This window comes from Ailuropoda melanoleuca, chromosome 4 (genome assembly GCF_002007445.2).
Source record: "Ailuropoda melanoleuca isolate Jingjing chromosome 4, ASM200744v2, whole genome shotgun sequence".
NCBI lineage: Eukaryota > Metazoa > Chordata > Mammalia > Carnivora > Ursidae > Ailuropoda > Ailuropoda melanoleuca.
Window position 1 is genome coordinate 123706003 of NC_048221.1, and position 58814 is coordinate 123764816.

At 51.0% G+C, this 58814-nt stretch overlaps 3 protein-coding genes and 1 long non-coding RNA gene across 7 annotated transcripts in view; 1 reads left to right on the forward strand and 3 right to left on the reverse strand.

Moving 5' to 3' along the window:
- Positions 1-8506: 8506 nt before the first annotated feature.
- CENPA (centromere protein A) lies at positions 8507-16765 on the reverse strand. 3 transcript variants are annotated; one of them, XM_034659774.1, is made up of 5 exons: positions 16233-16578; positions 11118-11227; positions 10539-10616; positions 10094-10246; positions 8507-9734 (listed from the first exon to the last, which is right to left on the reverse strand). In XM_034659774.1, exons 1-4 carry the CDS (start codon positions 16324-16326, stop codon positions 10112-10114), a joined length of 417 nt encoding a protein of 138 aa, XP_034515665.1. In that variant the 5' UTR covers positions 16327-16578; the 3' UTR covers positions 8507-9734; positions 10094-10111. The 3 variants fall into 3 exon arrangements, with proteins under 3 accessions (XP_034515665.1, XP_034515664.1, XP_034515666.1); XM_034659773.1 differs by having other exon boundaries at positions 8507-10246; positions 16233-16575; XM_034659775.1 differs by lacking the exon at positions 10539-10616 and having other exon boundaries at positions 8507-10246; positions 16233-16765.
- On the forward strand, positions 15783-17155 carry LOC117802042. The gene is made up of 3 exons (XR_004625057.1): positions 15783-15911; positions 16539-16631; positions 16885-17155. It is a non-coding gene; the product is annotated as an uncharacterized LOC117802042 (long non-coding RNA).
- Positions 17156-18335: 1180 nt separating this feature from the next.
- SLC35F6 (solute carrier family 35 member F6) lies at positions 18336-34644 on the reverse strand. 2 transcript variants are annotated; one of them, XM_034659772.1, is made up of 6 exons: positions 34436-34644; positions 25529-25601; positions 24616-24787; positions 24165-24377; positions 23327-23437; positions 18336-22072 (listed from the first exon to the last, which is right to left on the reverse strand). In XM_034659772.1, exons 1-6 carry the CDS (start codon positions 34510-34512, stop codon positions 21603-21605), a joined length of 1116 nt encoding a protein of 371 aa, XP_034515663.1. In that variant the 5' UTR covers positions 34513-34644; the 3' UTR covers positions 18336-21602. The 2 variants fall into 2 exon arrangements, with proteins under 2 accessions (XP_034515663.1, XP_002913827.1); XM_002913781.4 differs by lacking the exon at positions 25529-25601 and adding an exon at positions 25775-25847.
- A 21941-nt stretch (positions 34645-56585) lies between these two features.
- KCNK3 (potassium two pore domain channel subfamily K member 3) overlaps positions 56586-58814 on the reverse strand; it is a 37856-nt gene continuing 35627 nt past the window's right edge. Inside the window, 1 exon segment of the mRNA XM_034659777.1 lies at positions 56586-58329. Within this exon segment, the coding sequence (XP_034515668.1) occupies positions 58128-58329 (202 nt within the window). The 3' untranslated portion in view covers positions 56586-58127.

A 58814-nucleotide genomic window follows, 5' to 3' on the forward strand; every position in this document is an offset into this window, starting at 1 on the left:
TATATATATATATATGTGTGTATATATATATATATATATATATATATATATTTAAATTAAGAGAGTGGAGGGGAGGGGCCGAGGGAGAGGGAGAGAGAAACCCAAGCAGACTCTGCACTGAGCGTGGAGCCTGAGGTAGGGCTCAATCCCATGACCCAGCGACCAGCCCTGAGCCAAAACCAAGAGTCAGACATCAAATGACTGTACCACCCAGGTGTCCCGCAATTTTCCTTTTTACTTGCTGTATCACAAAAGTTCCTCCAGACCAAGGTAATAGATTTTATTTTTTTATTATTATTTTTTAGAGGGGGGAGGGGCAGGGGGAGAGGGAAAGAGAGACTCTTAAGCAGGCTCCATGCCTAGCGTGGAACCTGAGGGGGGTCTTGATCCCATGACCCCAAGATCACGACTGGAGATGAAATCTAGAGTCAGACGCTTACCCAACTGAGCCACCCAGGCGCCCAGATATAGGTTTTATTTATTACTTTCAATAGCTGTGTAATGTACTATGGATATACCATATTTCATTGTTTGGGTATGCCATAGTCTATTTAACCATTCAGGTAATTTCCCATTTTTTGTTACAACTAACAGAAGAATAGGGAGTGAGCAGAAATAGATACAAGTCTATGGGAACTTTATAGCAAAGGAGGCCTTTTCATTCTATAGAAGAAATTTCCATAGGCACTTTACTTAATAAATGATGCAGGCATATTTTGCTGGCCATCTGGAAGAAAATAAAATTGGACACCTCTTACCATATATATGAATATATTCCACCCAGAAGTCAAAAATATTTGCAATATATTTGATTTAATAAGGGTTAATATCCCAAATATATAAGTTTCTAGGGGTGCCTAAGTGGCTCAGTCAGTTCAATGTCTGACTCTTGATTTCAGCTCAGGTCATGATCTCAGGGTTATGTGATCGATCCCCGCATCCAGTTCCTTGTCAGGCTCCGTGCTCAGCAGGGTGTCTGCTTCTCTCTGTCCCTCTCCCTCTCCTCCTCCTGCTCATTCTCTCTCAAATTAATAAATAAATCTTAAAAAAGTTTCTACAAATTGATAAAGAAAAGTAGGTAAAGGATATGTAGGGTTTATAAGGAGGGAAGGTAAATGGCCAATAAACACACGTTCAGCCTCTCTGCTGGTTAGGGAAAATAGGAATAAAAACAACAAGATACCATTTTTTTCATACTCATACCTATGGCTCGGGTGTCTTCCCTTTGCAGCGGGGAGCCTGAGGGTTTACCACCCAGGGCCACAGAGCCACAGTCTACGGGGGACTCTCTCTGAGCTGGTTTATGGCCCAGCCAGACAGCAGCAGTGGCTAACTGGACTCTTAGAGGCAGGTCTTTTTTTTTTTTTTTTTTAAGATTTTATTTATTTATTTGACAGAGAGAGACAGCCAGCGAGAGAGGGAACACAAGCAGGGGGAGTGGGAAAGGAAGAAGCAGGCTCCCAGCGGAGGAGCCTGATGCAAGGCTCGATCCCAGAACGCTGGGATCACGCCCTGAGCAGAAGGCAGACGCTTAACGACTGAGCCACCCAGGCGCCCCTAGAGGCAGGTCTTGAGTGAAGTGGCATATGAGTGAGGGGAGGGTACTAATCCGATGAAGACGATGAGAGAGATCTCTCAAACTACTCAAAGAACAGTATCAAAGCAGATCTACAACTATGGGCAAAGAACTGCATGGGGATGTACATGGAGGGTGGTGTGGAGATGGGTTGGGACAGAGAAACTTCATGGGGGCAGTGAGTGGGAAGTGAGTGGGGAAAGGAAGAACTGGCTGTGGGCTTCCCTTTGGATAGCCAGCCTACTTTCTCTGTTGATTGTTGATATTCCCAGTAAGGAACACTTAACAGCATTTCTTCCAAGCTATGATCTGGTTCCCTTGCTTATGGTTTTCTGTAACGGATGACTTGCTTGGCCATAGAAGCAAGAGATAAGTATGGTTGTCTACACCCATCTCTTCAGTGCCCTCTGGTTACTTTGGGTTCTAGATGCTATAATTATCATAACTTATATTAAATTGAATTAAATTAATTTATTTAGAAAGGGAAGGAGGGAGAGGGGCAGAGGGAGAGGGAAAGAGAATCTTAAGTAGGCTCCACGTCTATCGGGGACCCTGTGCAGGACTCAGTCTCACAACCCTGAGATCATGACCAGAGCCAAAATCAAGAGTTGGATCTTTAATCGACTGAGCCACCCAGGTACCCCTATAATGATCATAATTTAGAAATAAAGCTGCCTAGTTTATTTTTATTTTTTTTGAAGATTTTTATTTTTTTATTTTATTTTATTTTATTTTATTTTTTTTAAAGATTTTATTTCTTTATTCGACAGAGATAGAGACAGCCAGTGAGAGAGGGAACACAAGCAGGGGGAGTGGGAGAGGAAGAAGCAGGCTCATAGTGGAGGAGCCCGATGTGGGGCTCGATCCCGCAACGCCGGGATCACGCCCTGAGCCGAAGGCAGACGCTTTAACCGCTATGCCACCCAGGCGCCCCAAGATTTTTATTTTTTTAATGTAATTTCTACACCCAACACGGGGCTCAAACTCAGAACCCTGAGATCAAGAGTTGTATGCTCCACCCATTGAGCCAGCCAGGCACCCCCAAATCTGCCTCGTTTAAACCTCTTGGACTTAGAAGAAGTTTCCAGAAGCTGGCAGATGATGCCCCGACATGTAGTGCCTCAAAATCTCTAACGTGTGTAGTTTACTATGGGTTCCAGCCACAACTCACTCCTTCACCCACTCATTCGCTTGTTCACTCGAATCGTAGTTATTCCAGGCTGAGAACCGGGCTCTGAAGTGGAGACACAGAAACAAGGATGACCTAGGCTCTGCTCTCCAGGAGCTCGGAGCCCAGCAGGGCTGCTTACCAGCCAGTTCTGCGAGTGAAGAAAAGCCCTTTCTTCTCTCTGTGGCTCAGTTTCTGATTTTTTAAGAGAGAGGCTGTGCAGGATGGCTTCTAAGGTCCAATTTTGAAGATTCTAAAATTCTGCATTGACTGAATTTCGAGCTTCCAGGGCACAGTTGTTACCTAGCTCTTTGGGTGAAGAGAGTGGCAAATGTGGTTTCTGTCGTGCAACCGTGACTGCCTCCAGCTTAGGACCGTGAAAATGGGGTGGCGTTCTGCTGGTGTCCCTGAGCCAGGACTCCACCGCTGTGGACAGCGGACAACTGGCTTTTGCCTAGTGGAGCCCCAGACACACGCCCATCTGTCAGCAGCGGGTCTCCTCAGGTGCCTGGCGCCCTCTGCTGGATGGAGGCTGCGGATTCGTGTTTGCAATATAAACCGGCTCATGGATGATAATAAAACTTTTTTTTTTTTACTATGGTAAAATACACAGAACATAAAATTTACTATTTTAATCATTTTTAAGTGTACTGATCAGAGTTATTAAGTACATTCAGATTATTGTACGACCATCACCACCATCCATCTCCAGAACTCTTTTCATCTTTCAAAATATAGTCTGTACCCATTAAATATTAACTCCCCTTCCCTTCTCCCCCCAGCTCTAGCCCCTGCCAGTCACCATTGTCCCTATGATTCTGAGTGTTCCAGATACCTCATGTAAGAGGAATCATACAGTATGTCTCATTGTGACTGGCTTATTTTGTTTAGCATGGTATCTTCGAGTTTCATCTATGTTGTAGCATGTGGGAATTTCCTTCCCTTTTAAGGCTGAATAATATTACACTGTATGTATATGCCACATTTTACTTATCCATTCATCTGTTGACGGACACAAGTTGCTTCACATTTTAGCTACTGTGAATAATGCCGCAACGAACATGGGTGTACAAATCTCTTTGAGATCTTGCTTCTAATTCTTTGGGGGATTGCTGGATCATATGGTAAATCTATTTTTAATTTTTGTAGGAGCCATATACTGTTTTCCATGGCAGCTGCACTATTTTGCCTTCCTACTGGCAGTGCACAGGCGTTTGAATTTCTCCACATCCCAAAGCTGGTTATTTTCTGTTTTTGTTTTGTTTTGTTTTACTAGTAGCCATCCTAACAGACACGGGGTGGTATCTCATTGCGGTTTTCATTGGCATTTCCCTAGCTATTGGTGATGCAGAACATCTCTTCATGGGCTTATTGGCCATTTGTAATTTCTCTTTCAGAGAAATGTCTATTCAAGTCTTTTGTCCATTTTTGAATCAAGTTTTTTTTTGTTTTGTTTTTGAGTTTTAATTTCTTATATGTTCTGTATTAATCCAATATCAAATATAATTTGCAAATATCTTCTCTTTCTGGGGGCTGCCTTCTTACTCTGTTGATAGTGCCCTATGATGCACAAAAGTTCTGAATTTTCATGAAGTCCAATTTGTCTATTTTTTTTCTTTCTTTGCCTGTGCCTCTGATGTCACATTCAAGAAATCACTGCCAAATCCAATGTTGTGAAGCTTTTATCCTATGTTTTCTTCCAAGAATTTTATAATTGTTGGTCTTACATCTAGGTCTTTGGTCCATTTTGAGTTGATTTTTCTATGTGGTGTGAGGTAAGGGTTCAAATTCATTCCTTTACATGGGGATAGCCAGTTTTCCCAGCAACACTTGTTGAAGAGACTCTTTCCCCCACTGTCAAAAATCACTTGGCTATATATGCAAGGGTTTATTTCTGGGCTCCCTATTCTATCCTGTTTCATTGGTCTGCCTGTCTTTATGCCAGTGGTTATTTGGATCACTCTCCTACTGAAGACGAAAAACTGGACAAATATATATTTTTTCCTTAAAAGTATTAAAATGCCAACAAGATAGTGATTAATTATTAGTCATTACTGATCCAAGATCAAAGAGAGGATGGAAATCTAGAGACGAACTTAACAGCAGATTAGCACTTTCTTGTGGGAGTATTTGCCAGTCTTAAAAAGGTAGCCAAGAATAAGCCATGTTTTTGGCAGCCTCGTGGGGCTAGGGAGAAAAAGGTTGAAGTACAAGCCCTGCAAGGTAAGCAGGATAAGCAGGTTGGCTGTACCTTAGGAATAAGGTGAATGAGAAGAAATTCCCACTTGACAGAGACCTTGGCTTTGAATCACCTGGGTACCTCAGAAAACCTCAAGCTCTGAAATTGCATTAAGGTGGTTCTAAATGTTTAGTGCCTCCAGGCACCTGGTAGAAAAAAAAACAAAGCTCTCTAGAGAAAGATATTCTAGGTTTCAAATTATTTCCTCATATAGATTTGTCAGGCATACTATCAAATGTAATCAAGCACCAAAGGAAAAAAAAAAGGTGAGGAGTGAGGATCAACAGAAAGCATGAATAGAAACAGATCCATAGGGACTCTAAATATAAGACTTATCAGACACAGCCTACAAAGCACTGTGCTTACTATGCTAAATGATATAAAACCCAAGCTCAACATTTTTAGCAGGAAACTGGGAACTATAAAAAGTGACATGTCAGGGGTGCCTGGCTGGTTCAGTCAGTAGAGCATGCAACTCTTGATCTTGGGGTTGTGGGTTCAAGCCCCACACTGGGTGTAGAGATTACTTAAAAAAAAAAAAAAGTGACATGACAATTTTGAAAACAGCCAAATAGAAATTCTAGAACAACAACAACAAAATACAATAGCTGAAATTAAGATATCAGTCAGGTTTTTTTTTTAAAGATTTATTTATTTGAGAGTGAGAGCGTGTGCATATATGTGGGGGAGGGGCAGAGGGAGAGGGAGAAAAAGAATCTTAAGCAGACTCTGTGCTGAGCGCCAAGCCTGACTCAGGGCTCAATCTCATGATCCTGAGATCATGACCTGATTGGAAATCCAGAGTTGGATGCTTAACTGACTGAACCAGCCAGGCACCCCTCAGTCAGGTTTAAAAGTGGATTAGACATTGCTGAAAGAAAATCAAGTAATTCCAAGGCAGGGCAGAAGAAACAATTAGGTGCGCAGCAAGGGATAGACAAAAGGATAGAACACAGAAGAGGGAAAGAAACATCATCGAGGATTCAGTGGTAAGAAAACCGGCAACCCAGAAAGAGGAGAGAGTATGGAGAGAGGCATTATTTGAGGTGATAATGGTTGAGAATTTTCCAAAATTGATGAAAAGTCATCATTCCCTATCCAGGAAGCCCAACGAATGGTGTTAAGATAAATCAAAAACAAGATAAATAAAAATAAATCCTCACATGTGATAGGTCATAATGACATTGCAGCACACCAAAAATGAAGAAAAATCTTTTAAGGGGAGATAGCCAGAAAAATAACATTAGCTTCAAAGGGATAACTGTTGGACTGATGACTGACTTCTCAGCAGCAAACATGGAACCCAGAAAATAGTGGAATCACTCTTCTTTTGTGAAGAAAGCAAACAGCTGCCAATCTGCAGCTTTTTACAGTCAGAGCCTCAATACGAATTCACAGGGTTGGGGAGATGGGGAGAGGGACCAACAGTACCAAAGTCCTAAAAGCCAGAAGGCAGATGGACAATAGAAACTGACCCCAGGGTGCCTGGGCAGCTCAGTTGGTTAAACATTTGCCTTTGGTTCAGGTCATGATCGCGGGGTCCCTTCGTTGGGCTCCCTGCTCAGCGGGGAGTCGGCTTCTCCCTCTCCTGGCAAAGCCAGGGAGGGTAAGGAAGTTTATGCACAGTGGATTTTAAATATGGATTTCCTCAGCTCTCTTCCAGCCAGCAACTAGACCCAGGTAGGCCTCCTCCCCGCAGGCTGAACGACTCTCCCTGGGGGCAGCTGGCTAACTAGAGAGAACAGGGCTCCCCAGCCAAGGGCCCAGCTGGCCACACCCCAGCAAGGCTCCCAGGCAAGTCCCGTCGTGAGTGAGAGACCAGAACAGGAAAAAAATCAACTTGGAAAACACAGAGACTGTGTGGCAAAAACAAACACCAGTAACAAAAAAATTCTAATAAATACCCTTAAAATGGCACTACACTCACGAGACCGGGAGGTGTGCCGATGATGTTTCTGTAGGCTCCAAGCTCCTTTCTCGCCCTGCAAGTTCTCTGTAACCCAAGGGGCTGAGAAAGCAGCCAGTTGCTTTCCCAGACTCTCTGGCAGCTGCTTCTGGTGAGGTTCTGCCAGTGGAAATGCTGGTGGGGCCTGGAAGGTGGGAGGAAAAAGGAGACATTTTTCTTTTGTGGTCTGGCGGGGTCTGTGNTTTCTGTAGGCTCCAAGCTCCTTTCTCGCCCTGCAAGTTCTCTGTAACCCAAGGGGCTGAGAAGGCAGCCAGTTGCTTTCCCAGACTCTCTGGCAGCTGCTTCTGGTGAGGTTCTGCCAGTGGAAAATGCTGGTGGGGCCTGGAAGGTGGGAGGAAAAAGGAGACATTTTTCTTTTGTGGTCTGGCGGGGTCTGTGGTAGCAGAAGCAGCAGAGGAGGACCAGTGCATTCTCGGGGACAGTGGTGGCGTCAGCAACACTGGTTGGAGCAGCGATCCCTGAATTCCTGCTCAGTACCAAGTGATGCTGGCAGGGTCATGCTTCCAGCAGAGCGGCCGAGGTGTGGGCTCCGGGTGCCACCGGAGGCTTCCCGATCTCTGGGTAGCATCCTCTCTTTCCGTTTGCTCTTCCAGCCCTCCTGATACTATTTAACCAATCCCTTCCATTAAATTCTTCTTGGTTTGAAATATCTAGGCTGGTTTCTGTTTTTTTTGAGTAAACACTAACTGACTGGGATACTGTAATAAAGAAACTTTCCAAAACTAAGAGTTCTTAGATATTAAAAATATGAAAGCAGAAATAAAAGATCAAATGGAAAGATAATGTGGATGGAATCATCCAGAAAAACAAATACAAAACTCCCTACAACATAAGTACTCAAAGTTTACAGTAAACCGTAAGAGTACTATATAACATTATTGATGTGAGTTACTTATTCTCATGCTACCTTGTAAATGCCCCCTGGTGAATCCTGCCTGGCATGTGGTGTGTGTTGCATCTGTCCTGGGTAGTACTATTGAATTTATTTAAAAAAATTTTTTTTAAAGTAGCCTCCCTGCCTGACCTGGGCCTTGAACTCACAACCCCGAGGTCAAGAGTTGCATACCGTAGCAACTGCCAGCCAGGCGCCAGTGGTTAGTACAATTTTAAGAGAGCAGAGGTGTCAATTTAAAGAAAACTAAAGGCATACTATAATCTTTTCTTTTTAAAAAAGATTTTATTTATTTATTTGAGAGAGAGAGAGATAGTGACAGAGAACACGGAGAGGGGCTGGGGAAAGGGAGAAGCAGGTTCCCCACTGAGCANTATAATCTTTTCTTTTTAAAAAAGATTTTATTTATTTATTTGAGAGAGAGAGATAGTGACAGAGAACACGGAGAGGGGCTGGGGAAAGGGAGAAGCAGGTTCCCCACTGAGCAGGGAGCCCCACGTGGGGCTCAATCCCAGGACCCTGAGATTATGCAGGGAGCCCCATGTGGGGCTCAATCCCAGGACCCTGAGATTATGATCTGAGCTGAAGGCAGCCGCTTAACCAACTGAGCCACCCGGGTGCCCCAAGGCAGACTAGAATCTAATTAATAATACTCTGACAAGAACTTTGAATATATTCATCAATAGATATACTTTATTCAAATGTCTGTATAAATAGGACTTGATGTTGAACAGAGAAGAGGTTTTTCCAAAGGGTTAAAATTTATTCAGCAACAGAACATGGTCCTTCCCTTCAGTTCGTCTGGGAACTTGGTCGCCTGACACATCATTGTCAGAGGTCCACCCTCACTAATCACTTCCATCCCAGGCAAAGTCTAAGTCTTCCCGTGGCCCCTTCCATTTCTCCGGAAATCTCGTTAACTGCTTTTCGTTGCAACAGAAGGGCAAGGTTTTCATCCGCTCACGCTCTACTCCACCGGAGCCCAAAACACGTCCCTCCGTTCTCTCGTTTAAACGGTGGCTGCCACCCAGCGTACCGATGGAGAACGGAGCATCAACCCACAACAAATGTACCGTCTCTTACGCGGTAACTAACTTTGCTTTACAGTTTTTTTCGTTAAAGAATTATTCTTATTTTTATTCTCTCTCCACAAAGAAGTTGTAAAAACACCTGTAAAAACTTTGAAAAGGCACTTTAAAATCCCAGAATGAAAAATTCTAAAGTATAAATCATGATCCATCGTCTATGATTTACAAATAAGAATAAAATAAATTCTACACGCTGGAATTTAGAATTTCTGAACGAGTTTGACAGGAATTTACTCAAAGGAACCAGAACATCAGGACTTAAAGATTGTCTACTTTAACCCCAATTGAGTTTTTACAAAGCTACACAGTTGGTAGGCATGGCCCGCGCCTCACTTGCTGCCCTCGCTCACGATGAGGTGAAACGAAGGACAGATTTGTGGGCGGACGTGCCAGGCTCTTCCATGCAACTCACTGGAGTGGTCACCTTTTATTTTTCTTCCCTTATGTTTCAAAGAAAAGTAAATATACATATGGCGAAAAATTTTAACGGTACAGGAAGATCTAAAATAATAAGTAAATATCCTTTTTCCATAGCCCAGAAAGTCTGATGTCTTCAAAATCATCAGAGTCATGTGAATCATTTGCAAACTGAAGCGAATCTTGGAGTCTCATTCTCAGTCCTTTGGAATGCTGTTGATTTTCTCATATATTACCTCTGGTACAGAGGAAAGCCACCAGTCTTCTCCTTCTTAAAAGAACTAATTACAAAAGCGACAGGCACCGTGCTCAGGAACAGCGAGTCCAGACACCTCCTCGCCCTCCACGGATCTGTTCCTGGCTCCAGACAGAGGACTTGGTGTCATCCCTGAAAGTCAGGTATCACATTTACTACCAAGGCATTTTCAAAAGCAAAACTTCTCTTCATCAAAATGAGTCATCTGGTCCTTGTAAAATAGAGGCTGAACTCTGACAGAGTCATATCGTCTGTACATTAGCAGATAGATAAATATTTTTATTCAACATTGTACAAAAGGGCAGGAGCCATAGAATCCTAAGCATTCAAGCTAAAACCAAGTCAAACCTTTCTTAGGGAACAAAGGGAAGGTGAGACAGCAAGGGACCATGGATGGAAATTCCTTCAGAGAAACTCCCATTCCAGTGATGAGAGGCTGGGGGCTTCTTCCCCAAAGGATGCTCTCTCTGCGGTGTGCAGGAAAGGCTTACAGAGATGGGGACACGGGCTCAGCCAAGCCCTTCCTGAATGCCTCGGATCCTCCTGGCCAACTGCACATCCTTCGGGAAGAGAGTAACGCGGCCGGCATGTAAGGACAGGAGATAGGCGTCCTCAAAGAGATGAACTAGAAATGCTTCTGCGGCCTGGGGGCAGAGAGACACACGACAGGGCATGGGTTGCTTCGTTCTTGGAGCTCCACTGCCCTTGGTCTCTGAGGGCTCCCAACACTGTCGGAAAGACTGCCCACAGAATGAGGGCGGACTGTGCCTGGGAATTCTGCTACCACCACACAAGGATCCAGCCTCCAAACCCCGGGCATTCCTTGATGCTTTCACGAGGCAAGAGTCAGCGTGTGGCACGCCTCAGTCAGCCCTGGGGAATTCCAGAATGCCTTTCTCCGGTCCCCACCCTATTGTACCTAGGCCCCCTTCTTACCTCTTGTAGGGCCAACAGGGCCTGGGCTTGCCAAGAGAAGTCCACACCTCGAGTGAATTTAACACATATCTCTCTTGCCTGTGAAGGAGGGGGATGGGGAGCAAGGGAGAAGGGGAGTGGGGAGGAGTAGACGGTAAAGGAAGAGAAATTCAAGGGACGATTCTCTCCATGAGTTTCTATTAACCTTCATTTCTGTGATACCTTTGTGGCCCTTCATCTTAGGACCTAACTAGTAGCTGGTGTCAACTCCCGGGAGCTGAGGAATTCACATGTCTCCTATTGGTGGTGGGGAGAGGAGGAGGGAATCTCCCAGGGTAGGAAGAGGGATCAAAGCATGGATGGATGAGAGAGTTCGTATTTGTATAATCCAAGAGCACAGTTTCAGAGGTGGTGGGGGTTAGAAACTCATTCCATAAAGCACAGGAACGTGCCCTTGGTGCGCTCCTGACTTCCAAAGATGAAAAGTCCTCCACCAGGTTAGAGAAGAGGTCCCTTAGCCGTTCAGGCAAGAGATGAAAGGGGCCCCACCCGCTGGGACATTTAAAGAAAGGAGGCAGCATGGGGGTTCGAGGAGCTTACCAGGCGGCCAAAGGGGGTCTTCCTTATCAACAAGCCTGTGCTCTTCTGAAGCATTCGGATCTCCTTCAGAACCCGATGTCTCCGGGGACGACGCTGACGGGAGGGAGCGCCTGAGCAAAAGAGTTGGGTCGTCAAGTGTAGTTAGTGGTCAGTAGCTGTGCCTCTCAGCTTGGCTGAGACAGGCCAATTGTCAGACCACTAGTCTGCCACGGGCTCCACAGAAGCAGGGATTTCAGTCTATCATTTACTGCGATTATCTTCAGCAACTGGAGAACAGTAGTTAGATGCTAAATAAATATTTGTTAAATGAATGAGTGACCCTCTGAAAATCTTACGCTCAATAATGATCCTGTGAGGGTATTACCTTAAATGCCAACTCTTCCATGAAGCCTTTCCTGAGTCCCAATTGCTTCCAAACCGATAGGTTACCCCCCTCCTCTAAGCCCCGCAGTACTTTTTATTTTTCCCATCTAGATTGGAAACTTAGTTATTTTATGTTTAGGGTTTTTTTTTTTTTCTTTTTTCTTTTTTTCCCCTAGAGCTGGAAGGAATCGGATAGGTTCTCTAGCACAATCCCCTGTCTCGGTCATCCTGAGACCCACAGAGGCGAGGACACGTGGCCAGAGCTTATTTGTGGCCAAGGAGGGACTCCAGACATGGCATAGCTCGGTGCCTGTGTTGGGCCACTGGGCTATGGAGCCAAAGCCTTTGGTTCAAAGACCGGTTCCAACAACAACAAAAATGAAAAAAAAAAAAATCTTAAAATTTTCCCCCAAAGTAGAGGTCAAAAAAGCGAAACTCTCTGATTTGAAATTAAAAACATAAGAATACAAAAAACCAAAAGAAACAAAAAAAACTTCTAACTCTTGTGTTGAAGGGGAAACTTAATTGACATTAGACTATTTAGAAGTGAATCAAAAGTCTACACGTCAAAACTCACGAGATGTAGCTAAATGGTACTAAAAGAACGAGATTGATTCTCCATTAGAAAACAAAAGCTCGAAAAGGCAGCTGAGCTCAGTGTTCAACTCAAGTGTTAGGAAGAGAATTATTAAAATAAACCAAAAGATAACCAAATATACAAGATAATAAAATATATTAAAGAAAAAGAGAGCAAAACCAAAAACGGAACGATTGTTAGATAAATAAAACCAAGGACCAACAAAAATCACTAAACCACTCATAAGCTGAACAAAGAAAAGAGAGAAAACCTCCATGAAGACTAACATTTTTTTAATAAGATTATTTATTTTTTATTTGACAGAGAGAGAGAGAGCACAAGCAAGGGGAGCGGCAAGCAGAGGGAGAGGGAGAAGCAGATTCCCCGCTGAGCAGGGAGCCCATCAGGGGGCTCCATCCCAGGACCTTGAGATCATGACCTGAGCCGAAGGCAGACGCCCAACCGACTGAGCCACCCAGGTGCCCCAAAAACTAACATTTCGAAGGAGCAAATTAGCTTCAGAAATGTTACTCAAGGTCCAGCCGAGGAAAGAGAAGCCACACCAAGTAGTAAATCCATGGAAGGGATTTAACAGTGACCTAATTACAAAGTGTTAGGAGAGCTGCGTGAGCAAATGGGGACAGTGAGGCAATCCAGAGATGCCCGTGCCACGCAGCTGGCACTGGAGACGTTATCTCTGAGTGGGGAACGTGGGCCAGAGAAACAGGGCTGTGTCCGGGGGACTGGTGACTCTCAGGAATCAGGCTACTGGCATCTGCCTCCCCCCACCGCTGGTCCGCAACCCACGCTCACTTGGAGGCAGCCTTTAAAGACAGACACAGCAGTCACAGAAAATGGAAAGATGAGCATGACCAAATCTCACTAATGTGAGGACAACACCGTGAAAAGAAGGAACCAAACTCAACAAACAAAATAACAGACACTGGAGGAATTGGAGTTAACAGAGAAATGAGACTTTGAAAGAAATATACGTAATAACCTCAGAGGTGTAAGAGAAGACCGGAAATCTGGGCCCCGGAACCAGCGGTTATGAAAAGGAAGCAACTGGAGCGATCACGGGAAAGAATTGAGGTTAGATACTCAATAGTTGGGTCTTGGAGTGCCAACATACAGAGCTGGGATTTAATCCCAAAGTAACGGGAAGCTACGGGAGAGTTTTGAGCAAGACAGAGAGGTGATCCACTTACACTTATTTATTTTTTGAAGATTTATTTATTAGGGCGCCTGGGTGGCTCAGTCGGTTAAGAATCTGACTTCGGCTCAGGTCATGATCCTAGGGTCCTGGGATCAAGCCCTGTGTTGGGCTCTGTGCTCAGCAGGGAGTCTGCTTCTCCCTCTCTCTCTGCCCCTCCCCCTACTTGCACTCTTTCTCTCTCTGGGAGAGACAGAGAGAGAGAGAAAGAGAGAGAGGGGAGAGAGCACAAGCAGGAGGGGCAGCGGGAGAGAGAATCTCAAGCAGTCTCCACGCTGAGTGCAGAGCCCGTCCGTCATGGGGCCTGCTGTCACAAGCCTGAGATCACGACTGGAGCCGAAACCAAGAATTGGATGTTCAACTGACTGCACCACCCAGGGGCCCCGATCTTTGACATTTTAATGATGAGTCCAGCTGTGACGTAAGGAAAGAACTGAAAAGGCACAAGAGTGGAAGAGGGCTAGTTACCAGGTTAGGGCACTGGTGGCTGGGACTAGCGGGTGGGAATGGAGATGACAAATGGCATGACGAAGGATGTGACTTGGCGGTAGAACTGCCTGAACGTACTTGTGTTTGCAGATAAGAGAAGAGAATGTCTCCCAGGTTTCTGGCTTGCACAACTGGGGGGTGCCTGTGCCATTTACTGAAATGGGGGAAAATTGGGGATGAAGAGGTTGGAGGGGAGTAATCAAGAGTCTGGTTTTAGACATGTTCCATGGACAAACCCAAGAGCCTGCAGGTAGAAAGGCAGCTGGATATAGGGGTCTGGAGTCGGAGGAGAGATCTGGACTAGAGATACAAACGTGAGCACTGTCCATGTAGGAGCGGTATGCAGAGCCCTGGGAATGGACGGGACCACCTGGGGAAGGAAAGAAACAAGAAGGACAGCAAGGAGTCCAACGTCAAGTTGTCGTGGAGAGGTGGCCCGGGCAGTAAAGAACACCAGGCAGGAACGGCAGAGTGTGTGCCAAGGGGATAGAGTGTTTCTAGGAGAAAGTGGCCCCCTGTGTCAACTGCTTCTCAGACAGAGCAAGGACACAGACGTGTCTATTGGATTTAGCGGCACTAAAGTAGCTGGTGACCTTGATAAGAGTACTTTCAAGTGCACTAGAAGGAGGGGAAGTAGTTGTGCGGAGTCAGATTAGAATGGGTTCCAGGGTGCCTGGGAAGAGGGGAAACACACACACGTGTGCAGTCTTAAGTCGTTTTAAGTCTGGCTATTTAAAAAAAGGTAGCTATGAAGGGCACTAGAGAGAAATGGGGAGTATGAGAGACAAGGGTTTGGGGACAGGAAACACCCCTGCTCTTTTTCTTTAGATCAGAAAGAGTAGAGCACATTTGTGGAATACCAATGTAAGAGGTATGGATTTAATTCCAAGTGCAGGTGGAGAAGCGAAAAGAAAGCCCAGCGAAGGTGAGAGAAAAAAAATGACCAAGAGCCTGTATAGGAGGAGTGGCTTTTGACACAAAGGGGAGATGGGGGGTCTCTGTTGTGAGAAGATAAGGGGAATGCAGTCTGGAGCCTTCTATTTCCTCAGTGAAGCAAGCATGCGACAAGGTCATCATCAGCTGAGGGTGAGTTGGGGGGCTGGAGCTGTAGGAATTTAAAGAAAAAGGTATGGAATAGTCACTGGAAAGAATGGAAAGCAGGACTGCCAGGACATGCTGAGTGTCCATTTGAGATAAAACAGTTAATTTAACCAGGAGTACAAGCAACAGCAAACAACATACTTAACAATATTTGTGTTAAACATAGAAAAGGGGCGGGGGAGGCACCCGGGTGGCTCAGTCAGTTAAGCGTGGGACTCTTAATTTCAGCTCAAGTCTTGATCTCAGGGTCGTGAGTTCAAGCCCCAGGCTGGACTCCACTCTGGGTGTAAACCTGCTTTAAAAAAAAAAAAGAAAGAAAAGAAACGGGACAAGGATGGCCAAAACACTGCTCTTATTTCAATACTAATCTCAGGGCCTCACTAATACAATATACTAAGAAATAAAATATATAAAAGTGAAAAAGAAGATTCAAAAGTCCTTATTTACAGACAATAGCCTACTTAAGCATTTTAATTGAAGCAACGGAAAAATAGAATTAACAAGAGAATTTAGCAAGTTGGCTGGTTGCAAAGGTTATTAAGGTTCAGGAAAGAAAACAACCCATAATACACTTTTTTTCCACCCTGTTCTTAACTATGTAGCAGGAGACAAGTAAAGCAGTTGTAGCTACAAGGAACAGTCCTTGCCCCGTGGGTCTCCCACCCACCAGACCACAGCGCAGAAACCGAGGACCACACACCTGTCTTCTTCTGCCGCTCAAAGCCTCAGGAAGGGAACAAGGCGAGAGCTCTCTACTTAAGGCCCAACAACGCCCTTCACTGAAGAAACACACATACACACACACGCACACCTGGAAGGGCACCTACTAAAAATAGAATTGTTTGAAACTGTCACAAAAAGAGGCCAATAATTTTGCAATTTAAAAAAGCACAAACACTTAAAGATTCTGTCTGCCGGAGCAAGCTGTGTGACCTTGTTCAAGTTACCCGGCCTGTCAGCGCAACAGTGTTCCCGTCTTGTAAAACGGGCACAATGTCAAGTTGAGATAATTCACGGAAGATAATTCATTGAACACAATACCTGGTTAGTGGTAAGTACTCAATAAATGCGAGCAGGAGCAAGAATTAATATTAGGAGCCAGGCCGCCTGGGCCATTCTTTCTCCTCCTCCGAACTGCTTTCCCCGGTCCCCTGCGGGGCCTGGAACTTGGCCCAGACCCGAGCAGGTGCGACGAGCAGCACAACCCTGCTCGCAGGGGAGCGCCAGCCGGAAGTCGGGAGATTCGGACCCGGGCTCCGCACACGAGCTCGGTTTTCCGGTCTGTGAAATGGGCACGCGGATCCGGCCGTGCCCACCTCACAGCCAGGCTGCAGGGAGGCCGGCTCGAGGGCAAGGGGCCGCAGCCGGTTACCTAAGCGGGGGCCCCGCCGGGGAGGGCTGGGGGCCGGGCTCGCGGTGCGCCTCCTCGGGACTTCGGGCTTGCGGGTCCGGCGGCGCGGGCCCATGGCGGGCGCGGAGACTGGCGGCCCCGCGGCTCCTTCTCGGCCTTCGGGGTCCGGGGACAGAGGCTGGCGTCCGGGGAGAGCCCGGGAGCGTCCTGGCCGCGTGCCCCGACCTGGTGAGTGCTCGGCCGCCCCCCGCGCCGCCCGGGTTCCAAGGGCCCGCACTGCAGATTCACTGGCGGCGTTTTTTAAAACCCGAATTCACCAACTCCTAGTGGCTGCTTCTGGAACGCCCCTGTTGCAGATCGACTGCGGGAGAGACCAATGAGAGCACAGGCCGGAAGAGGAGCAGCACGCGGCGATGGAAGGTGAGCGCGGGGACGTAGCGGATCGTCGGTAGGAATCAGCCAATGGGAACCTGGAGAAGTGAAAGGAGGCGGGAACTTCTGCCTTCCGCTTGCTTGCGGTTGTGCTCAGTTCTGAGGCGTCACACCTTCGTTCTCGGTTACCCTGTGGTTGAAAAAAGAAAGCTCTTTTCTGAAGATGTAGTTGTTGCGTTTGTAGAACGCGTTTCTCAAGAGAGATCACTTTGTTCAAACATTTTGTGTTTTGCCATATCAGACCCACAGAGAATGGGACAATGCTATGTCGCCCCTGTGCCCCCTCCGGAACACCCCACGAATATGGCTCAGAAGCCAGTTTAACTGCTTGAACGTTATTGATGACTGGGGTCGTGGGACAGCCAGGATCTCACGATGTCGTCTTGGATCACACTCTCCAGCACGACAGTAGGTTCCTCCTAGGGAAACGACGCTTTCCCTTCCTCTTGGAGATAATACGCATTCCGACCAAATGTACATCTGGGTAGTTAGAATAAAGATTTTATTTTCTACACTTTGTTTTCTTGCATTTTCTAAATGTTCTCCAGTTACCACGTATCGTAATCAGGGAAAATATCATTACAAAATCAGTGATTTCATGGAATCCTTCACTGGTGCACCCAGAGTGGAAAATAGTATGTTGATCAGCCAAAAAAAATTAAATGTAGAATTACCATACGATCCAGCAATTCCATTTCTGGGTATACACTCAAAAGAATTAAAAGCAGGGATTTAAACTGGTATTTGTACACTAATGCTCACAGCAATGTTATTCACAATAGCCCAAAATATCCAAATGGATGAATAAACAAAATGTAGTGCATACATACAATGAGATGTTATTTAGCCTTAAAAAGAAAGGAAATTCTGACACATGTTACAACATGAATAAACCCTGAAGGCATTGTGGAGAGCAGAATACAACAGACACAAAAGAACTATTGTATGCTTCCACTTACACTAGGTACCTAGAGTAGACATAAAGCAGAACGGTGGTTATCAGGGGCTCCGGGGAAAGGAGGAATGGGGAGTTAGTGTTGAACGGGTACAGAGTTTCAGGTTGGGAAGATAAAAAAGTTCTGGGGATGGATGGTGGTGACCGCTGCACAACGAGAATTTAATGCCTCTGAACAAATAATGGTCAAAATGGTAAGTGTTTTGTTGTGTGTATTTCACGATTTTTAAAAAGAGGGGGGAAAAGGGCAAAGGAAAGAAGGGAAGAAGCTGTACTTGGGGACACTCCGTGGGTCCACTGTGATGGAGGGTGGGGTGAGCAGTCTGGTCCAGAAGACCCACTCTTTGGTGGTGGCTTATGCAATGGAAGATCCGACAGCCAAGGGCTCTAAAATTAAGTCCACTCCTTGAACGGCTCTTGTATTTATTCACCATTTCTCTAGGTCGAACTCTAATGAATTAAATGTTGTTTTACTGGTCTCTGCCTTTAGCGATCTTTCTAAACGGCAATTTGTATCCTATTACTCCCTTGCCTAAAACTCCCCCATGGTACTCTGCTGTCTACAGACAGAGTTCTCATGCCTCAGCAAAATCCAAAAAGTAAGCACCATCTGGGCCCCTGCCCACCTCTCTGACCTTGTCTCTGGCCACTTTTAGCATTGCATGCTTATCGCCAGGCATACCTGTCTACTTAGCTGCAGTTCTTGAATACATCACTTACATGTTCCTATGCGTTTTACAAGCTGCTCCTTCCTCCTGGAATACCATACTGCGCCCCCCTCACTGCTCCCCTCCCCAGCCTGGGAGAATCCTGCCCGTTCTTTCACACCGAGCTCGAGTGGAGCTCTCTGGGAGCTCTAGGCAGTTAGCTGATCTGCTCCTGTAGGCCTCCTTTGTATCTCATACAAAGGCCTCTTATGCACATCACACTGTGCGGAATTCTTGCTTTACACATTTGTCTCCTGTTTTTCTTTCACGGATCCACAGCCCTTGGAGCACATCCATTCTCAATACAGTTGGCTAAATTCTGAGATAGTAATCCTTTACTAAAGATTTTTTGACACGTATTCCTAATGAAGATGGGTGATTTATAAACTTTTAGAGCTAGGGGATATTCCCTGCTGACCTTAAGTTTTGAAAGGATGTAGTCAACAAAAGGCCAAAGGGGCTTTTAACCAAGGCAAATATGAAACCATGAGGTTAATCTGTAAGCGGGTCGGGGAGGTATACATATTTAGTAATGCCAAGAACCTCTCCTTTTTATAGGCAGCTAAGGCCTTGAGAGGTAACATGACTTGTCCGAGGTCACCCAAAGTTGAAGCGGGGCTGTGAACACAGCTCTGACTTGTGCTTCTGTTTCTTTCCTCTAGACCAGGTGGCGCTTTGCTCCACTCCTCCTACCGTCCTCAGCAGGGGTCAGAGCGCTGACCTCTTTGAGTGCTGTTTGTTAAGCTAGCAGAGACCTTTGGACAACGTGAAGGCAAATGGAACCACTTGGTACGGTGCTGGATCTCTGCCTTGTGGGCAGATTCCTGGTGAAGGAGGAGCCCGAGGGCTACCCCAGGTTTTGGATGGCAGTCCTGCAGGCAGCCCCTGCCCTAGGGCCCTCCCAAAGTCCCGCTGCAAGGGGCAGGGACTGAGCAGTCCACTACAATGCACGTGGTTTAAATTACACTGTCTTTGAACTGAGGTTTACAGAAACCCATTACTAGTTCTGATTTTGGGGTTCGGAACCTCCACACCAAACTTCCACCATTCCGAACCCCCTTACTCCACTGAAAACATTCCCCACAACCCTCCAGCCTCAGCGAGAGAGTGGTGGTCCTTACCCTCCCACCCACATGACCAGCAAGGCCTCTGGAACTTACCCTCCGAAGCGCCCCTGAGCGACAGGAGAGAGTGAACTCATCTCCGGGGTCTGGGAGGGTACCTACCGTGGAGCATAAAGTATTCTCAAGGCATCTTGTTTTGTCTTAAAATAGATGTGAATTTTACATTCTCCTCAACAATGGTATATTTTTTTTTCCCATGATGGTGTATTGTAATAAAACACTTCTTCCCTCGGAGCAAAACTGATGCTCTACACCGTCCCTCTGCTGGGACTTCCGTGCCGCTGGCAGACCACCCTGGTGGGCAGTGCACCCTGACACGACACTCCACTGTGCGCTGGCATTTACAGGAACCTTCGATTTATTCTCTTATGTGATTTTCACGCTCGTCCTGCAAGATGGAGGGCTGGCTTTCCCGTTTTAGAGACGTGAAGACCCAAAGCTCCAGGGGTGAAGTGATTTGCCTGATTTGGTGGCAGGCCTGATGTTTAACCCTTGTGCTCCTTTCCTCTCATTAAAAAACTAAACTAAACTAAAATAAAGGCCACACTGCCAGTTTCCCTTTTGTTTTTAAAAAGAAAGCCTAAAACGACATCGTAAGGCCCCAGGTTTTTGGACAAGGCAGCTGGGGTCCCCATCACACTCACCCTCCATTTCCTTCTGGGCACACACTGTGGCCCCCAGCAGCTCAGGGGCCCATGGGACTGGGAGCTGGTGGCAGGGAGAGGCCCTACTCTCCCAACAAACTGTAAAAACCTGCTGATTCCCACACAGCCTGAGGGCTTTGCTTGTCAAAGTTCCCTTCCCCCAGAATCTATTTTAAGGAAGGCATTTGGTATTTTGTTTTATGATTGAGCTGCCCAGAAAAATGGTCTGAGACTCCAGAAACTGCCACGGAGTGAGGAACGCTGCAAGGAAGGGCTGCTCTGCTCCCTGGGGTCCCCACTGCCAATCCCCTCTCTTCAGGGTGGGGAAGGCAACAGCACATGAAGCTTTTATTCCGGCCATGGGACATTTACCCCAAAGTCCCTGGAGAGGCCTGGACGGTGGGTGGGGTTGTAGGCTTGGAATCAGGCAAATCTAGCTTCGACTGCTGGCTCTGTGAGGAAGACTGTTAACCACCGCTGGGCCATGGCTTCCTCATAGGCACCCACCTGGGCAGGTCATTACGCCAGAGGATTACCGTTGAGCATTTAACACATGCCTAAGATACCAGAACTACTCTAAATGGTGGGGTGCTGGTAAATTCATCACCCTGGAGGGACTGCTAGGGAGTCAGGTTGCTGGGGGTGGGGCTGAGGTCCAGAGGTGCTCTGGATCCCAAGGGCATGGCCAGAGTCCACAGCAAGAGAGCCTTCTTGCAAAACCACTTACATCTCTGGGCCTCAGTATTCTCATCTTTAAAACGGAAGGTGAAGAGTTCATAAAAACTGCTATTAAGGGCTGCTTGGAATTCCCCATCATCTCCCCCAGGCAGGGAGGCCTTGAGAGAGTGGGAGCAAGGACACCAACTTGGCATGGGGAGGAGGCACCGTGGGCAAAGGGGCATTTCCAAAGCATAGGCTCCTCCTTTCCCACAGGATGGGCCCAGCTGAGGCGGGAAGGCACCAAAGCCACAGCGTCTGCACCTTCTGCTTTACAGATGAGGACCCCAAGGCCCCGGGCCACTAGGTAATGGGCTGGGGGACATACACTGAGTTTGTGGCACAGTCCAGCTAAAACTTAGGTCTCCAAGACAGGGTTAGCGAATAGCCTACAAGTTTTAGAAAATATGGAGCTTAGTTCCGGTTTGAATTTGTTCACTGACCTCTCTTCTCTGGAGAACCAAATTTAGCTTATGATTGAGGAGGAAATCTTAGGGTTGTTAGTTCCTGCAATTCCACTTCATGATTTAGTGCTAGTGCTGCAGGAGGGGCTTGGGGGGGTGGGGCGGGGGGAGCCTGGCAGGGGTAGGTCACCGCACTCAGGCCTGTAGGCGCTGCAGGGGGTAGTGACAAAGGAGGACCTGGGTGTCTGGTCCTCTCCTGTGGCAGCAGCTGCTCTGGGGGGGGGGTCTGTGGGGAAGGTGCAGGGTGAGGCCTTGGGGACAGGACACTGGAGGCTCACCAGCCCGTGTGGCCTCGGCCTCAGGGTGGACAAGGTGCATCCAGGTAGCAGCAGAGAACCCACGAGAGGCTCAGCTGGCATCGTTGATGGGAGTCCGAGAGCCCCCGAGCAGTCTCTCATGCTCGCCCTCTTCTGCTGGGGGCCGGCCCCTGGCCAGGCGGGTCAGCAGCGGGCGGTGCAGCCCATTGTAGAGGGCGGTGCCCATCAGGAGGATGAGGAAGCCCAGGATCTGCAGAGGGTGGAAGGCCTCCCAGCCCAGCGCCAGGCTCAGCGCCCAGATGACAATGGTACGCAGGCTGTCCAGCACCATGCGCGTGGTGGCGCTCAGTTCCTTGGTGACGCTGATGCCCGCAAAGTTGAAGAAGGCGATGCTGCTGATGTTGCCCAGCAGCGCCAGGGCGATGAGCGGCTGTCGGCCCACCTGGCAGAAGGCGTCCAGCGTGTCCTCCAGCGTCCCTCGGGGGTTTCCGCTGAAGGAGCCGGCCGGGATGTAGTACATGGGCACGAGCAGCAGGGACAGGATCACGAAGCCGAAGAGGCCTGTGGGGGTGGAGGAAGCACGCTGCACGCTCTGCCCAGCTCCCACCCCACCCCTCCCCACCCCCAGCTTAGCCCACCCAGCAGGGGCTCCGCGGGTCTCCCTCCCGGCCACACCCCAGCTCCTTTCTGTTCTTCCGGAGTTCACAGCAGCCTACGGAGAGGGCTCTAGCTGCCCTTCTCCACTTTCATCACGTTTTCTGACTGGGCCAAGAATAAAAAATGCATTTTATATCGTGACCAGTATATGTATGCACAGGCGCATACCCACACACACACACACGCTCACAAAATAATAGCTCCCCTTATGATGTTCTCTGGCACTCTTAAATTCTATTGTAGTCACTTACAAAAGAATGGCAGCTGCAACCACAACATTGCTCTCACAAGCGTGGAAAAACACAGTTCTCTAATTCAGGGTCACTGGCCTGTGACCAGGTGTGGACAGAATGTGAATCAAGGCACTGCTCCATTCAGAAAGTCTCACTGGGAAAGAAACCGAGTGGCTACAACGTGCTTGATGACGCAGGGGATCGAGATGATTAACGTTGTTCCAGGAGCCCGTGGCACACGCACAGCTCCCTGATGGGTCCGCAGGCCGCACGTGGCTAGTGCTGCTCTGATCTGCCCTGCTGGCCTTTTATTTTTAAAGCTTAAAGGTTTTGGTAGTTACTTCCCTGCGCAAAAACTTTTGGTGGTTCCTCCCTGTCATTTAAAGTCTAAATCCACTTGCCTGACATTCAAGGTTCTCCATCATAAGACCCTGACCTATTCAATTCCTGATCATTGTCCCAACAACAAAGCTGTATCTCACCAACCACTCCTTACTGGTTTCGACACTCATGGCCAGCTCCCCACATCTTCACTCTGTCTGGAGTTTTCCCTCCTTCCCACTCTTGTAGCTCAAACACCACCTTCCCCGTCCTGAAGACACTCAGATGTGCTTGGCAAGTGACACATCACTAGAGCACAAGTGGTCTGAGTTCGAACGCACTGTCTGGTCCTTCCCCATTGGCCAACTCCTCTAGAGTGGGGCACGTATCCCCTTTTCTCGACCACATGTCCCCCAGCTCCTGAGTCCGAGTCTCTGTCGGCACACATGTGGGGGAGGGAGGGAGGATTGGGGGAAGGGGCTCATCCCCTTCCCGTGGACCCTGGCACCTTGCCCCGCACTCCTGCTTGTGCGTCCCCTCCACATGCTACCATCCAGGGCGTCCCCGCAGCAGCAGCCCCCTCTCAGCCCCTGTGCTTACACACCCTCAGTGCCAACTGCCCTCAGTGGGTGCACATTATGTCTGTAGACGAACTTCTCCTCGAGCACCATCTGGATGGAGACGATGATCTGGGCCATGATGATCAACAGGTCCCCTGTGAGAAAGCGAGCCAGGGTGAGGCTGGGCTGCAAGGGGTAGGGGTGGAGCATGGCCTCGGGGCCTTGGCAGGGTGGTGGGCCCAGTGCTGGGGTAGACGGTTCCCACAGGGACACAACCCCCAGGGTCCCTGATTTTTCAGGGTACCATATGTGTGAGGCAGTCGTGAGAGCCCCATGCCTGGTCTCCTGGCCCCTGAGGAATGCGGCAGGCCAGCAGGGCAGGTGCTGTTACCACTCTGGGCCGAGGCTCCAGAAGATCCAAAGGCCTGCCTGGGCCTGTGAGGGGCACAGCAGGGTAATAAGCAGGTCTTCTGAGATGCACAAGGCTTGGTGGTAGACATTCCTGGTTTAGTCCATCCTCTGAGGGCCAGAGGGGTCCCATCATTGTCGAACAGGCTGCCAGGCTGGGTACTTGGTAAACGCTCAACAGACACTCGGTCTCTCCCTCTCCCAGACCCAGCAGTTTGTGTGTCTGTATCACGGCACAGACCTGCTCCCTCCTCTGACCTCCCGCTCCTTACCTACCCCCCTCAAGCTGCTTGTGCCTTTCTGCACTCTGTCAGCTTGAGAGCAGATGCAGGCCCATGTCAGCCGGTCCCCCAGGCATCCTCCCCCAGGGCTTGGCATACAGAAGAGCTTGCGAGTCTGCTGACCGACTGTGCTGGGCCCCCAGGGAGGACAGGACGGAATGGGCAGCCCCTGGGTCCCCGACCCTCGTCGCACCTGTGATCACTTCGCTGAGCTTGTGCTGATCATCGTGCTTGCTCAGGAGGTCGGCCAGGCCCACAACCACCAGCCCCGCGATGGTGGCAAGGATGCCCAGCCACTGGCTCAGGGCCAGCCTCCGCCCCAGGAAGGCCACTGAGAACAGGCCTGTGAATATGATCACTGCACCCCGGAGCATCTGGAAGCTGGAGGCACTCGTCATGTTCAGGGCTGGGAGAGGAGAGACACACATTGTTAGCTCCTGAGGGCCAAGGCTATCTAGTCACTGAGGTGCCCTCAGGGCTGAAGACACGCCTTGCACATAGTGTGTGCTCAGTACATTCTGTGTGTGTGTGTGTGTGTGTGTGTGTGTGTAAGTCTGGGAGGAGGCAGAAGTGAGGTGAGCTGGGGTAGGGGTGGCTGTCACCAGTGCCCCCTCGGGCCCTTCTCAGCCTGCCTGGCTACTTACCCACATACATGATGCTGGTCCCCGTCATGTCGCACAGGGCAGGGGGCAGGAAAAGAAGGGGATTGAAGGGCTGCTGGGGATCCACGCTGGCATCTGGGTGCCTCGCAGCTCTGCACCGGAGCAGGAAGAAGGCCGCCAGGCAGGAGAACTCCCCCAGGAACATACCCACTGCCTGCAGGGACAGAACCCTACGAGTTTATAGCTGGAAGGAGAATCACCTTTGACAAAAATTTAACACAATCTTTCTTCAGACGAAAGCTTACCTATGACTTGACACATAAACCAGACAAAAGCAGAGCCGCGGTGTGTGGCAGGCCAGAGACAACCTCCGAGGTCTAAGCCCTAACCTCTAGAAACATCTCCACGGAAACCCTAAGGCTACATAGAGCCTGGTCTGAAAACCACTGTTCTAGGCCAACCTCTAGTTCCAGATGGAGAAACGGAGGCCCAGAGAGGCTCAAGAACTTACTTAGGGTCACAGAGCAAGTTGCTGGGAGAGCAGGGGCTGAGATATAAGCCTCTGCTTCCCTGTCTGGCCATCCGGTGCCTTCCATTTATGTTGTCTGCCCCATCCCAGTGGAGTCTGGGCTCCCATGGATGGAGAGCAGGTTTTGCTACTGGGGTTGATGTGTTCCAGATAGGTCCTGACGTGGACATGTGACGGCTGGCCTTACAGCGTCCACGGCATGACTGCTCCCCAGGACTTATGCAGCCCTCCCAGAGAGGGCTGTGCCCTCTGCCCCCTTCCGCGGGCACTCACACCCTGGCCTCTGTTCCAGCGAGGGAGGGGAGCGGATGGTTCTTCTGGAAGCAGGGGGAGGCACCAGCCCAGGTCAGGAAGCAGCAGGGCCTCACGGGGGACACCTGACCAGAGGCCCGGGCAACAGGAGGTGGGGAGGGACGGGGTGGCTACCTGGAGGAAGGGATGCTGGAAGCTGTGCTCCTTGCTCCCTCCGCAGCCTTGGGCCACGAAGTTGTCTGCCCACCTGCAGTGGAGAGACAGAAGGTCAAGCCCTTGGCAGTGTGCCAGCTGTGCCNTGGATAGTTCTTCTGGGAGCAGGGGGAGGCACCAGCCCAGGTCAGGAAGCAGCAGGGCCTCACGGGGGACACCTGACCAGAGGCCCGGGCAACAGGAGGTGGGGAGGGACGGGGTGGCTACCTGGAGGAAGGGATGCTGGAAGCTGTGCTCCTTGCTCCCTCCGCAGCCTTGGGCCACGAAGTTGTCTGCCCACCTGCAGTGGAGAGACAGAAGGTCAAGCCCTTGGCAGTGTGCCAGCTGTGCAACTCTAGCGCTGGTGTTTGAGGACAAGCTCGCTCCTCTCAGCGCCAAGAGGCCAGTTCCCGCAGCGCAAAGTCTTCATCTGGGATCGTGGACAGCAAGTGGGGCCCTAGAAACCTCTAGCTGTAATATAGCATTTCCTGCCGTTGTGAAGTAGCCGGGCGGCACCTGCGACTGTTACACACGCAAGTCGTGCTACTCTCCTCGGCACGTCAGAGTCCTTGCGGATACCGGGAAGTGGCATTTACGCTCACTGCTAACACAAAATGACAGCAATTAGACCCACTGCTTATAATTTTATGTGTTAAGAAGCATAAACACACAATATTACTGTATCAGGAATTGGCTTTCTCAGTGTTTTGATAACTCTATTTCAACGTAAGTGGCTTTTTCTGTAATCCAAACCTTTAATTGCACGTTTTAAAAAAATATATTTTAAATATAAATATTCTAGGGGTGCCTGGGTGGCACAGCGGTTAAGCGTCTGCCTTCGGCTCAGGGCTTGATCCCTGCGTTATGGGATCGAACCCCACGTCAGGCTCCTCTGCNTAAGAAGCATAAACACACAATATTACTGTATCAGGAATTGGCTTTCTCAGTGTTTTGATAACTCTATTTCAACGTAAGTGGCTTTTTCTGTAATCCAAACCTTTAATTGCACGTTTTAAAAAATCTATTTTAAATATAAATATTCTAGGCTTTACCAGACTGTCAAATGGACCCACAGCACAAGAAATCTCAGGAGCCTGTGGTCTGCAAGGGCATTCAGGCCCTTGGGCGATGACTGCCTGACACAGACCACCCGGTCACCTTCCTTTAACCTGAAGGGGTTGGAGGCTCTTTCTAGCACCGACTGGGAAGCAGGTGGCAAGTACACAGTACTAGTGGCGTGGCCTCCCGGCCAGCACCCTGACAGATGGCATCACTGAGTCTGGCACGCTTCCGCAGCAGCCCCAGACGCAGGCCAGAATCCTCCACGGCACGGTGCCCTGGGTAACTGCCACCATTCTGCACTGTCTGCCGCCCGTGCACTAGAGCTCCTGCCCCCCAACTTCACTCTTGCTGGGCTTCATTCGGTCCCTGGAGTCTCGTCTAATCTCTTTCATTTAAAAGTCCTTTAGGGGCGCCTGGGGGGTTTAGTTACGCATCTGCCTTTGGCTTGGGTCATGATCCCAGGGTCCTGCTTCTCCTTCTCTCCCTACTTGTGCTCTCTCTGTCAAATAAATACATAAAACCTTCTTTAAAAGAGTCCTTTAGATATTTGGAGGCTTTTCCACCTTCTTTTGAATCTTCTGATCTTCTGGCTAAACAGCCCCAGCCCTAACCTTTCACTCCTCTGGCTGCTGACTTCTGGAAGCACTCAGGTGGGCCCAGGCCCAGAGCTAAGTGCATGGGATCTGGCCAGGACCAAGCCTGGCAAGACAGCAGCCCCTCCTTCACGTTGCACATCCCGTCATTCACTGACACGGCTTTAACCAAGTCCGTCATGTCCTGCAGCTGACTTGAGTCAATGCGGACCCAGGGCAGTGTCCTGGGGGCCCTGGACCCGTTTCTTCAGCAGCGCCCCACGCATAGGTGGTAGCGTCTCTCAACTACAAGACTCAGGACTTCTTTGGCAATGTCTGTCAGGAACAGCCACACGGTAGTACCCAGCCCGACTCTGCTGGCTCATTTCTGCAACAAACCTGAGGTTTCAAAAGTCGTGGGAAAGCCTTTTGTCTCCTGTGCCCCCCATAGGCCTGCAAGCCTGGGACACTGGTTAGGGGCTGGGTTTGACAAAGATCCTGGCCAGCCCTGGCTTCTCTGTGCCCTGAGTTTGGGGAGCTCTTTGCCACAGCGCGGGCATGGGCATAATGCCTGGATGCTGGCAGCAGGAAGGGCAGGCTGAATGGTGGTAGAATTCCCCATCAGCCATGAGGGCGAGATGGCATCTATTCATTGATCTGAACACACCTCAGGGCCAGTGAACAAAACAGGGCTAGGGCAAACTTAGCTCACAGTGAATGAGTTCACAGCGGGAGATCCCACCCACCCCAGAGATGCCAAGAGGGGCAGTTAGGAGGGCCTGTGGATCTTGGGAATGGAAAGGGTCAAAGGAGAGCTGATGGGTGGGGAGAATGTCTCATAGACTGGCTGGAAACACGGAGAGCAACCTGGGTCAGGGGACCAGGCTGTAACCAGTTCCAGTACCAAGGGGGCAAAGAAAGCCGCAACTACAGAAACCACCCGCTCTGTGCAAGTCTCATTTCTGTCCCATCTGCTGCAAGTTCTGGCTCTTGGATCCCCAGGCAGGACAGGACATGGGATGCAGGTGGGGGCCGCAGACCAAGGGTGTGCCTCCCCCACCCCCCCGCCCAGGCAGGTCTGCTCTCCAACTCAGGCTTGCTTTTGCAGAAAGAGCACTCTGGGAGGGCCTGGTTGAGGCAACTGAGTAACAGAGAATCGAGGAAGAGTAAAGAGGTCCTGCTTTCCCAAAGTGCACAGCCAAAGGCCCCAGGGCGAGTCGGAGATGGAAGTTCCTGGAGCTGGAGCCAGAGCTCCTCCAGGACGAATAAGGGAGGTTCTGCCAAGCTCATGAAGGTCAACTAGAAGCTTAGGATGTGGGCGTGTGTGGAAGCCCCTTCCTCATCACGGTAGTACACCCAGAGTCCATGGCAGGCGCCAGAAGACCCCAGATCCAGTGGTAGAGCCGCCTCCCCGAACGCCCCCTGGACTACTGCCCACGCGGCCTACAGTGATGACCACTCCCACGTCGATCCCTTTGTGTGTTCCAGAGTCACTACCACCTGAGAGGGTGGTAGCTCAGCATCCAGCAACTTCTCTCTCTCTGGATCCCCAGCTCCTGGCATACAGGAGCTCTAACGTTTTCTTTGTTGTTCAATCAATGGCATTTCCAGACTCCACCTAGCAAACAGGCAGGCACTCTAGTCCACAGGCAGTGTCTGCATGACTCCTCACTTCCCACCCGGAGGCAGGCGCCGCCTGCTGGTGGGCCCGGCTGGGATTGTCCCCCAGGGGTGGGCACCAAGCGCAGAGCTGGCTGTAAGGCCGATGCTGAGCCCCCCCTTCTGCCCCTACGGCTTTCCCCGAGGGGTGGGCCTGCCTCAACAAGCTGGGTCTGGCAGTGCTCCCAGCCTGGGAAATGGAGTCTTTTTGTATCTGGATGCCTGGGGCAGGCTTGCAGTCCAAGGGATTGGGTGTCAGCAGGACAGGCTGCCCTGCCCAGCCTTTCTTCAGGCAGGGAGGAGTTCAGGCCTGCAGAGATTGGGGGCTAGAGTCAGGCTTCTCATCCTCATCTTGAGACAGGCTTCAGCTCACTGCACAGGCACAGATGGACCCCGGGTAGCACAGAACAAGAGCCAAAAATCCCGCCTCCGTTGATCGGCGGATGACAGCAAGGGCCCCTAAGGTGGGACAGCTGTTTGCAAAACACTTCACTGCCTGTTTTTATAAATGTACAATTCACTGAGTACTGACTTCATGCCAGGCCTGTTCTGGACACTCCATGTTCTTCATTTTACAGATGGGGACTTCATGGCTTGGGGCGGAGGGGTGGAGAGAGCTGGGTGCAGACTCATACAGTTAACAACTCATGGAAAGCTCATGACTTTTGAGTCTCACAGGCTAGACAGGCTAACAGTCTTCCCATCTATAAAATGGGGACAATAATGCCAACACCGATGGACTGTCAAAAGTAAAACATAAGATGTATAAGAGCTGGCACATGGCAGGGAGTCAATGAAAGTCCTTTTTTGCCCCTTCTCCCTCTTTCCCCCCTATTAAGCAGGAATCTCCCCTTGTGTTGGGTCAATAGGGCCTGCTCTGCTCCAGCCTGAGAGAGGGCATCCATGCTCTGGGACCCACCCGGATGGCTGCAGCAGACGTGGCTGGAGGGCCACAGAGCCACAAAGTGCCAACAGAGAAGAAACTCAACCATCATTTCAGAAAGCTCCTTATTTGACAGACCAAAAAACCCAGGGATCAGAGAGCCGTTGAGGGATACAAGGCTCATCTGGTGTCGAGAAGGGCTAGTCCCCAGGGGTCTCCACCTCCAGTTCCATGCCCCTTCCTCAGCACCTGAATTTCTCCCATCACCTTCTTATTCCAGATTCTTCCCACTTCCCTGGCTGAGGTGGAGAGAGGCCAGCTCTGCAGATGGGCCCCCCCTTCTCTCTAAATACTAGTATTCTAAAGGAAGGCCATGGTCACGTGGGAAGGAGGAGGCCTGTGGGGACCCCCGAGAGTCAGGCTGACGCTACGCGAGGAGATGCCTTCTGTTGGCAGAGACTGGCTTCTTTTAGAATTTTTTTTTTAATTAAAAAAATTTTTTTTAAAGTAATCTCTGCACCCAACATGGGGCTCGAACTCACCATCCTGAGATCAAGAGTTGGGCACTCTACCGGCTGAGCCAGGAGACCAGCTTCTTTTAGGAGGGGCGTGGGCAGGCCGGGGGCGGGCTCCCCTTGCTGGGGGTGAGTCACTCAAGCCTGGGCAAACTCAAAGCTCAGCATTCCGCCTGAGGGCAGCGGGTACGGACAGACCGAGGAAGTGGCTGATGTGGCTGCCTCAGACTGACAGTCGTGTGTCCAGTCCCCAGCAGAATCTCTGCCACTTCCTCTGGCGCCCCCAGCTAGTCAAGCCCAGTGAGTCAGCTTCTCTTTGGTGTCATAGCCGTTGGTGATAAATGATCACGAGACCTCTCCTCTAAGTATTACCCAACCTTCCTCAGTAGATCCTACCTTGCATGTGGGTTGAAGGGAGGGAAGCCACGCCCATTTTACAGATGACCCTGAGGCTCAGAGAGGCCCAGTGACTCACCTAACCCCATAGCTTCCAAGCCTTGCGCTCTTTTCACTATACACACCACTACCCTCCTGGTTTAAGGCTTTCCGTGGCTGGTGCAGGAACCCCTTTGAAGCAATTATCCCAGGCCAACTCCTGGAATGTAAGGGTGGGGTCAGCCACCAATGCAAAAGTTAGAGCTGGCGCAGGAAGGACAGTGAGAGTCCTTCCCTACTAGAGACCCACGGGTCCCAGGCCTCCTGCCACCTTCCTGGCAGGGCCCCTGCACCAGGGGCCTCACTGTTGGAGGGGAAGTCCCCCCCACCCCACACCAGTGCCTCTCTGGCTGGGTGGGCTTCACAACCTGCAGCATTTAGGAGGGCATCTGAGCCTTACTTAGCATCTGCCTGACGCTGGCTCAGGACATGCAGAACCCCAGCGGGATTCGGGAGAATGGGGTTCAGTAATGGGCAGGACCCCACAGACAGGTACCAGTTCAGGCAGACAGCTCTAAGCAGTGCCGAGGGGGGGGTGGGGACTGTTTGCTGTGCAGGAGACGCATCGCAGAAGGTCCTGGGGCAAGGGGGTGGGGAGAAAGCGGCCATAGAAAGGAGAAGCAGCCACTTGACTGGAAGGGCCCTTTGCCGAGGCCCAGGGACAGGGCCCGTGGGCATGTGACCCCTGCCCCCATCCCCGCAAGCGCAGGCCTATCTCCTGCACCTACTCAGGCCTGCTGAGCAGGCAGAGTGGCCTCCTCCAGGGGAGAGCAGCCTTGTGGTCCCGACACAGCAGGTGGCGGGTGCGCATCGACTTCCTCCTCCCTCCACCAAGTTTATAAAGTCTTCCCTGGACCTCGTACAGATCAAGGAACCGAAAGAAGCTACTGGAGACGCTAAACGAGAACCACGAGTGCCCCCCCGCCCCCAGCTCCAGGGGGAAACTAAGTAGGATGACTTGGGCTGGGACAGAGCTTTGCTGCTCAGTCCAGGGGGAGGGCACTCCGGCGGCAGGGAGAGGAGCTGTCGCCTGCGGGACTACAACTTCCACGGGCCAGGCTTGGCTGCCCTTGCCCGGGGAGATGCCAGAGGAGATCCCCAAGGAAGAGGGACTTTGGGGTACTGCCACTGTGAAAGGACTGGACTAAAATGCTGAGACCTACGTTCCGGTCCCCACTCGTCTGACACTAACCAGCTAGTCACAAAAAGAAACGTCTCATGGGACCTAGGCTATAAATTGTGGAGATGAGGATGGGAGAGTTCTATGTTTCTAACAGCTTTAAATGCCCTGAAAAATGACTAGAGAACTCCCTAGCCTCATCCCATATTGGTGTTAAGAGCTTGGATTCTCGGGCCAGGTTACTTTGGCTCAAATATAAACTCTGCCACTGAACAGCTGAGTTGAACTCAGGCAAGCCATTCCATCTCTCCATAGCTCAGTTTCCTGATCCGGGGACAGGGAGTCCATCTCCGTCATAGGCTGGTCACACTACACATGAAAGGTGGCCGCAGCAGGGCCAGGCACTGGCTACAGCAGCCACTTAGCACTTGCTGTGGTCACTTTCTAGTCTGTCTGTCCCTGCCGGAAACTGCAGGTCAGAGTGTGATTTCAAATCGATAATTCCCATCAGGATATACACAACTGCTCTCTCACATTTTCTTTCTAAGGGGGTCCTCCTCACAGTCTGGCCTGAGAACACTATTTAGGGCTCAATTCTGGGGTCCACTTGAGGTAGGGAGGCTCCTGAGAGGCCCCACATCAGGTGACCTGGCAGGGGATGAGGCCAAAGGCTGGATCCTCACGTGGGAGTCTCTTTCCTGCCTCTCAGGCAGCCTCCAAGGGCAAGGTCTCCTGGGGCCAAGGGTCCCAGGGCCTCCTACCTGACGAGGAAGGAGCTGAGTCAGTTTACCCCAGTAATAACTGGCCATCTCAACTCTCCTTGGGGACAGAAGCCCTGGCAGACCTATAGCTACTCTCTAAGCACTTGACTGAGGCCTTGGATGGTACAACAGATGGACAGACGGACAACCTGTGCTGCTGCATTCAGATCCTGAGACGGAAGCTCTCATGTTGAGTCTCCTTTATAGTTACGGAGGCCACAGGGCTCAGGAGACCAGCTCCAAACACAGACACGGACAAACTCGAGACGGGGAGGTCTACCCAGAGCTCCACTTCCTTTGGAGATGGGAGGACACTGTGGTTGTCAAGTGTGTATGCTCTGTCCCCTTCACCTCCGACTCTAAGCATATCAAACGTTCCCTTGGTTACTTCAGCCTCCTTCCGAGTCCAGACAGTGCTTCACATCCTGTAGGTACCTTATACATGTCTGATGAATTGAACAGGACACCTCCCTCCCAGACCTCTCCTCTGGAGCATCTGAACAAACACCTCAAAAATGAATAAGAGATGACTAGTCCCCACCCCACAGGGGGCCTGGAGCACAGTCCAGAGGGTGACTTGTGTGACTCTGCCTTGCTGTGGAGCCTGGCAGGGCCCAGCTGGAAGTGAGGTCTGGCTGGGACAGGGCTACTGTCTACTCTTCACCAAATGCCTTGGAATCGGTTCAGAGAAAGGCCAGGATCTGGGTACTGGGGGTTCTGAGATGGTAAACAGAGGGGGCAGGAGGACCCTGCCTTGAAGTGAGGGCAGAGCAAGCTCCAAAGCACTGCCAAGAGAAGGGGCTGCCTCCTGGGTCTCCTGTACATTACAGAGGAGGCCATGCTCAACCCCTCCGCCTCATGACAGTCCTGGATCTTCAATCCCTAACCTCCTGGGGTCTGTCTTCACGGTCCCACAAGCACCACATCCTCATGCATCAGAGCTGAACTGTGCACCTGCCCTCCCGGTCTGGGCTCATGACACTTCTGTTCTCCCANCCGGGGGGGGGGGGGGGAGTCACTGTCTCCTGATCCTGTGGGTCAGGCCTTATGGCTTCATTCTGTACCTGGTCTCTCCCACCTGTCCCTTCCTTTCCGGCCTCACTGCCCCCTCCTCCCTCCTGCTCTTCAGTAGCCTGGGAGTGGTTTTCCCTGCACCAAACTCCTCTTCATCTTGACCACCTGGTTCATCATATCACTTTTAACATGTCACTCCCTGCTCAAAAGCCCTTTTTTGATTGTGGGATAAAATCCAGCCTGGACATTTGGTGGTTACAATACACTTCGATGTGGCCTTGCTGTTCCCTGTATCAACGTCCGGCCATTTGTAGAAATCCCAGCAAAAAGTCAAGGCCCATCTGTGACCTCTCCTCCATGAGGAGCCCCTGGGGTACCCCCACCTCTGTCGCCGCAGCCTTCCACGCTCACTGGTCACTCGGCCGCAAGGTTTCTATTGTAGCCAGCGTGCACAAGTACGGGAGTGCTCCTTCACCCCGCCCCTGCCCACAGCTCTTGAGGGGCCCGGCCTCCAGCCAGCGTTGGAAGGGGTCCGATAGGGACTGGTCCACCCCTTCCGTTTAACGATGAGGAAACTGAGGCGCGGAGACGAGGTGACTCGCCGGGATCAAGCACACAGCGATCAAAGCCGGGGCTCGGCTCCTCCAGCCGGCGACACGGCCTCGGTCCATATTTCCCCAGGCCTCGCGCCCGTTGGGGGCCCCCAGACCGCGTGAACCGACCGGAGAAACGAGGCGAGTGGGTGAAGCCGGAAAAGGAGAGCCGAGAAGGGGGAGGACGAGAGAGGTTGCGCAGGGTCGCCGGCGCCCTCGCGGGCCGCGGCAGGTCCGGCTGAGCCCCCTCCCCTCCCGGCCCGGCCCGGACTCACTTGGCCGAGAGCGTGTTGATGGAGCCGGTGACGAGCATGAGCCCGGCCAGGAACAGCTGGTACCTGGTCCAGGCCATGGCGGGGGATGCGGGGAGCGGGAAACCGCAGAGACCCCCGCGACCTCCCCGCTCGCTTCAGGCGGCAGCTCCCGACCCAGTCACCCGGGGGTCCCGGGAGCGAGCGCTTCCGGGCCGGGTGTCACGTGACGCGCTCCAGCCCCGCCCCGCCCCGCTCCTTGGCCCCGCCCCCCGGGCGGGAGCCGGGCAGCAGCGCCTGGTCTGTGCAGGGCACATCCCCCGCGCGCTGGTCGCCACAGGTTGACAGTGGCCAGTTACGAGCCCAGGTCTTCCCATTAGTAAAAGCGGCTGATGGGACGGTGCAACGAGAATGCCCTGTGAATGTCCGAGCGCTCTGTAAACCGTTTAAAGAGATCGCGAGCCGAATGATGTCAGAGACAGCCGGGAAGTGGAAACGTCCTCATGGAAATCTCTTCTGTACAGAAAACGCCCAGGAAGCCTGGAACGTGTCCCTGGATGAGTTTTTCACATCTTCCAGAAAAGTGGAGCAGGAATCTCGTTCCAGTTCCCCGGGAGACCATTTTATAGCTGAGGAAACTAAATTGAGAGAAGCCAAGCTTATAATCGTGCTAGTGAATGATGGAATGGGGGTTTTCATATAGGTTCTTCGGTCTCCCCCAGATCCATACCTTCGGCACAGCCCCTTCACCAGTGCTCCTTCGTGGATTCCCAGGATGCTGTTCTGAGGCATCTATGGCAGAAAGACATAGTGGTCTTGTTTGCTGAGGATTTACGGCTTTTAAAATCCCCGTTCTCAGCTTCCCAGCTGTCCTCTGCCCTCATCTCCAGGCCTCTAGTCTGCATCCCATGCCTTGTCACGCCACATGCTGGAGGGCGAAGCCTTGGGGCAACTCCTTCAGACCTAGTGACACATCTTCCCCTTTACCGCAGATCTCGTTGCTCCTTGAGGTGCAGATATGGGACCTGCCTGCCAACTCCTCGTTCTCGCCCCGAGACTGCTGTCAACTTGTGAAAATGACCAGTGTTGAATCAGAAGAACTCTGAAGGGACTGCCCCAGACCCCTTTATTGCAAGAAGACCTGACAGGGAAGGTGCACAGGTGGGGTCCTGGACAATAGGTGGGAGGTAACTAGGAGAAGGGCTTTCCCGGAGGAGGGAATGCCAGTGGGATGGCAGAGAGGCACAAGTGAGCGTAGCGTGTGTCTGGGATCCCAGACCTTCCAGGAACTTTTCTGCTTCCCTCACGGGAGCCTGCTCTGTTCAGTCAGTGGGAGAGATGCAGATACAGAGGAAGTTTCTTCTGAGCTTCTTGTCTCAATAACACAACTAGTTTCATGTGATTTAAAAAGAATCCATGTAGTTATAAAAAAATATTAACGAGACCCTGGGCCTATAGAGATGCATGAGGGCAGACAGGGCAGACCACATCAGTTGGATAGCCCCATTCCTGTTGGAGACAGTTCCTACAGGCCATAGCGACACACTCAGTAGGGCTCTGGACCATTTTCCCTACAAGTCAAGGGCTCTGTCCTGAAGTAAACATTCCTAATGACCAGTAGTGTCACCAGCCTGACATGATGTCACTAGCAGCACTGTCTTTGTCTGTGTCCACAGCCACATTGTACAATGACTTTTAAGTTATCACAGTGTTCTGACCATTCATCAAATTGCTGTCCCTAGAGCCCAGGAGCCAGGAGGATTTGCTGACAAATATACATGGAACCCCAAAGTGCCAGGCCCAGAGCCAGGAATGGGGCCCCAAAGACAAGCAAGAGAAGATCTCTGCCCTCAAGGAGTTTAGGCTTTTATGGAGGAGAGGGGCAAGCACACCAGTAACCACGCAGCAGTATGAGTAAGAGGCAGAGGGAATCGGGAAGGGGATGGATTTCTCAAGAGGGGCAGGAGCAAGGCCATGACAGTGATAATCAGTGCTGTCCTGGCTCAGTGTCCTTGTCTGTGTCCACCTGTACTAGACCTCAGTTCTCAGAGCAGTCCGGTGAAGCTGGAATCCCAGGGAGATCTGAGCAGGGACTCAAAGGAGAAGCAGGATTGCTCCAGGTGGAGAAGGGGGCATTCCAGGCAGAGACAACCATGTGGACGCCACGGGAGCGAGCAGCCAGCCTTCACACTGGAGAGTGAGGCTCCTGGTCTCTGCCAAACTGGCTAGGTTTTACAGGTGAAAACTAGGGTTGACCTTAGTGTCCATAGGTGGCAGTGAGCCTGGGATGAAGGCATTGGAGCCTCAGGAGTTGGAAATCCTGAGAAAAGTAGAGAGGAATCTGGGTGGGAATGCTTGCAAAATCCTCTGGGTTCTTACTTGATGAAATTCAGGGATAGAGCTTAATGCGTATGTTGGATACAAATGTGCCTCATAATTTTGGAAGCTCTGTGGAAAGGGAGCACATTTAGCAAATTTTTAGCAAAGAGGAGAAATTTACTAAGTGTTCGGGGTGCCCTTTCCACAGAATCCTGTGTGTGGCTAGGCCGGTGGGTGGAGATAGGACATTCTTCATGTTCCTCTGAAAGTGCAGACTTCTCAGGAGTGGAATGACATCTGTGCAAGTTGTCCTAGACTAGGGAAGAGAGAGAGGGCAGCTTCTGGCTGCCTCTGCCCCTTAGAGCAAAGTGACCACGGCTCAGTCCCTTCATCATTCAGAACCCTACTTTCCTGTCTGTAAAATGGGAACAACAGCATTCAGCGCTTGTGTGCAAAGGGAAGGAGGACGGATGGGGAAGTGCAGTGGGAGGCCCCACGAGGAGAATCAGTATAGCTGCTGTGAGGTCAGGGCTGGCCCAGCTGAGAGGGACACAGAAGAACCCAAGGCTGTGCTTTAAAAAGCACTTCTCATGATTTGCAAAAGTGCATGATCCAGTTTTTTGGCTGGGGACATTTTGAACAAATTTGCATGCTACCTTCAAAGAGCCTCTAATTTCCAGAGTCAAATATAAAATGCGTCACTGCAAACTCCTGCATTTGTATTCAGAGCTTACTGCCTCCCTGTGTCTTGTCTGAAAGATTGAACATTTCCCCAATCAATTTAATCGCATTTTGGATTAGGAGAGTTACTTTACCCAGGAAGGGACAGAGATATGTGCACAGACAGTCCAGGTCAGACCTGTTTGTTCTGAACAAGCTTTTCCTGTATGTCCTTGGGCCATTTCCCTCCCATGTCCTGTTCCCCTGCTAGAATGTGACCTTCTCGTGGATAGATGACAAAGATGTTTTGCTTGACCAAACTTTAGTTGAGCTCCCGAATCTTCTCCCATGCTCGTATGGGCACTTCTATATAAAATCTAGTTTTGGCAAGAGCCCTGCTTAAGTTGGTTTCACTAGAACCCCCATCCCTCCATATCTGATCTCCTTCCATATCTTACTGGGTTCCTCAATCTCCACCATGTCCCAGGTGATGTCTGATCACCTGGGCCTATCTTCAGCAAGAATCCTGTTAGGTCAGTTTAGCCAGAATCCCTGTTATCCCTCCTAGTCATTTTCCACGAACTGACTCCCCCACTCCACCCCACCCCACCCCACTTCTTTCCTTGGTTATACATTCCCACTTGCCCATGCTGTATTTGGAAGGGGCCCTATTCTACGCCAAGGTCTCTTTTCCTTTATTGCAATAGTCCTGAATAAAATCTATTTGTATTGCTTTAACTGCTACCTGGCTCTGATTTTTCTGTGACACGGGGCTAGATATCCAGTTGCTATCTCTCCCAACAGGATAGCAGCTGCAGGGCAACCATCTGAGGCTGTGGCTGGCAGGAAGAAGAAGAGGCTTGGGAGGAAGAGGGCAGGATCAGGTCCCAGCTGTCTCCTGGGATAGAAACCGGGACAGTGGAACCAGGCCGGACCAGACTTATCCTGGGAGGGGAATGTGAACGATCTACCCTGGTGGAGAGGCGGGAGATGTTGGAGTTCACCAGCTTTTCCCGGCTGACTTTGGTGGTTTCTATGGTGACTGGAGATGATTAGATTAGGAGTCACCTGCTCCTTCCAGCTTCAGACTCTCATAAGGTCATTCTCAAACCTTCTCTCTGCCTTTCTTTCTTAACATCTTTTGGGAGCCCCCCCCCTTCCTTTGGAGCACACCACTAGTTGCTGGAAGCTGGTGTTTGCCTTGGTCCTCTGGGAGCATGATCAAGTCAGATCCAGATAAAGGAGGGACTTCCAGTTAAATATGATTTCAGATGAGCAGTGAGTAATTTTTTTTAGTATAAGCCTAACTCCAATGTTGTTTGGGGGGTACGCTTATACTAAAAAATGATTCATTATTTATTTGAAATTCAAATTTAACCGGGCCTCCTGTATTTCGTTTGCTCAGACTGGCAACTCCGCTGGTCTGCCACCCAGCTCAGCATCCTTACTCAGAGAGAATGATCCATGATGATGGCTGAATTGAATTGGTGTGTCATTAGGTAAGTAGCTTCCTTTGAATATGCTGTTGAGTAAACCCAGGATCTTTTCTTTCCCTGACTCTGTTAAGTCTCTAAATTTACACCAGCCTCTGCGATGTGGACCTCACACAGGAGAACCCCCAGGCTCTTGTGTTTAATACCCTTTGGGGGAGGAGTGAGGACATCTGTAGGAAATTTTAAGGCACAGACCGGGCTGAGACCTCTCCCTCCTTTGCATCCGGTTTCCCAGATCCCAGAGGGAATACCTTGTCTAGCCCTACCCCATGATTTTCAGATTAGGAGTCCAGGCCCAGAATGGAGGTTACTTGCCCGGGTCAGTAGTGAGTGACTTGTGATCTATATTTATTTATTATGTATTTATTTATTTATTTGGATTCAGTTTTTATTAATTTGGTTTAAACCAGATCATAATAAAAAAATTCAATGGCCCTATATATGCTTAATTACATTTAAAACAATACAACCTCTGAACAAACTAACTGAAAAAAGATATTTTTGAAATATTTGGGAGAAACAGAACGTGGTCTGGACAATAATGATTTATGTCTAGTTTTATTAGTTGTACTAGTTTCTAATTGCTGCTGTAACATTATTACTATACACATATGGTTTAAAACAACACACATTTATTATCTTACTGCTCTGGGAGTCAAAAGTCTGAAATTCAGTCACTGGACCAAAATCAAGAACTGCATTCCTTCTGGAGGCTGGCTCCAGGGAAAAATCTGTTTTCTCACCTTTTCTAGCTCCTAGACGCTGCCTCCTTCCTTAGCTCCTGGCCCCACATCAGCCTGACCGGTTTCCGGGATCACGTCTCCTTCTCTGACTCTGATCTTCTTGCCTGAGTAATCCAGGGTACCCCCTCCCCGCCACCACCTCAAAAGCCTTCATTTATTTGTAAAAACTTTTATTTATTTGTTTTTTGAAATAAGCTCTAAGCCCAATGTGGGGCTTAAATTCATGACCCAGAGATCAAGAGTCACACGTTCCACCAGCGGAGCCAGCCAGGTGCCCTCAATAGCCTTCACTGAATCACATCCATAAAGTCCCTTCTGTCACGTGAGGTAACGTTCACAGGTTTGGGGAACTAAGACATGAATATCTTTAGGGGTTCAATGTTCTTACCACCACATTTATGATAGAGGTATCTTGATTACATTTCTTTTCTTTTTAAGGTTTTATTTATTTATTTATTTATTTATTTATTTATTTATTTAGAGAGTGAGCAAGCTAGCATGTGGGGGTAGGGGTGGGGAGAAGCACAAGGAGAGGGAGAGAGAGAACCTCAGGCGGAGTCTACATTGAGTTGAGTGAGGAGCCCGAGGCGGGGCGGGGGGGGTGCTCCATCTCATGACCCTGAGATCATGACCTGAGCCAAAATCAAGAGTCCGATGCTTAACTGACTAAGCCACCCTGGTGCCCCTTAATTACATTTCTTTAAAAAATTCTTAGTTATTAGAGACTGGGGTAATTACAGCCAAAGTGATTTGCCTTAAAATGCTCTTGTTATGGACTGAGTGTTTATTGCCGCCCACTCCCTACCACCATTCATTTGCTGAAGGCTTTCTGAGTATGATACAAAACGTTGCATGGAGGAAAAAAGCATAGATAAAATCAAAGATATATGACTGTGAAAAAATATTTGCAACTCATGTCACAAAGGGCTACTTTCCTTTGCATTTAAAGAGGTCTTAAAAATCACTGTGATAGACATTTCTCCAAAGCGGGTACATAGATGGCTAATCAGCACAGGAAAAATGCTCAGCCATGCTTAGCCATTAAGGAAATGCAGAGCAAACCCACAATGACAAACCACAGCACACTCACTAGAATGGCTATAGAGAAGCAGGGCCGGGAAGGGAGATAACAAGTATTGGAGAGGATATAGAGTAACGGGAACCTTCAGATACTGCTGGTGGGAATGTACAATGATGCAGCTATTTTGGAAAACGGTTTGGCTGTTCCTCAAAAGGTTAAAACCTCGAGTTACCATAAGACCAAGCAATCCACTCTGAGGTATTTGTCAAAGAGAAATTAAAGCATGCACCCACCCAAACACTGATGCATGAGGGTTTTATAGCTGCATTATTTATGATAGTCAAAAAGTGGGAACAACTTAGGGGCACTGACTCTTAGTTTCAGCTCAGGTTGTGATCTCCCGGTTGTGGGATCTATCTCTCACTCTCTGTCAAATACGTAAATAAAATCTTAAAAAAAAAAAAAAGTGGAAACAACCCAAATGTTCATCAAGTGAAGAATGAAGAATACAAAATGAGGGGTGCCTGGGTGGCTCAGTCGATTAGGTGTCTGCCTTCGGCTCAGGTCGTGATCTCAGGGTCCTGGGATCGAGCCCCGCATTGGGCTCCTTGCTCAGCAGGGTGTCTGCTTCTCCCGTTCCCTCTGCTCCTCTCTCTAGCTCCTGCTCTCTCTCTGCCTTTCAAATAAATAAATAAAATCTAAAAAAAAAAAGAATACAAAGTGAGGTACAACCACTCAATGGAATATTATGCAACAATGACAGGAATGAAGGGCTGGTGTGTGTTACCACACGGATGAAGCTTGACAACAATATGCTGAGTGAAAGAGGTCAGCCATGTGATTCTATTTATGTGAAATGTCCAGAATAGGCAAAACTGTGGAGAAATGAGATTAGTGGTTGCTTTGGCCTGAAGGGGGATGGTGAGGACGGCGGCGGGGGGGGAAGTGACTAATAATGGGCACACTGGGTTTCTGTTTGTGAGGGAGACGAAATGTTCTAAAATTCAGTGGCTGTGATGGTTGCACAGCCTGTGAAAATTTGGGATGTGAGTTGTTTCCTAATAATGGTGTTAACAAAAATTCAATACAAACAAGACCAGACACACAAAAGGAAAATGGACGGTGAACATAAGCAGACAATCCATGGAAAAGGAAATGCATCAGAGCCATGAGAGGATGTTAAACTTCCTCATCATAAGAGAACTACAAATTAAAAGTACAACGATACCATTTTTACCTATTCGATTGCTGACCTTAATTAATTAATTAATTATTTTAAAGATTTTATTTTTAAGTAATCTCTACACCTGACGTGAGGCTCGAACTCACAACCCTGAAATCAAGAGTCATATGCTCTAATGGCTGAGCCAGCCGGGCACTTGGGAAGTTTTATTTCATTTACTTATTATTAATTAATTAATTTTGAGAGAAAGAGAGTGTATGAGCGGGGGAGGGGCAAAGGGAGAGGAACAGAGAGCATCTTTTTTTTTTTTTTAAGATTTTATTTATTTGACAGAGAGAGAAAGCACAAGTAGGGGGAGCAGCAAGCAGAGGGAGAAGGAGAAGCAGGCTCCCCGCTGAGCAAGGAGCCCGATGCTGGGCTCAATCCCAGGACCCTGGGATCATGACCTGAGCTGAAGGCAGACACTTAACCAACTGAGCCACCCAGGCGCCCCATGAGAGAGAATCTTAAGCAGGCTCCAGACTCAGTGTGGATCCCAACGCGGGGCTCAATCTCACAACCCCAAGATCATGACCTGAGCTGAAATCAAGAGTGGGATGCTTAACTGACTGAGCCACCCAAGCACCGCTTGATTGGGAAATTTTAAACAAAGTATGATAATGTGATGTTGGCCAGACTGTAGGGAAACACTTCCACACCGATGGTGGAAATAAAGACATAGAGCATCTGAGGAAGGCAATTTGGTGACGTCTATCACATTTTCACAGGCACACCTTTTGCCCCTCCATGGGGCTGCCACGTGCCGGACCGTCTGCCTTGAGACTTGTTTTATGTGAGAGGTCTTCAGTATGTAAGCTCTTGTTAGGTTGGGTTTTCTGCAAAATGAGTCATAACCGATAATTCCAGCCATGCCACTTCAAGGCATTTACTCTAAAGGTTGTCCTGTATGTGTGTTATAGCAGTGGATGGAACCACCCACGCGTGTCCCTCAAAAGGAAAGTAGTTCAATACACGATGTTCCCTTCATACACCCCCCACAGGGAATGCAGCGAGGCTTTCCCCAGGAATGAGGATGCTTTCCATGTGCCAATGTTCAATGACCTCCGAGATGCTTTGTGAAGTGCCCAGGGTAGGAAATGCTACCATTTGTGTAAAAAAAATGAAAAAAAAATACACCCTTGTAAAGATACAGACGATTTTTGGACAGATGTGTAGAAATCGATAACATTGGATGCCTCTGTGGCTGGGAGCTGTGTGGCGGGGGGCTGGGTAAAAAGACTCACTCTTCACCACATACCCTTTTGGGACTGTCTGGATTTTATGCCATGTATCTTTATGTATTCAAAAGTGATAAACAGAATAAAGGACGCAGTACCACGAAGATGGTGCACCCTGAGAATGGGACCCTTCCTTCACACTCACGACTATTAGGACTTCGAGCTGCTTCTAGACGTGCAGCTTCCTCAGAACACCAGGGAAGCTGGGAAGCACAGTACTGCTACCCAAGAGCTGGGTTATGGTCCTGGAGAGACTTGATTCTAACTTGCTGTGTGTGTTTAGGCTGGTCACTTCCCCTCTCTGAGCCTCAGCTGGGCCACCTGACAACCTAAGGACCTCCCAGATCCCAGGCTCCCCTCTAGGAGGTGGGCCCATTCGAGGTTCACAACGCAGCCACTAGGTGGCGTGCTGCCCCTGCTGCTGAGAGATGCCATGGCTGAGGCCCACCCAGCTTTTAAGAAGAATCAAGTCACCTGAGGGAATTTTCACGTCAAAAAGCAAACCCCCCATCTTGAGAATTGTAGGGTGAGTGATTCAGAGAGATGCAGAATGACGAATCGGAGGGGGTGAGGGCTCAGGTGGAAGATACAGTCAAGTGGGCCTCAACCGGGTTGGCAGGGGGCCAGGGGCTGGTTTAAGAGGGTGGTGGGACCCCAGGCCTGGCTCCAGGTTTCAGACTTCCTGTCAGTTCAGGGACATCTTGGTGGGGGCTGGGAGCCTTGAAGGGCATGAGCTGTGGAATCGGGGGTGGGTAGGTCCATTGACCTGTCCCAGCCTCTGTTTCCCATCTGTAAGATGAGGGTAATAATCATGGCTGCCCTATAAAGTTGATCTGGCAAATCAAATACTATATATAGCTCTTAGTAATCTCTGCCCTGGACACATCGGAGGGGGCAGTAAATGTAGGTGTCATGTGGATAAAGAGTGGAGAAACTGCTTCTACAGGGAACACCTTCTCTTGGGGATTGACGTCCATATCCCGGAGCCCAGATGAGAGGCATGAGGGCTTCTCAGAGGAAGAAGTTCCCAGGTTTAAGGCAGCAGTCTTCCAGAACGATTTTGCAGAAGGAACTAATCGTTGCTGGGCTCAGCAGGCATTCCCTAGCCATCCAATGTAGAGGTTTCCCAGATTTTACTTTTTATGGGGACGTGAGAGGAAAGGACTGCATATCTCTGCTTAAAAGCGGTTCTGTTTAAATGTTATAAAATGTAAACGCTATGGAATAAGAAGGGAGGATGGCCTTTTTAAGAAGTTTTTGGCCAAAGCCAGCATTTGAAAAGGCTGGAAATCAGTAGGGCCATTAACATGTAATTTTTAGGGACTCCGGGGAAAATGACCTTTTCTAGGCAGCAGAGATAGGCTTTAGGAGGGAGGGGGCAGGCGGGAAGACGTGTCAGGGGATGACAGTCTTCTCTTGATTGAAAAGTAACCATGTGGGAGGGGCATCGGCACCTGCTGACTCCCTGTCCCAGCAGAGCATCTCCCCATGCTGAGTGCTTGAGGAAGGGGCGTCCCTTTGGCCACACAAAGGGGCTCTTTGCTCACCCCATGTGGTTGTCCCACCCAGAAAGGGCTCCTTTTCAACTCCACCAAAGAGTATCCCTCCTTGCTTTAGCCCTCAGAGGGCAGAGTGGAAACCGGTTTTCCTTCTCTAACAGAGAGAGACCCAGCCTTTTATCACCTTCTTTCTTCGAAAGAGTGCTAACAGAACGTTCCTGTTACAATGTAGATTCCCAGGTCGATTACCTGGAGATTCTCCAGGGGTGGGTCTGGTGAGTTGGTCCTGGCAGGCCTTGGGCTGCCTCAACACTGTCTGATGAGAGGAATCTCATGTGACGGGCCCTGGGGCTGGGGGGCAGCACAGAATGGTCCTAGAAGCATGGGCTGGGGAGAGCCAGCTGAAGGACCACAGAGGCTCAATCTCAGGGATGTTGGCCGAGCAGGAGAAGCAGGCCATTCCAGCCCAAAGCAAAGAGCGGCCCAGTAGCCCAGGCTGAGGGGAATGAAGTAGACGGGGAAGAACACTGTATATTCGCTCAGCGCTCTGCTCCTTTCCACCTGTGTGACCTTGGGCTAGTCATTCAACCTCCCTGAGTCTTGGCCTCCTCTGTAAAATGGGGAGAGTGAGTCCTGCCTTGGGTGGTGCTGGCATCTGGTAGGGACTCAACAGGGGCGCCTGTTCTCTTTGTTGTAATAGATTGTTTTCACTTGGCCCACGGGTTCCTGGGGCAGGCTTCAGAGTGTCTGCCTGTGCTATGGGGACAGGGCACAGTGTGGCCTAAGCCCATGGCCCTCTGAACTCTGCCCACACACACCCTTCCCTTGCCAAGGACCCCCTGAGCCAGCCTGGCCAGGCTCCTCCCTGAGGCTTAGTCTCTCAGTTTAAAGCAGCTGAAGGTGCAGACTCCCATGACCACCTCCGTGGTTAGTGCCTCAGTTTCCTGATGAGTGAAATGAGGCAGGTTGAGACGCCTTCAGGGTTTCTTTCAACTCTGGCCAAGTCTGTGCCACGATTAGTCCTGCGTTATGCTAATGGAGGCAGTGAAAGGCGAGCCCCTGGCGAATACTTCACAGCCCTGCTGTGGACAGGCCTCAGCGCAGCCTTAGAGACGTGGGGCATTGTCTGGAGGCAAGAGTCAGATTTTTGACCATGACTGACAGCAAGAAATACATGTGCTCTCTGCAACTGTTAAAGTGAGAGAGGCCTTTTGGCAAGAGCCTGGCTCTGCCACTTCCTTTGTAGGACTTTGGACACATCATTTCAGCTTTCTACATCAAGTCTCCTGATTCACAAATGGAGGAGCAGAAACAGGTGGTCCCTGGGGGGCCTTTCAGGAATGGCAGACCCTCGAGGCTGAGCCAGCTTGCTCCGAACCCAAGCTGTCTGTAAGCTTCACCACGAAGGTCCATCTAGGCCTCATTGTTTCTGTGCTTGGAAGTGAAAGCTCCCGCCTCCTAGGTATTTTAGCTCCGGGATTTTGGCCAAGTCCACTGGCCTAGCTGAAGCGTGCAGCCTTCATCTGCAGGGTGGGCATGATTTTTTTTTTTAAATTTTATTTATTTACTTGACAGAGAAAGAGAGAGCCCAGCAGGGGTAGCAGCAGGCAGAGGGAGAGGGAGAAGCAGGTTTGCCGAGCAGGGAACCCAAGGCGGGGCTCGATCGTAGGACCCTGGACCATGACCTGGGCCGAAGGCAGAAGCTTAACGACTGAGCCCCCCAGGCGCCCCAGGATGGGCACGATTTTCACTGCGTCACACGTTCAGGGAGCAGATGAAGGGGTTAACTGTCAGGTGGGGGTCAGGTTTGGTGGATTACAGTGTCCATTTTGACACCTCAGAGCAGGATGGAGTGAAGGCAGCTGCTGTTCATTTTTTAAAAAAGATTTATTTATTTATTTTCGATAAATATGGGGGGGAGGGAGAGAGGGAGAGAGAGAATCCTGAAGCAGACTCCCCACTGAGTGTGGAGCCCGACACGGGGCTCGATCCCAGGACCCTGAGATCATGACTCCAACCCAAATCAAGATTTGGCTGCTCAACTGACTGAGCCCCCCAGGTGCCCCTGATGTTCATTTTTGATGTTCCAAGTGGGAATACAATGACAGCAGCATGGATGGTCTCAGCAGAACACTGGCCCCAGTACCCGGAGAACCTATGCAATTGCCCATCGCCTCTCCCAGCCCAAAGCTGGCCCTGAGGGAGGTGGTGTCGGGGGGAGGGACTTGGCTTTCCCAAGTTTCCTCAGTTGTTGTTGGTGGATCCAGGTGGATGCATGGCACCCGCCCCTCCTGCCCTCAGCTGTCACCTGGACGCCTCTGCTCCTCCTCCCTGGCCTCCAGGCAGGGCTCTGGGGCTGCCGCCACCAGGCGTCTGATTTGTGGGCTGCAAGTTCCTGCGAAACGTAAGGCCAGGGAGAGCCAGGGAGATTCCATCACAGGATTTTAAAAATCTTCTCCCTTCTGGGCTCCTTGGCAGACAGGGGTGGGGGGTGGTGGGGGAGTAGCTTGATCTCAGCTCTGGAAGCAGCCACTGGGCATCCCAGGCTCTCCCAGCTCTTGGAGAGAGGGACTGCTGTGTGCTCCCTGCCGCTCCTCTGTCTAGGCTGAGGGAGCCCCCCTCCCTGCCGCTCCTCTATCTTGGAGAGGGAGCCCCCCTACTCCCCTTCCAGGGAGCAGGTACGTCCATCAGCCTGCACTTTGCTGCCAGGTTTATTTTCTGGAAACTCCAAATGACATGCATTGTTCCCCTGTTCTAAAACTTCCCCTGGCTCCATGTTGCCTATGGGTTAATGTAGCCACCCCTCCTAGCTTGGTGGAAGCCTCCAGGGTCTTCCATTCTCCTCCTCCCTTTCTTCCTTCCCTCCCTCCCACACTTGCACACCATCTTCTGATGCCTGTGAGGCTCTAGAGAGGTAACCATGGAGGGGACGGGTACAGAGCTACTCTTCTCAGCCCCGCTCTCCTCCCTTCCCAAGGCAGCCCTGGGCTCTTCCCCTTGTTCTGGATCCTTCTGAGAGCTTTCCCTGTCTGAGCCCAGATTAAGCTCCCGTCTCTGAAGTGCTGTTGCCACTTGCTACATCCCAGCCTTCCTTCAAAGCTCGGTTGGGAACAGCTCTACCCCTCACCCACCTCCTCCCCAGCCTTGGAGCCCCCTCTGTTTCAGCTGGCCCTCAGCCTGCACCCCTTCACCCTGACCTTCAGCTCTTTCTGCAAAGCTCGGTCAGCCATGTGACCACACTTCTAGCGAGTGGGTGAGAATGGGCCTTGTCCAGGTCTGTCCTTGGGGCCTAGGTCCTAGCATTGGAGCAAAGCATGAGGGTCCTCATGGGGCCAAAGTTGGACTCATCCAAGAGTGCAGCCTGCTGCACTGAGAAGCCGGAGGGGTCACTTGGCATCAGGATTCGAGGTGCTTCTTGGCCATCTTCATCGGAGGGAAGCAGTTAGCGTAGAAGGGAAATACTAAGGGAGTGTGGCATTGAAGGTCTCATGTGTTCGGCCCAGGCCTCGTGACCTCAGGAGAGGGGGCTGAGTGATAGAAGGAGGCTGGGAGTAAAAACCCAAAGGGACGGTCACCAGGCCCACCACGAAATGTCAGAGCATCAGACAGCATGCTTTGAAGTTGCTTCTAGAAGACAGTATGGCACCAGGTGGGGGGGCGGGTGTGGGGACTCTCTTATTGGGGTGGAGCAGGCTGGCCTGCCTCTGTGGCCACTATTATAGAAACAGAACAGCCACCCCTGGTCCCCACCTGGAGCAGCTTTAGTCCCAAATGGCAGGTGGCAGGACAACTGTCACCCTGTCACTTTGTCACCCTGGAGTGGGGGCCGGCCCAGGAGCTGAGGTGGTAGATGGGGACCACTCCACAGTGGCTTTGGTAGCATGAGACTCTTCAGGACTCCTGGAAGGAGCCAAGAGGGTGATTAAAAAGCTAAGACACAACCAAAGAAATGGAGTTTCATGGATTCGGGGGACTTTCCATTTACCCCTAGGCTGCTGGGGCCTGGGAGACCCCATTTCATTAGTCAGAGGCACCAAGTTTCAGGTTACACCCCCTGCCCCCGGATTCTACCTGCTCCTGGGGAAAGGGTGGACGGGGTGGGGTAGAGCTGGGTCTGTCCCTCTTCCGTCTCCCCGGCTGACTGGCCTCCCTCCCTGCTCCCAGCAGCCTCAGCAGTGCCCTACTTAGACCCCAGGGAGGGGTCTGCCCATCTGTTCACCGTGATGGGCTGGAGGGGGTGGGGAGGCAGCAGATTCATGCCGCGTGTGTGGTGCCAGATCTGGAAGATTAATCCCAAATCGCTCAGGGCTTGGGAACAATGGAGTGGTTTCCCTGCAGCCCGATGTCACCCCTGCAACCTGCGGCTCCCTCCCGGTGGGTCAGCAAGCCCTGTGCCAGGCTTACCCCTGCCGCCCGGAGGCCGCCGAAGCAGCACGTGGGTGCCCAGTCGCCTGGGAGGGGACCAGTGGGAAGGTGACAAAACAAAGCGGACCAACTAGCCAGGGGGTGTGGTGGCTGGGCGTGGAAGGTGGAGACACACAGTCTCAGGGTCAAAGCCTGGTTCTGCAACTTACTGCTTGGTTGAGTGACCTTAGGCAAGCGATGTGACCGCCCTGGCCTCCTCTCCTCACCCAGGTGATGGAGACGGTTGTGCCTCCTTCCCCCCGGGTTGTGATGCGGCTCTGGTAACACACCTAGCCCAGCTCCTGACACACACTTCATAAATAGTCTTTGCTCCACCCATCTCAGCCTCAGCTGACCTAAGGGCCCTGGAAATCTGGCAGTTTCCTGTGGCAGATCTCAACTCTGGGGGCCGCCTGATGGCTCTAGCGACTGCCCTCCCCTCAGGTTAGACCAATTGCCTGAGGGAGGGGCTGAGTCTGAGCTGGGAAGCGGTTGGGAAGGGCAGTGCTCAGCTCAGGAGCTGGGGCTGGGGGTGCACTTGGCTGAGTAGAGCAGGAGGAAGAAGCCCAAAAGAGGTGGGGGGTGGCAAGGGGGTGTCGGCAGAGCCAGGTGAGGAAGCACCTGCTATTTTCATCAAGTTCAAATCCCCAGCCCAGGTCAATGACATCCGGGGACTCAAGAACTGTGCTATTGTGACTGGAGCCCAGCCACCTGTGAGCTTTGATTAAACAGACAATCTCAGAGCACAGATAAAAGGAACGGGTAAGTAGCTGGAGCCAATAACAGTTCACCAAGAACACGCCGTAATAAATGTCACCCTGAATTAAGGGTCCTCTATTTGGTCCTGTCCTCTTTGATATTTTCATCAAAGGCTTGAATAATGGCACCGAAGGCTGGATTATCAAATCTGTGGGTGACATGGAGCTGGGAGAGAGTGGGTATAGATTTAATAGTGGAACCTGGCTTCAACACCTGGAACGCCATCAAAAGGCTGGAACAAACAGATAAGATCTAGTAGCCCTAAGTCAGTGAGCTCGTGCACTGACATTAAAAAGAGCAACCGCTCAGCTTCTTGCAGGAGAGGCATGGCTCCCAACGTACATCACAGGCACTGACTTTTTCTCTTACCCGGAATCTGCTACCAGGGTGCCCGGTCAAGGACAAAGAGATGTCCTCAATCCTCGCTGGCTTGGATCAATAAGCAGGAGAGCAGAGAGAGGAGGAAGGATCACTTTAGCTGTGAGTTGTCAGCTTGGGGGAAGGACACTGTGGTCCCCTCCCCCAACCTGGCCAAGTGGGGCAGTGGGCTTCCGGGAATCACTCCTACAAATTACACAACAGGGGAAGATGATGTCTGCTTCCCAGGTTGGGTGTTGACTTCAGAAATGAACTTGCTTCTCTGTCCTCTGCCTGTTTGAAAAAGGGTAAAGAATACTGGGAAGCGGTGGCAGGCCTCAGTGGGGGGTGTCTGCACTCTCGCCACCTGGCGTGGTCAGATGTGTGAGTGTCCTGTGGGTCAAGTAGACACTGGAAGGTGGTGGGGCCACCTTTGGATTTTCACAGCATTCCAAGAGCACTGGCTGTGGGGCCAGAGGAAGCTGTGAGTGGACCTCCCCCGCCCGCCCCCAAGGGCTGGAGCTGTGGGGGCACTGGGTTGCCCCTCTGTGATCAGGGCAGTGAAGAGGGTCCTGTATGGCTTCCGAAAAACCCCCCATAGGGCCCTGGAGAGCTAGTACTTGGAGCCAGGGCACAGGGAGGGCTTCACTTATCTTTTCAGCCCTCTTCGGCAGCCCGACTACGGAATAGCCAGAAACAGACGGTGGTGGTTAGGACAAGAGCAGGACCCCCCCCTGCCCTGATGAAGCCCCTCTGAAGCAGGGAGAATATTAGCATTAAAATGGATTTAAGATTAAAGTTTTCAACCAAACTACACAGACAGGACTTCCTTAGACCAAGAGTGACCACAGAGCTTTGGGCTTGGCCCCGGCTGTTATTTAAGAGACAGGAACGGGGGACTCAACCTAGTGTTGTTAAGGGCCATGAAGGGAGGGAAAACAAAGCCATTTCTTCCTTGTGGCCTTCCAGATTCACGCTGTGCAGTAACCCTGTCACTGGAGCCTGGGAGCCATGGCGCTTTCTGCTGCCAAGGAGAACAGCTCGCTCCAGCAGCACCACTCCCCACCTTCCTTGGCAAGAGGTACTGATGTCAGGGGTTCCAGGGACCACTCAGTGTCACAGGGACAAGTAAGCTCCCCGTCTCTTCCTTCTGTCTTCTTCACTGTGTCCACAATGTCTTTTCTCATGATCACAAAATGGCTGCCACTATTTCAGGTATCACACATAGATCTGGCAAGGTCCAGTCAAAGTAGACTGGCATTTCCTCCACAGTGATTTCTTTTAGGAGGAAAGCCTTTCTACCCCAGCAGACCTCCCTGAAGAGCCCATTAACCGGAACTGAACACACTCATACCTACTCCGATCTTTGGAAAGATGCTGGAGGTCGCCACACCTGGCTTAGTGTCTAGAAACGAAGTTGGGAGACGGTGAGCCCCTGAGGAATGTAGTCCTCTGCCATCAGGGCAGAAGGGCTCAGGGATGATTTTTGATTAGGTAACCAGTAGTCTGCCACGGGGTCCACATAACAAACTCCAAGGCAGGTTTCATGGGCTGCAAGCTCTGCGTGAGCCTGTAAGCCACATGCACCCTTAGGCCGCATTAATAAGAGGACAGCATCCAGAGCAAGTGAGAGAATGGTGGCTGCATCTCTGTGCTGGCTGGACCACACAGGCTGTGCCAAGACCCCGGGGAGGAAGTAAGCTGAAGCTCTCACAGAGCAAGGAGTTGGATGGGTGGGCGGGCAGGGGCCTAGTGGCACTGTCATGGGAAGTAAGGCTGAAAGAAGAGGGAGTTGAACCTGGAAAAGGCTGGGAGGCACCTTTCCATGTGGGGAGCCATCCTGAATCCTTTAGTGAGATGCCCACAACAGAATGACTTCACGTGGTTCCGGAGGGCACAGCCAGACCGGAAGCAGTTCTTGTCTCAGTAGAAGGAAGATATTTATGGTCATTGGAGCTGCTGTTCAATGAATGATGGGGCTGCCTCAGAGGGTCCTGTAGATGGAGGCTGTATGACCTGCTGGGAAGCCATTGAGGTGATTCCTGCTTTGGGAGGGAGGCTGGATTATATCCTTCCAGGCATGGAGGTGCAGGAGAAAGGGCCCGAGCTTAAGAGTCAGAGGGTCCTGGATGGGCTTTGCCACTTACTAGCTGTGTGACCTTGAGTAAATCACTTAACCTCTCTGAGTCTCACCTTCCTTATCGACCAAACTGAGGGTAACAGTACGTCACAGGGTGGTTGTAAGATCTGTAAAGTCTGTGGCACATAGCTCAAGAATGAATGGACCCTTGATTCTCTGGTGTCTCCTTTACCTTTGGAGACAAGCTGGCAAGGACACCAGCTGTATGATACCCCTACTAAGCCAAAAGTGTCCTTTTTCTGTCCTGGATGAGGCAGAAAGAGAGTTTTTATGATAAAGGTGAGGACGGAGCACAAGAAAGCCCAGGCCAGGCTTCCTGCCCCAGCAGCACCTGTGGTCTGCCCAGTTGGACCTGTGCACCCTGGAAGGATGGTGCCTCACCAGCCCCGACGATGGCTCCAAAGCAAGCCCAGGGATGTGGGTCTTCTTCCTGCCACTCTGATCTGGTAATCAGACCAGAATATTCTGTAGCTGGAGATGACCTGGTCCCATGCTCCCTCTTTAGAGAACAAGAACTGTGGGAGAGTGTTGTTTTGGGGATTTGGCCTGGGTTGAAGGCACAACCTTTTCCCCAGGAACCTTAGGCCCTTCCATCTGAAGGGCAGCTTGTTGGCTGGACATTCTGCTTCCCTTGGTCCCAAGTCTAGGGCTCTGGGCAGAATTTGCCCAGGACACATGGTAAAGTGTGTAAAGTGTTCATGACCCCTTGTCTCCTTCTGCAAATGGGTTCTGTGAGCCATGTCCACCTGGGGACTCCCTGACCCATGGGAACAGCATGGCAAGCTGTGTGGGACATGCTGCTGAGACTGAGCACCAGCCCTGGCCTGGCACGTCTGGGGCCAAGGAAATGCCCCAGTGGTTGGCGTGACTCTCAGATACAGAGGTCACCGTGAAAACAGTCCCAGCTTTCAGGACCTCTTTCTGGTTTCAGTTCTGACATCTGTAAACTGGGGATGTTAACCCTCACCTAAATCACAGAGTTTTCCAATGATCAGACGAGAGAACAAAGTGAGAGAGCTTTGTCAATGGAAAATGCCGTCACGTGGGTTCTTGGGGGTTCATAGCCAGAGGAGATCATTGAGGTCAATTCTGTCACAGCCACTGCCCTAACAGGGGTGGCACCGCGCACACACAGCCCTCCCCTGCTTCTGGGAGACTGCGGGGCAGGGGTCTCCTGGTGTTTATCCAGATGTACATGTGGGAAATTTCCAGTGTCAGAATGACTCAACCTCAGAGATTAGCAGCTTTCATCTGGGCCCCCACTCGTGTGTGTGTGTGTGTGTGTGTGTGTGTGTGTGTGTGTGGAGGGGAGTGGAAAGTGAGCCTATTTGTATATTAATCCTGGCTACGTCGTTATCTTGCTTCACGACCTTGAGCATCTCACTTCCTCTCTGTGAGCCAAAATCTCTTCCTCTGAAAAAGGGGATCTGGGCCAAGGATCTCGGGGAGCGAGCGTGTGTGTGTGTGTGTGTGTGTGTGTGTGTGTGTGTTTGCAATCTTCCAAAGGTAGTGGCAGCGCCCAAGGCTGTGTTCCCGCATCATGGTCACCTGGACCAGAGGAGGGGACTGTATCTTCTGTGGACTGCTCCTTCCTGGCCCCCTGAGGAAATGGAGCCTCTCAGCCTTCAAACCGGAACCCAGCTCTGGGAGTCAGATGGAGATGGCCAGAGATGTCCTGGGTGGGGAGGCTGGCATGGCCAACATGGGTGGTTGCTCTTTCCTCTGGCAATATGTCTGTCCTACCGAAATCTTCCCCTGGTGCTGGCTTCCTGAGATAAGTTATGGGGGTACTGGGGGCTTGGCAGGGGTTAATGCTGAAGCCGTAGAAAGAGCTAAATGGTCTTCAGTGGGAGCTGGGGGGACCTCAGGTGGGACAAGATTTCTTAGCTCCGTTGGCATCTGCCATCTTTGGAGGGTGACATTTTTAGATTCATAGTAACCCCTCTCACCAAGGTTCTGAATTAGAAACGACGCACCCTGAACAACCCGGTGAAAGGACACAGTGAGGTGGGTGAGAGCACATTGCTTGGGGGCCATCGGTTCTGGGCTCACATCCCAGCTCTGCCACTGATCCATGGCTTGATCTTGGCAAGTGAGCTGCTCCGAGCCTTGGTTTGAGCGGACACATTATTGAGAATAACATATGTATTTTGCAAAGGTCATGGTCCTCAGTTATAGAAGGACTTACAAGCTAAACTCCTTTTAGAATTTACTGAGGGGGGAAGGACCAGCCTCTCAAGGAGACAGAGATTTGAGGCTAGATCTATGAGACTAGATCGGCATGTCCCAAAGCGTGCTCAGTGGACCACAGGCTGTGCGGAGATATCATGCAGAGGGTCTGGTGCTGTGAACGAGTTTGGGCAAGGCTGGGTCAAGCACAGGTAAACGGCTGTGTTTGCTGCAGGGCTTTTCCTAACCTTTACTAAGCTGAGACATCTCAGGAAGCTCCAAGAGTGAGTGATATGTGCCACGTTTCCCCAGATTCATTTGCCCGTGGAACCCTTTCCCCACAAGGTGTACCACAGCACACGTTTTGGGAAGAGCTGTCATTACACGCCTCTTTCTCTCTGGGCTCCCAGGAAAATTCTGTCTCTATCTGAAGCTTACACAGAGTAACCACATCAGCGGGGATCTTGGTATATTTATACCCCACATCCACTCTGCGGTGCTGGTTTTCTATTTTTGTTTTGCTGTACATATATTTTTTAGTGCAGGATGCTTCCAAGGCTGTGTGGAATTGAGGAGGGTGGGGACGGCATCCTGCGGTGACAAAGTGCCCACAGTAGTTCTCCAGACAGTTCTGAGTCCTTAGGAGCTGGGGCCGGGGGCCCAGGTTCAGTTCATCACCGCCATCATTCCGATCACCCCCTGGAAGACTGGGGTGAATGTAGCCCCTTGGGGATTCCTTCAAATTCTGATTATTTTGCCCCCGCCGAGGAAGAAAGGAGGCGAGGTGTCAGCATATTTATGTCCTGCAAGAGCTGCTTAAGAAAGTAAAAGTGACCTTGGACCAGTCCCCACCGACCTCAGAAGTGACATCATTTCTATTGTTGCATTTAGCTTTGCTAAGAAAGACAGAGACAGCTGGGCCATGGGCAGGAAGCCCTGGCTTTGGATGAGATGGTCTTAGGAATGGGGGAGCTAATGAGAACTCACGTCCAGTTCTGCCATAGCCACCCTCAGAGCCGTGGGCCAGCGAGGAGCTCGTCCCAGGAGAACGCCTGCAGGTGCGAGGAGCACTGTCCCGTGAAGCCTGGCTGGATCCTGCCTCCTGGGAGAGGGGTGCAGGTGCCACTTCCTCTTTCTTTGAACTCTGAACCCCCAATAAATAGGTCTCTCCCTGTATATTTCAAGTGATCCAAATGGGTAGATGGGGGGACTTGGAGAAGTTGCCCCTATCCAACCCTCCCCCTTTATTTCCCTGGAGCATTTCGACCTGTAGGGAGCAAACCATCAGTGGACAGAGAAATCAATTTAGTGGGTTGTGACCAGCATTTTATAACACGAACTAGAACAGAAAGTATTCGAATGCGTCGGCTATAGTAGGGGTTGAGTATTATTTCATGAAAGATAGATAGGTAGGCAGAAAGGCATGCAGGTAGATAGAAACTGGGTTGTGGTGGACAAGGTGTTACTGTGGGCTATACTCAGTGACATCTGGAAGCCTCTGGCACCAGCTGGGAGGGGAAATGGCTCCCGGGTCTATTCTGGGATCTGGGGCCCAGTCCCAACCGAGTTATCCCTCCATACCCAGAGAGAAATATACCCTGAAGACAGGGGCTTAGGATGTGTCTTCCTTTGAAAAATACATCTGTGTGTCGATCAGACCACTGAGCCTGGGAGTCCCCGCTGGGACTCTAAGGGAATCCCCACTCTGGCAGACAGGGAGGGGTCCCTGTCAGCTGGGGTGTGCCTGGCCAGACTCTGAAGAGGGGGAGCACTGGATCTGGAATTCTCAGTTCTGGTTCTAATCCTGGGTCTGCCATTCACTGCTGTGTGACTCATGGCAAGTGACTTGCCCTCTCTGGGCTTCAGTGTACTCCTGTATAAGGGGAAGACTGGACCAGGTGATTTCTCTTCTGAGGTCTTATCTTGCTCTCACGGTCATTCCAGGATGACACTGAGAAAATGTGGATGTTGGAGGAAATTACAAAAGGGACGCCAGTGTTGCCCCCGGGCTTCTTCCTAATGCCCCCAAGGCAAAGGGTTTGGTCAGCCTGAGGCGCGTCAGCTAGGTGTGTCTGCAGACCTTGGGGGGGGGGAATGGCCGCTCCCTGGCGGTGCCAAGGGTGTACGATACAGAGGCAGCTGAGCCCGAGCCTGGTCTCCATGGACAGCATTTATTAGACGCCATTCTCAATGTGAAGACAGATAGGCAGGAGGGGCAGAAGGAAGGCTGTGGCAGCCGTAGCCTTTGGGGTCCAGGGGCTGCCCGGGGTGGGGTGTGGGCGTGGGGGCCTGTCACCCACATGTATTGCATATTCTGTGGCAGTGTGCCCAGGCGTAAGGCATTGGGGAAGCAGAAAGGCTGCCTGCAGTGGGAGGGCGTGAGGGGGGAAGCAACACTGGCCTTCCAGTTCCCTGGGCAAGACCCGGCCGGAGACCGAGCAGTCTGCCGTGCTCTGCTGAGGACACTTTGGCCTCCTTCCTCACCATCTCCCTGCGACTTTGGTTGTGGCTCCCTCGGGACTGACGGGACAGGACCCCTCGAGGGCAGGGTCACACACAGGACAGAGGCAGCCAGCACCGCCCCCCCACCCCCACACATAAACACAGCGGGCACCCCGTGCCCTCTTCTTCTCGGCACCTGGGCAGCCAGCCAGCTCCTCCACACTGAGACAGGACTCACACACAGGCTGGACTTCTTCTCTCTCAGGGGTTCCCAGAGGCGGGAGCACGTGGCTGGGTGTAGCCGAGGCTGAGCACCCTGTGGGTCCCCCACTCCAGCTGCCCTGAATACCAGGGCTGACCTTGCTCCACGGCGGTAGAGAGCTGACAGGGGCACAACACGGGAGGGCAGCTCTTGAGTGGGGAGAGGCCCCCTGCCCACCCCTGAGGCTGCCCTGAGACACGAGACCAGCTCCAGCTGTGGGCCCCACAGTGGAGTCTAGGGCCTCACCTCCCTCTGCGGCTCTGCGCCTGGGTTTCTGATTGCAGGTGGGGTGGGCAGTGGGCCCACCAAGTCCAAACTCCCTACCTGGGAGGGGCGTTCCTCGCTGCAGCCTTAATTTATCTCTAGCTACCTGGGACACAGGCACCAACACTGGCTGCAGAGCCAGGGATAATGTCCCAGTAGGATATGCCTGACAGTTGTCTAGCTCATTCTACCCCATTCCCCAACCCCTAGAGCCCCCGCTCCTGGCCTTTCTTCTATGAGCCTCAGCCCTGCTACCCAGTTTGTCAGCACACAGTCCGGGGACTGAGGGGTCCTCCCCTGCCTCAAGGGCCCATTTAGAACCCCCATCTCCTGGCTAAGTGGCGTAGAGGCTAAGCCCCAACACTGGCTCCGTCCTGGGATCTGCTTCTGGTCTAAGCCCCAGTAGCTCACACAATGCCTGGGGGTACAGGGCAGGACCTTCGTTTTCAACAGGGGGCAGAGGAGTCTGAAGGAAAGGGTGCAGAGACTCAGAACAAGCAGCCTGGGTTCCTGTCCCCCTGGGCCTTTGGCCATCTGTGTCACCTTGGGCAAGTCACGTCACCTGTCTGGGTGTCTGTGTCGTCTGTAAAATGGGCATGAGAACCCTTGCCCTCGTGACCTAACGGGGGCGTTGTGAGAATCACATGAATGAGTTGACAGGACAGGGTTTTCAGAGGCTAAAACTCATTCCACAGATTTAAGAGTTGGTCATTGTCAGCAGCGGCTAGGGATGGCAAGTACGAAGTGTTCTGTTTGATTCTAAGGGCAGTGTCTGAGGCTGGACTTCTCTCACCCCGATGTGGCTGGAGGCCAGTGAACTGTCATCTACCACCCTGCAGACTGGGGTGGGGGGAGGTGCACTACCTCCCCCTCCCTTCCCTGTCCCTCCTGCAGCCTGCCTGTCCTTGCTTCAGTCTGCCTGCCTTCTGGGGACTAGCTCTAGGGACTGCTGGGTTTCCACTTTCTCCATAACTGCAAAGCCATGCAAAACAACACAAAAGGTAGTGGGAGGTTGGGAGACACAGCTGGGGAGGAGGAAGAGGAGTGGGGCTGAGTGGGGGTGACCTGAACAAAGACACCCTGGCTTTTGGAGCCTCGGGAAGGTAGGAGACCTGGCAGGACAGAGGTATAAATAGAGATGCAAACTTACACGGAACACGAAGTTCCCTCCGAGCGGAGGAGGAGGGGGGGGTGGTCTGGGTACCAGCAGGGCCTCTGAGAACTGGGGAGCTCCTTAGATTTCCAGAGGGATGGGAGGCTCCCAGCTTCTGCCTTCCCTCCCCCACCCCCACCCCCCCAATTTCACATTTCTCGGAATTTTAGGGCACAGATGTCCTGAGACATCCTCAGAGCCCTGGCTCCTGCCGGCTGGTGCACGAGCAGGCACAGTTGGAGATGGGGGGGGTGGGGG

Excerpts from the sequence above, each read along its gene's own strand:
- CENPA (XM_034659774.1), bottom strand. The coding sequence starts at position 16,326 with ATGGGCCCGCGCCGCCGGACCCGCAAGCCCGAAGTCCCGAGGAGGCGC. Across the intron at positions 10,617-11,117 it reads AGACCCCCTTTGGCCGCCTG|GCAAGAGAGATATGTGTTAA; the intron begins GTAAGCTCCTCG and ends CCTCCTTCACAG. Across the intron at positions 10,247-10,538 it reads CCCTGTTGGCCCTACAAGAG|GCCGCAGAAGCATTTCTAGT; the intron begins GTAAGAAGGGGG and ends CTCTGCCCCCAG.
- SLC35F6 (XM_034659772.1), bottom strand. The coding sequence starts at position 34,512 with ATGGCCTGGACCAGGTACCAGCTGTTCCTGGCCGGGCTCATGCTCGTC. Across the intron at positions 24,378-24,615 it reads GACCAGCATCATGTATGTGG|CCCTGAACATGACGAGTGCC; the intron begins GTAAGTAGCCAG and ends CTCCTCTCCCAG. Across the intron at positions 23,438-24,164 it reads GCTCAGCGAAGTGATCACAG|GGGACCTGTTGATCATCATG; the intron begins GTGCGACGAGGG and ends GCTTTCTCACAG.